This window comes from Triturus cristatus, chromosome 8 (genome assembly GCF_964204655.1).
Source record: "Triturus cristatus chromosome 8, aTriCri1.1, whole genome shotgun sequence".
NCBI classification, from domain to species: Eukaryota; Metazoa; Chordata; class Amphibia; order Caudata; family Salamandridae; genus Triturus; species Triturus cristatus.
The window spans coordinates 1,467,411,320-1,467,483,408 of NC_140591.1; positions in this window are offsets into that span (position 1 = coordinate 1,467,411,320).

Genomic DNA, 72,089 nt, shown 5'->3' on the forward strand with positions numbered 1-72,089 from the left:
GGTAACACATGCTGGTGGTCTCAAGTAGCTGTTAGGACATGTGCTCTTTTCTGCCTCTCTAAACTACAAGGAAAATGTGTCAGGCTGTCACAGTAATTATTACTTACTCTACCACAGTAGTAAATGTGCTTTGAAATTGCCAATCAAATATCGTTTTCTGCCTAGAATCAAACCATGAGTCTGTGTGCACACAGGAATTGTTCTCAGAGATTTAATTTGTGTTGCTGTTGTTCTGTAAGATTTGCACTCGCAGGAAAGGGGCAGCTTCTTTTCTTCAACTGTGATGGTTAGCACTCAGCAGAAATCACTATCTCACAAATGAGAGGCAAATGCTAACACATTTGAAATCAACATGGTAGATTTTCCTTCCACTCCTGCAATGGGTGAGGTAATTCCTACATGTTAAAAACTCCAATTAACCCTCCCCACACATGAACTCTTACATACATCTCTGCAGTCTTCATGCAGTTGTGCAAGTGTCCATGCAGATCTCTCGTGCACCTGACAATACACAGTCTCCAGAAACACACTCTTAGCACAGAGGCAGCAGCTTCTCCTACACTCCCATGCTTACTACTCAGCTCTGTGTGGTATTTGAGATAGAAGTGTGTAACGCTAACACATTCAACGTCACCAAGGCTTATTTCCTTTGCTCTAGTCTAATCACTCACCCAGGTAACACATGCTGGTGGTCTCAAGTAGCTGTTAGGACATGTGCTCTTTTCTGCGTCTCTAAACTATAAGGAAAATGTGTCAGGCTGTCACAGTAATTATCACTTACTCAACCATAGTAGTAAATGTGCTATGAAATTGCCAATCAAATATCGTTTTCTGCCTAGAATCACACCATGAGTCTGTGTGCACACAGGAATTGTTCTCAGAAATTTAATTTGTGTTGCTGTTGTTCTGAAAGCCTTGCACTCGCAGGAAAGGGGCAGCTTGTTTTCTTCAACTGTGATGGATAGCACTCAGCAGAAATCACTATCTCACAAATGAGAGGCAAATGCTAACACATTTGAAATCGACATGGTAGATTTTCCTTCCACTCCTGCAATGGGTGAGGTAGTTTTTACATGTTCAAAACTCCAATTAACCCTTCCCACACATGTACTCTTACATACATTTCTGCAGTATTCATGCAGTTGTGCAAGTGTCCATGCAGATCTCTCGTGCACCTGACAATACACAGTCTCCAGAAACACACTCTTAGCACAGAGGCAGCAGCTTCTCCTACACTCCTATGCTTACTACTCAGCTCTGTGTGGTATTTGAGATAGAAGTGTGTAAAGCTAACACATTCAACGTCACCAAGGCTTATTTCCTTTGCTCTAGTCTTATCACTCACCCAGGTAACACAAGCTGGTGGTCTCAAGTAGCTGTTAGGACATGTGCTCTTTTCTTCGTCTCTAGACTATAAGGAAAATGTGTCAGGCTGTCACAGTAATTATCACTTGCTCTACCACAGTAGTAAATGTGCTTTGTAATTGCCAATCAAATATCGTTTTCTGCCTAGAATCACACCATGAGTCTGTGTGCACACAGGAATTGTTCTCAGAGATTTAATTTGTGTTGCTGTTGTTCTGAAAGATTTGCACTCGCAGGAAAGGGGCAGCTTGTCTTCTTCAACTGTGATGGTTAGCACTCAGCAGAAATCTCTATCTCACAAATGAGAGGCAAATGCTAACACATTTGAAATCAACATGGTAGATTTTTCTTCCACTCCTGCAATGGGTGAGGTAGTTTTTACATGTTCAAAACTCCAATTAACCCTTCCCACATATGTACTCTTACATACATTTCTGCAGTCTTCATGCAGTTGTGCAAGTGTCCATGCAGATCTCTCTTGCACCTGACAATACAGAGTCTCCAGAAACACACTCTTACCACACAGGCAGCAGCTTCTCCTACACTCCTATGCTTACTACTCAGCTCTGTGTGGTATTTGAGATAGAAGTGTGTAACGCTAACACATTCAACGTCACCAAGGCTTATTTCCTTTGCTCTAGTCTAATCACTCACCCAGGTAACACATGCTGGTGGTCTCAAGTAGCTGTTAGGACATGTGCTCTTTTCTGCCTCTCTAAACTATAAGGAAAATGTGTCAGGCTGTCACAGTAATTATTACTTACTCTACCACAGTAGTAAATGTGCTTTGAAATTGCCAATCAAATATCGTTTTCTGCCTAGGATCAAACCATGAGTCTGTGTGCACACAGGAATTGTTCTCAGAGATTTAATTTGTGTTGCTGTTGTTCTGTAAGATTTGCACTCGCGGGAAAGGGGCAGCTTCTTTTCTTCAACTGTGATGGTTAGCACTCAGCAGAAATCACTATCTCACAAATGAGAGGCAAATGCTAACACATTTGAAATCAACATGGTAGATTTTCCTTCGACTCCTGCAATGGGTGAGGTAATTCCTACATGTTAAAAACTCCAATTAACCCTTCCCACACATGAACTCTTACATACATCTCTGCAGTCTTCATGCAGCTGTGCAAGTGTCCATGCAGATCTCTCTTGCACCTGACAATACACAGTCTCCAGAAACACACTCTTAGCACAGAGGCAGCAGCTTCTCCTACGCTCCTATGCTTACTACTCAGCTCTGTGTGGTATTTGAGATAGAAGTGTGTAACACTAACACATTCAACGTCACTAAGGCTTATTTCCTTTGCTCTAGTCTAATCACTCACCCAGGTAACACTTGCTGGTGGTCTCAAGTAGCTGTTAGGACATGTGCTCTTTTCTGCGTCTCTTAACTATAAGGAAAATGTGTCAGGCTGTCACAGTAATTATCACTTACTCAACCATAGTAGTAAATGTGCTTTGAAATTGCCAATCAAATATCGTTTTCTGCCTAGAATCACACCATGAGTCTGTGTGCACACAGGAATTGTTCTCAGAAATTTAATTTGTGTTGCTGTTGTTCTGAAAGACTTGCACTCGCAGGAAAGGGGCAGCTTGTTTTCTTCAACTGTGATGGATAGCACTCAGCAGAAATCACTATCTCACAAATGAGAGGCAAATGCTAACACATTTGAAATCGACATGGTAGATTTTCCTTCCACTCCTGTAATGGGGTGAGGTAGTTCCTACATGTTCAAAACTCCAATTAACCCTTTACCACACATTTACTCTTATATACATCTCTGCAGTCTTCATGCAGTTTTGCAAGCGTCCATGCAGATCTCTCTTGCATCTGACAATACACAGTCTCCAGAAACACACTCTTAGCACACAGGCAGCTGCTTCTCCTGCACTCCCATGCTAACTATTCAGCACTGTGTGGTATTTCAGATAGCAGTGTGTAACGCTAACACATTCAACGTCACCAAGGCTCATTTCCTTTGCTCTAGTCTAATCACTCACCCAGGTTCCACATGCACATGGTCTCAAGTAGCTGTTAGGACATGTGCTCTTTTCTGCCTCTCTAAACTATAAGGAAAATGTGTCAGGCTGTTACAGTAATTATCACTTGCTCTACCACAGTAGTAAATGTGCTTTGAAATTGCCAATCAAATATCGTTTTCTGCCTAGAATCACACCATGAGTCTATCTGCACACAGGAATTGTTGTCAGAGATTTAATTCATGTTGCTTTTGTTTTGTAAGACTTGCACTCGTAGGAAAGGGTCAGCTGTTATGATAGGATTTGAAAAGCTCCAAAAAAAATCGTAATGTATTAAAATTACATAAAGGTATTTTTTTTTTAGTTTATTTCAGGAATTGCTGAACAACAGTGAAATAAGTTAAAGAAGCCTATAAAGTCAAGAAAGAGAAAAGAACAGCAACAACATCTATATTTGAAGACAACTGGACAAAAACAATTAGTTGAAGAACCTCATGTTGGAAAAAAGAAAAAGTCTTCTGGTAAGCAGACTAAGGATTTTTTTTAAAATATCTTCAAACAAAGAAAAAATGTTAAAAATATATCCACTGCAAATAGTGTTTCAAGTACAAAACAACAACAGAGTCGACAGAAAATTATAAAAGCTAATGTAGAATCAGAAGTAAGAAAGAGTGACTTAACACGAAAAGTAGATTTTAAAAACATTCGTCGAAAAATGTTTCAGAGAAGAGTGATGTTAAATTTGCTAAAGGATGTGAAAAAATATAAGAAGAAAACCAAATTTTATAAGAAAAAGAAATATATTGAAACAATTGTTACAAAGGCTTTGGAAATGAAAAGAAAACTATTCATTTTAATTTTGAACAGGATGCGTAGATTAGATAAATTAGTCAAAGCAATGAAGTCACAAAGCAAAAGGAAAAGAGTAGTGAAAAAAAATAACTTTTGTAAAGTGTTCTTAGGAGAATGGAAGCATAGTTCAAGTACTGAACCATTTTTTAATGAAGAGAGTTATCTTCAAAGTAATAATTTGTTGCATGCAGTTGACACCACTGGTCATGCATATGAAGTGAAAGATGGTTGTGTAATGGAAAAGGAGAAAATGGTTCCAAGAAATGAGGAAGAAGTGTTAGCTGATGAGGTTATGGGGAGACGTCCTAAAGCCCCAGTGTACACTTGGAATTGTAGTAGTATTTGTACTGTGCGACAGGAATCTATTGATAAATTACGTGACTTTCTAAGAGAATATAGTAAAAAGAGTGTTAAACAGAAGATTAAGGTGCTTCAAAGACTACATCCATGCAGAGTGAGAGAGAATACTGGTTTGCAAGGACATTCTCTGGCTTGTCTATCTAGGAAAGTTTGTCAAAGTGTTTTTCACCATTTTAGGATGCTGGCAGTACATCATACTGAAATGAGAAAGTTTGTGAGAACATTGTATTTTGCTAAAAGTCCAGCACTAAAGTTAAATGAGTTGAATAATGCTCTGTTCCGTGGATCTGTATCAGATGTAGTGAAGGTTACTGATGATATTCAGTTTTGTTACTTTGGTCCAGAACAAGAAAGTGCAGGAAATGATACAGTTATTGAGGAAAATGTGGAAGAGAATGTAGAACTCACTGTTACTAAAATTTTTGAAGATGAAATGACAAAATTTACTATCATCTCTAACGAAAGACCAAATATTACTTGTATTTGTTGCCAGAGAAGCCATTATAAAACTCAAACAAGGAATGTTGATTTCTATAAAAAAAGTGAAAATGAAGATAATTATAAGTGGAAGGATTTTGCAACTTATATATTTCTGGAAAATTGTTTTGATTTGGGTGAAGATCAGCGTATTTGTAAATACTGTTATAACAAGTTAGAAGAAAATAGAATGCCAGCTAGAGCTGTACATAATAATTTAGAATTGGTTGATATTCCTGCAGAACTTTCTGATTTAAATACGTACGAGTCTATACTCATTCAATGTGTCCATCCGTTTCAGACCATAGTGCGTATGGAGCCCAAAACAGGTAAATTACCTCCTTCAGATTTACAAAGAGGTTTAAAAGGAAGAGTTGTCTATTTGCCATTGGATTTGAAAAAAAATATTGAAACAATTGATGCAGATAGTTTGGAAACTGAACCATTAGTTATTCTGGATAATGGTGTACCTACAAAGAATAAGAAAATTTGGCAGGAGCTGGTAGATGTACGAAAAGTACAAAGAGCAAATTTATATTTGAAAAGAAATAATAAATGGTATGAATCAATTTATATGGATGAAGATGAAGAAGTTTTACTAGAAGACACAGGAATACCAACTGGGCAAATTGAAAAAGTGGATAAGTTAAAAGAAGAAGAAATTTATGAACATTTCAGCATACATCCTCTTCATTCTAAAGAAGTTATGGGAAATGCTATTGATCTGTTTCAGATGAAAAGAGCAAAAGGAACTCCCGTGAGTGTATGGGAGGAGAGCTTGGAAGCTCGTTGTTTTCCCCAGCTGTTTCCTACAGGAGAGGGTGGACGATATGATGAACGTCCAGTACAGATTCCTGCTTCCGAGTATCGGACTACAAGATTATATGCAGAAGATCCAAGATTTCGTCAAAGTATTCCTTATTTGTTCCATCTTTTATTTGAAAGTGACTTGTCTGCACTATCTTATGCAGTAAATCACATTTTAAAAACTGGAGTACATCTACATAATGTGTCAGCAAAGGATTTTATCAACAAAGTGCAACAGCGAGATGATCATTTGGAATCTCAATTGATTAATTTGATGGCTTGTCAGCGTGGGACTAATGAATATTGGTACCGACGCCATGGAGAATTGAAATGTATGTTACGGAATTTAGGAACTCCTACATGGTTCCTTACCCTAAGCTGTGCTGAGTACGCTTGGGATGATTTACTGGATTTTCTTCGAGAGGCAAATTCAAACATTGAAAACATCCAATACAAGACAGCAGGAGAATTGTGCTCATTGGATCCGGTTAATGTTTGCAGATATTTCAATCATAGATTTGAGGCTATGATGTCCTTCATCTGCAATAAAAAAATCCACCTCTTGGAGAAGTTGTGGATTTCTTTTGGAGAAAAGATTACCAAGCAAGAGGTGCTCCTCATATTCATATGCTGTTGTGGATCAAGGATGCTCCAAAATTTGGAACAGATGCTGATGAAGCAGTTTTATCTTTCATTGAAGAATATGCAACATGTGCTATGCCTAAAAGCACAGAAGAAAAAAACTTAAAAGAGCAAGTTTTACGTTTCCAAAGTCATCGGTGTGGAAAGTACTGTCGACGAAAGTACAAGAGTAAAGATAAATTCTACACAAAATGTCGATTTGGATTTCCACGACCTGTTCTTTCAAAAGGAAGAGTAAACAGTGTTATGTCAGCTGTGAGACATACTATTACAAGAAAATCGCCGAAAAATACCTACAACCTAAGAAGAAAAGAAGAGTCGAAATACATAAATGACTACAACCCAGTCATTTTATCCATGTGGAATGCTAACATGGATATTCAATATGTAGCTGATAATTCTATTGCTGTTGCTCGGTATGTCACATCTTACATCACAAAATCTGAGAAAACGGAATTGAAAGAAATGTGGGAAGAGATTTCTCACGAGAAGACTGTCAGTAAAAATCTATACAGTTTCAGTTTAAAGATGTTATCGCATCGAGAAATTGGATCATACGAATGTTCAGATAGGAAGTCTGTACTCCAAATCCAGAAGAATAATTTGGGTAAGTTTAGGCCTTGCAGGAATGCAAAATCGGGTATTGAAATCTATTCGAGAAATTGAATATTTAGCTGAGTACGAACCAGAAAGTACAGACATTTTAAGAACAAACATGTTGGACACATATTACCCACAAAGAAGTCATCATCTTGAGAACATGTGTCTCCATGAAGTGCTGCAGAACTACATTTTTAAACGGAATGCCACAGAAGACATCAACAATGGAAAATATGAAGTCACTGGTGAGGAAGGATGTTTGGTGAAGCAAACAAAAGCAAGTTTGATTAATCATCGGAAGCTGAGTTGCGACACTACTGACAAAAAGGAATTTTACTACTTGGCACTTTTACAGCTGTTTAAACCATGGCGTTCAGAGGACGAACTACTGGGAGAATTTCAGAGCTATGAAGATTCCTTTAATGCTTGCAAAGATAGCATAGAATGCAGTACTTATGTTCAAATGGTAAATGAAGAAATTGAACAAGAAGCAACAATTGCAGCTGAAGTAGCTAGAGACAGTTCTCAAGACAGTCAAAGTTCTGGGACTTTCAGTCAAGATCCTCTAGGACAACCAATCGTAGAAAATAAAGCTGCAATAGCCATGACTGAAGTGGAAACAGCTATGAATAAAGCTCAGGAAGATCTAATAAACTTACCAAATTTGGAACAACAACTGAATGATGAACAACAACAAATTTATAAGGAAGTCAGAAAAAAAATTGATCACGGATTACTACATGAAAATAAAGAGTGCTCATGCACATCTTTTGAACCAATCAGAATGTATGTGAGTGGACAAGCAGGAACTGGAAAAAGTTTCTTAATTAATGTAATTAGAAGCTACCTACAGAACAAAACGGATTCAACTTTGTCTTGTGTTGTCACTGCTCCAACTGGGTTAGCAGCGTATAACATAAAAGGAGTTACCTTACATCGTTTGCTAATGTTACCAGTAGAGCATGGGAACAAAATACAATACCACAAGCTATCAGGAGAAGCATGTTTTGAAGTTTCAAGAGTATTGAAGAAAATGAAAGTACTCATTATTGATGAGGTAAGCATGGTATCAAACTTAATGCTTGCCTTTGTGCATTTAAGAATGCAGCAAATTCTAAAGACAGACTATGACGTGTTATTTGGAGGAAAACACGTCATAGTTTTTGAGGATCTTTTGCAGCTTACTCCAGTTAAAGGACAACCAGTATTCCATACACTTACACATGAAGACACGAAAAAGTCGTTAGGAAGTATAGGTAATGTGAATATTTGGACATACTTTGAGTATAAAGAACTCATTACCAATATGAGGCAAGCCAATGATGAGGATTATGCAAGTATTCTCAAAGATATCAGAATTGGACTACTCACAGAACATGGCAGAAAAGCTTTACAGAGTCGATTGCTGTGTAATTTGTTTCCAACAGAACAAATAGTTCCAGAGAAAATATACAAGAAAATTGCTGAAAAAAACACTGTAATCTGCTTAATGCCAACACTACATGAATGCTCTATATTCAATCAAGAACTTTTGAAATTGGAAAATGAAGAGATTATAAAACTGGAAGCTGTGGATAAAATACAACATGAAGGAATAACTATTATATTGACAGGCAAATTGGCAACTAAATTGGATTCTCTAGAGAAAAATATTTCGAAAACAGCTGGTTTGGAAAAGAATCTTTATGTATGTATGAACTGTAGAGTAATTTTAAGACGTCATTTGGATGTAGAAAAAGGTTTAGTGAGTGGAGCTATGGGTAAAGTTGTGGGTTTTGTAAAGTACCAGAAAAAAGATGGAATTGAATTTTTAAAAATAAAATTTGATCAGATTGAAGAGGTAAAGGACATTAGTCGTTGTTCAGTTCGTTGTTTGCTAGTGAAAGGCTTATATGTACGTAGGAAGCAGTTTCCGTTTTCTCTAGCATATGCTGTAACTATTCACAAGTCTCAAGGATTAACTGTAGATAGTGCTTGGATCTAGTGTGTTTAAAGAAGGTATGGCATATGTTGCTTTGTCACGCGTGAAAAAATTATCTGGTTTATTCATGATGACTTTGATGACTCAAAAAGTTAGTGCTGATGCAAACTGTGTAAAGGAGTATAATAGATTAGGAAGAAGCTATGCTCCTCATTTAGGTCAGTATCCTGTGTTTGAAAAACGTGTTGTTTGTCGGAAAAGGAGGATTGAGAATATCTGTAATGAGGATGTACAGAAGAGAAAACAAAAAGAGAGTGATGTGATTGCAAGCAAAAAGAAAAAGCACAGTGTTGAAGAGGTTGTTGGTTGTCATTTTGAAAATAGCTCTGGTGTCAACTGCTACGCAAATGTAGTGCTGAATGTTGTATTTTATCTTGAAATTTTGCCAGAGCAGATAATACTAAATCATGGAAAAAGATTCTGTTCTCTGCTGAGGCTCCTTTATGAGAAGCTGAGTAATGATAAAACTAAAATAGAAAGTGCTTCTGATGTTAGAAATCTTTTAGATGTATATTCTGGATGTACACAGTTTAAAGAAAATGTCCAGCAAGAGGCACAGGAATTTTTAATGTATATGCTTATGGTACTGGAAGATGAAGGGGTAGAAGTAGAAAATATATTTGGTGTCTCTTATAAATGGAAACATTGTTGTGAAAACTGTATGAACACATGCAGCAGTAATGTTGATTCTGAAAGGTTCATATATTTAACATTACCAGAGAGTAAATCAGTGACTTTTAGTAAATTAGTTAAAGATGCTAATCACAACATGGAATGTTCTCAATGTAAATCAGACATGTTATCAACGTTATTTTTTAAGAAATATGGACAGTATGTAATTTTAATGATACAACGTTGTAGAGCAGATGGAACAAAATTGGAAACTTTACTAAAGAAGTTTTTTGGTAATCAATTAGCAATTTCTGGAAAAACTTTTGTTGCAGTTGCAATAATGTTTCATGATGGTCCTTCTCTAACTTCTGGTCATTACACAGTTTATCTTAAATGTGAAAAAGGATGGACACTGTGTAATGATTCTCAATTGATTTTCAAGCAACGTTTGCCTTATGATTTACCAAATTGTTACTTAATTTTTCTAAAAACAAAATTTTAGATACAAATTCCAGCATCTGAAGAAACCATTATTTCAATTTTAAAGGATTAAGATTGGATATTTCACTTAAAAAGGATTTTAAAATTACCATTTGGCCTCATGGAAAGGTAAAGGTACCAATTATGGACTTCTTTGACAGATATTAGTTTGGTGTATGTGCTTATGCAACAAGGTTTACAGACGTTATTTATTGCAAATTCTTATTGTTCTTTGAAGGTATTTTTAATGTATATGTGACATTTCTATCAAGGCATGTGTTTTAGTGAGGATACTTTCGGGGCTTTTTTAAACAATCTTTCGGATTGTTTTTTTTTTTGCCCGCTGTTAAATGATGAATACAATTGATATCACTATTTTCAGTGAAATTCAATACATTCTGAAAACAGCAAAAAAAGGGCAAAAAATTGCTTTGTTAAATATGAAAAAACATGTACTGTTTAATGAAATGTATTGTTGAATATTAATACTTTTTTTCTTTTTTTCAGATCTTGAAAGAAAATATAGGAAATGTATTTCATTTTACTTGCAATTAAAAAAACCCATTTATTTCTAATTAAGTTATTTTGATGGTCAGGTAAGTTTAAAATATCTGTATTTCTCACTCCTTCCCTTTCATGCTTCCTTTTCTTCACCTCTCCTCACTCTGCTTTTCTCATTCCTCTTCCCTCTCTCTCTTCTTGCTTTACTACCCTTTCGTAACTCCCTCACTCCTTCTCTACTACTCCCCTAGGTTTACTGCCTCCATCACTATTTTTTCAACCATGTTTCTCTCCCTGTCTCCATATGTCTCAGCCATTCTAACTGCCTTACTCCTTCTCAGTTCCTTGCTCTCTGTCTCTGTTTCTGTCTCACTCCCTTTGTCTGTTTTACCCTTAATTTCCTTAACATCTCTGGGGCAGATTTACAAGCCCCCTGCGCCACCACTACGTCACTTTTCATGATATACTGCTGGCGCAGGGTGCTCCTCCATATTTACAAGGAGAGGAAAAGCCACCCTGTGTGACTTTTTCTCTCCTCGTAAATACAGCCACTTCACACGCAGCACTGTGTGTTGAAGGGGTATTCTATGGGTGTCGTTGTTTGTGTTCCCACGCAACACTCATAGAACTACACATATCTCCTGAATTACAAGAAATCGTAAGTCTGAAGTTGAGTGTGAATGCTACGCCACCCTAGAGGTGGCGTTGCGAGGCACATCAAAGAGAAATGTTTTCATTTCTCTTCATTTTTTCCTCTTTCAGTGCGTGCTGCATGCTACAGCATGCATTGAAAGAGGAAAAAGCCTCTTGTGATTGTTTTTTTGAGGAAGGTGTCCCTTCCTGCACAAGAACAATCTCCCCACCACGCAGGCATCCTTGCACCATGGTGCAAGGGAGCTTGCGTCGGCGCATGGCTGCATTTTGTGCGCCAGCGCAGGGGAAGCATAGATATGCGACATATTCTTGTAAATATGTCGCATCTCTGTGCTTCGAAACTAACGCAGCAAGGCGCAGCAAAATTACTTGCTGCACCGTGCTGCGTTAGTTTGTTATAAATCTTCCCCTCTGTTTCTACCACTCCTCCTCTCTCCATCACTCATTTTCCATCTATGTTAATTTTTTAACCTTCTCCGTCATTCTCCTTCCCTCACCTTCCCTAACTGTCACTATCCTTTACTCATAGTCACTCCTATTCTCCTACTTCTCTTCCTCCTGTATGTATCTCACACCCCTTCACCTTTTTGCATTCTTTCCTTCAATCTCCGTCACTCTGCTTTTCTCATTGACATCCTGACTACCTTTCTCTCACTCAGGTTTCCTATATCCCTTCATCCCCTCACTCTCCATTTCTCACTTTCCCTTACCCCATTTTCTAATCCTCATGCCTGTTAAAAAAAAAAGAATTAAAAATCAAATGTAACTGTTTTGATGGTGGTTGGCACTAAAAGTTTAGTATTGATTCTGAAAAATGTGTTCCCACTGAACATTACTTTGGATTTGCTGTTAGGTTTGAAAAGTTAAGCACTCTTGCTCTTTGGATTAGAAACATTGGGGCAGATTTACAAGCCCCTTGAGCCACTTTTGCGTCTCTTTTTCCTTGTAAAAAGTGACACAAAAGGGGCGCAAGGGGCTTGTAAATCTGTCCCATTGTGTGCTGAAGTTCTGACCTCTTTGGTCACACCAGTATTCCATGATCTGTTGCTATGCTAGCAGGTAGAAGTCATGTTAGAAGTAGGAATCATTTTGAAAGGGTTGAAATTTGTAAGCAATAGAAATGTGTTTCCATTTAAAATAAAGGTGGAGAACATGGAAAGGAGGCAGGGTAGAGACCTCCTGACCCCCTAGTCTTTGTCAGGAAGTCCCTGAAGGATCACAAAGGGTTAAAAAAACGATTAATTGTCTTTAAAAAATCATACAGTGCGCGCACCGTGCGCGCACGGTAAAAAAAAAAAATCGTAAAATAGATTTAAAAAACAAGTTTTTGTGTTTAGATTTTAGATGGCTCTAAAAAGAGCCCTTGTGTTAATGTAGGGACAGAGGAACAGAAAAACGAAAAAATGAAAAAAACTATGGCCTGGTGCATGAGTGCTGCTCTATCTTCCTCTCAATGAGATCAATACTGGTTTCACCAAGAGAAATAAGAGCATGACAGTCAGTGCACCGTGCATACACCCTCCGAAATGCAGGGCATATATCCAGAGGTACAGAAGTAGGTGAAGGCGCCACCGCAGAAGAAGAGCGCGGCTGAGCTGCCAATGATGTGCTCGGCTGAGCTGCTGCGGATGTGCTCGGCTGAGCTGCTGGTGGGTTTTCACTAGTAGCTGGAGCAAAAGCCACAGGATGTACAAATTCAACGTGCCTTACCATCGTGTGAATACTAAAAGAGTATTTCTTGTTAGCATTTCCACGTGATAAGGTCCGCTGACAAATAATACAGGTGATTTTGGGAGCATTCACCTTCTTCTGCCCCTCAGGGAAAGTGAAAAACTGCCATATGAAGGAGTCTTTCTGCTTCCTCTGCCTCTGTGGCACAAGAGTCTCCTGCTCACTGCTAGAAGATGGCTGCTGCTCTGCCATTGTATCACAAAAACAGATCAGCTCCTTCTCCTAGGGAATCAGAAGTAATAATGAGGGGAGTGGGTGAGGTGTTGGAAGAATCTGGAACTGAAACTAATATGAACCAATGAAAAGTGATGTTTCTTAATCACATGACTTGCCATGAGGGGAGTGGGTGTGGTGTTGGAAAAATCTGAAACTGAAACTAATACGAACCAATGAAAAGTGTTGTTTCTTAATCACATGACTTGCCGCGCACGCTCCGTGCGTGCACGGAGCACGCGCGCATGCGCGAAGGTAGCACGCGCGCATGCGCGAACTCAGCACGCGTAGCACGCGTGAACTTAGAGCGCGGAGCACGCGCGCATGCGCGAACGTAGCGCGCGGAGCACGCACGACGTACGCATGCGTACGTGTAGAACGTACGCATGCGTACACCGTGCGCGCACCAAACGCGCACGCTGCCGTGCAAGCATGGTGCGCGCACGGTAAAAACCCTTAAAAAAAAAATGAAAGAATTAAAGTGTATATAAGATAATAGAAGATATTAACTATGCTGTTCAACTTTATCCAAATTCAAAAAAAAATAAGCTGAGCCAATCCAAATTAAAAGATACTGATAATCTATAACTATATACATAGGTAACATTTTGTAAAAGAAATATATAAAAAATATAATAAAACATTCAGAAATTAGCATTTAAAAAACCTTGCAAATTCACTGAAAAAACCATAGGTTTCACACACGTAATAGTTAGCTGGACATTTCACTCGTTCAAAAACCATTGAAATTCCACCGTTATAGTTAGTTCAGCTAACTATAACTCGCGCGTCCACAATCCACTGCTGATGACGTCACATATTACATCACTCATGACATGGTCAGTGACATCACTGATGACATCACTGATGACATCTCAAATGACATCACTGATGACATCACTGATGACGTCATATATGTGAAGAATTAGTACACCTTCTCCCACCCTAATATAAATTTTGATACACCAAATCAAAATTTCAGATGGATATTTTGAAAACCATAGATACTCCAATACCAATAACTACATACCCACTCATTGACTCTTAGATCTACATGCACCTCCACTCACTCACCTGTACAGTCACTTATACCTACAGTCACTCCATACAAGATTATCATATGCATTTATACACCTATGTAGACACTCACACACTACCAATCATCCATTCACGAACTGACACACCTAGTCAGTTGTACTAATAAATAAACACAGTCCAATTAACTCACCTATACAGTTAAACACACTCAAGTTCAAGTGTCATCAGTGATGTCACTGACCATGTCATGAGTGATGTAATATGTGACGTCATCAGCAGTGGATAGCGGGCGCGCGAGTTATAGTTAGCTGAACTAACTATAACGGTGGAATTTCAATGGTTTTGTACGAGTGAAATGTCCAGCTAACTATAACGTGTGAACCTATGGTTTTTTCAGTGAATTTGCAAGGTTTTTTAAATGCTAATTCCTAACTATAACATGTGTGAAACCTATGGTTTTTTCAGTGAATATATATATATATTCAGCCTGGGTGCTTCTTTCTTCCGGCTGGAGCAGAGGGATGACGTGGGAGGGACAGAGGAAAGACACGGTGATCAGGTACGTGATTTTATTTTAAACCTCCAATCCCCTACACTCTCTTCCCCACCTTGCCAACCCTCGTACCGTACCAGCCACCACTGGAATTTTCCTTCTTCTCGACCCTGCTCCTCCACCCCTGCTGTACCTGAAAAAGAAAAGAAAGTCAAACAAAGAATCTAAGTTGGAATAACTTTGTCTGGTAACGCGCTAGTGCACTCAGAATGTTTAATCATAGACTACCTACAATAATACTTATCTGACTCTGAATTCCTCTGCTCAGCTACTGTGGGTCTAAGAGGGAGAAGGGATTCATACAGGTAGTGGGTTACTACATGGGATATACATCTTGTAGAAAACGTTAGAAACTCGCTTATGGGAGTGTTTTCTGACCCCCTTATTGTTTCACATACAGGGAGAGGCTTAGACGGGTCCCGCTAGCGACACATCCTGCAGCGCCGTCATCAGTGGACGTTCTTTTTTTATCTTCCCTTCCCCTTTTCCCCTTCTGTTGGGTTTGACTTTGACCACTCTTGGGCCATCTTGGTCGATAGGGAAGTTGGGACTTTTGCATCGCAACCTCCTCTAGCTTCTGCGGAAATCCCAGGTGAGATTACGACATTAACATTTGGATGCATCTATATAATATTTGTAAAATAAACATGCCTTGACATGGCTTTGTGTATTCCACAGACTAAAATAAAGTAATATTTTATTCTCTCTTAGAAATATAATTTAAGAACCAGATATCACACTCAATGAAAAACCAGAGCTTGACACGAGGAAAATGGCAGAGCTCCTCTTGAGCTCCGGAGAGACTCTCAGTCTGCGGCCTGAAGCCTGCTTCGGAGTGCTGGATGGCTGTGATTTTGTAGCGGGGAATGAGACAACACACTGATAAAGCAGAATAAGACCTGCTTGAAAGTCTATCAACTTCCCCTTCTGGGCGTCCTCCTTTCATTCCTTGCTGCTGGGGCCTGCAACTCACACATTCTTAACCTTGCAGGACAGAGCGTTGCACTGCATGAGCAGAGATTTAGGGCTTATGTCTCTCTACCCCCTTCTCCACTGACTTTGCTGGCTGCGCGTATTGACCAGTGGGGGCTCTGATAACAGAGGTCTGGAAGACTGGAAGTGCTGGTGCTGAAACTAGAAGTGCATTGAGTTGAGAGGTACAGCTAGTGACACACAGGGAGATCCCTGTCTACATGCAGAAAGCAAGAATATTGCAGAGGAACAGATCTGAAACAATTAATACAGTAAGATGCCATCCCTCAGTAACTCTGCTCACCCCCTTCCCCCACAGGCCACGCCCCAACCTCGTCATCATCTTGGACCGCAAGCTATCGATGTAGAACAGGAAAACACAGGTTAACAGCTAAACACAGTCTCATCCTCCTGCTTCTACACCCTGCGCATGTTCTGAAAGGTTCTTCGGGTGGCTTCCAGTCAACACCAGAAGGATGGTCATGCAGGCCCTTGTTACCAGCTGGCTGGACTACGGGAACACACTCCACGTATGAATCACTGCACGCCTCCTAAAAAGACTGCAGACAATAAAAAATTCAGCAGCAAGACTCATACTCGACCTCCCTAGATGAACCAACATCACACCTCACCTCAAGGAGCTACACCGGCTCCCAATGCAGAAGAGATGTCAGGTAAAGTTGGTGACACACACATACAAAGCCTTACACAACTAAGGACCAGCATACATCAACAAACGCATGACCTTCCACCAACCGACCAGACATCTACAATCCACCTCCCTCTTCCTCACAGACACCCCACGGATCTGCCTTCGCAACAGCAGAGGGCGCTTCTTCTCACTTCTGGCTGATAAAGCATGGAACGACCTTCCGCTGCAGCTCAGGACCGCCTCATCACTCCGGGAATTCAGAAAAGGGGTCAAGACCAGACTACCACGAAGCAGGGAACAACTTCAGCACCCTGAGACCCACACAGATGATTTGCCATGCTTTATAAATCCTGATTGATTGTTGGAATGGATGACCAAAGCCCTTGAAAGAGGACTGGTGCATCTGACCTGTGAATAGCATTTTAACTGCTTGAACATCTGGCATCTTACTTTCTTGCTCCATATTTATGGCCGGATTTTTCAAACTTATTTGTTGCACCCTCACCTCATTTGGATGCTTTAACATTTACTGGGCTCTATTGGTCTGATTCTGTATGAAAAACAACCTCTTTTGCGTGAGATTGGCATTTCCATCTCTGCCCCAGGAACATATTAACTGCTTTAAAGACACCAGGGTCTTTGGGGATTGAATCTGGGGAAGATTACTAATTTTGAACTGTAGATTTTATGGTTCTTATAATGTTGGATCTCTTGCCCAGCCTTGGTGAGTGTCACCTGATCCTTCATGATCTTTTCTCCCTGAATTGTGCAAACTGCGCCGTATATTTCTCTATTCCTCCTCTGGGAATAATCAAAACACTCCATTGCTGTGAAATGTCTGAACAAAAACCAGCACAACAGTTGTTCTCTTTTGAAGCTGTAAACAATAGACTCAAAAAACTACCTTGTGGTTGAACTGCCATGATAATGCTGGACATCACACCTGAAATCATGATGACGAACTGACCGACATCAAGCTGTCTTTGGAGTCGGTGGACTCGGCCTCCACCAAGACTGCATCCAAAGTTCAATCACTCGGAGTGGACATGGTATCCTTCAATGGGAGGATGGACAACCTGGAAAAGAGACAGGCTGAGGTGTGGGATAAATTGAACGGTACCCAGGACTGAGACCAGGAGGTGTGGTACTTGTCCAAGAAGCCTGTTGACCTAGAAAACAGAAGTAGAAGAGGCATTGTCTGGTTTTCAGGACCAGCAGAAAAAGTTGTAGAGCATGATATGCTCTTTCTCTTTGTGAAATTCCCTTCTGAACATCTGGACATGACGTCCACTCCACCTCCGGAATTTCAAATAGCCCAAAGGGTACGTGCACGCTCTACTGAAAATTGAAGGATCCCAGGCAAATTCTGAATTGTTCCCTGAGTCACCAACAGGCATGTCAGTTCATGATGACTGTCAAGAAACATGTGATGATCAGAATATTACAGCAGACCTCTTATGTCACCACTAAAGAAAAAAGGTGCCTGGTACAGACACCATGTTTACGGAAATGGGACATCTGGACTGCAATTCTTGAACCTGCAGTAATGCTGATTACTACTGAGAACATATCTATGACTTTCAAAAATTCCTGGAATCACTGAAATTGTCTGGCATGGACACTTCTCCACCAGGAACGTCTCACGATGACCTACCCCTGAAGGCTTTCCTAGGAGCTGAACCACCGCCACCAGACAACAAAAACTAGGATAGAAGCTGTCACGCGTTTCTGGGGGAGAAAGTAACAAGGACAGACACAATTCTGGCCTGATTGACAAATCCAGGTCACTGTGTAAGGACTCTTGAACACTGCTTCTTAAAGTACTATGGGGCAGATTTACAAGCCCCTTGCGTGACTTTTGAGCTGCAGTTGCGTCACTTTTTTAACGCAACAGTGGCGCAAACAATGCGGCCTATTTACAACGTGACGCATCTAGGGAGATGCGTCACGTTGTAAAGCCCTGCGTCACATTATACCTGCGTCAGGTATAATGTATGCAGGGTGGGCGTTCCCACGCAGGAAGGCCTCGTAAAAGTGACTCAGTGAAATCTACAAGATTTCACTGCGCCGCTTTTAGGACGCCACTGTGTCAAAACCTTACGCCTGCTTCAAGCAGGCGTAAGTAGTGACGCAGTGTAGTGGGAATAGGCCTCAACACGCATTGCTGGAGTTGCGTCGTGCTTGCGACACAACTCCAGCAATGCTTGACTTTTCCGCCAACAGATGCGTCAGAATTTCTGACACATCTGTCAATACTTGTGCCATAGTGCGCCGTATTGTAAATACGGCGCATCTATTTTGGCGCAAGGGTTTCTAAGGGTGGCGCAGGGAAAGTGACGCATCTGTACAGATGCGTCACTATCTTGTAAATCTGCCCCTATGTCCTTGATCGTGTTGTTCTATTCCAAGATGGGTACTGGCTCCCTGTTAAGGAAACAATTCTCTTTTTATGTGTATTACACCCTATTATTCTTTGGAGCTGTATTTAGCCATATGTTGCTGGGGAAACCTGACAGATAGCCCCTGACAGAAAATGATTGTAAATTTGCTAATTATGGCCACGCGTTGAGATGCTTACTATATTTATGCAATAGGGAAGGTGGTAATGGTACTGTTATAGCTGATGGGGATGGGGATGTTGGTAGTACTGAATCTCAATGGCCACATATCATGATAAAGGTCAAATGGCATCAGAGTAAGGCCCTTTTGGTCCATGTTACTGATGCTACTAGTGCTTGTTCACCTCACATCATGCATTATTCGGACTCCTGCCCAGACGGGCGCACGGTTGGATTCATAGTCTTGGCCTAAGATGGAAGGGGCCCACTGGTCTTGTGGCTTGCCTGATTATAGTTTTGCTGATCTGTCTGAAGCCTTATTTGGCTTAATTCTTTACTTTGGTGTTGTACTGTTTTTTGTTATAGTATAGTTTCTTGTTGTATTAACACTTGTTTCTAACCAAACTGCTTTCCCCTGGACCTAGCTCATTCCTACCACATCACAACCTCATTCCTACCATATCACTCTCGGCCACCACTTGCCACCGCTGCCAATTGGTGGTATATGTTCACACGCTACTACAGAAACACTACTGCAGAAACGGCCATAGAGTGAACTCTTATACTTTCTGGTGGTTCTCTCCAATGATCCGTTTGTATGCAACTTCTTGTTGTGTGAACTTTGTTTAGGAGTCTCAGGACAATTAGGTGAGGTTGGGCTCAGATTGTGTGATTCAGAGCTGTTTACCACTGGTGTCCCGGGTCTTAACCTTACTATTGAACTCAAAGTGAAAACCAAGTACATCCCTTTAGCACTTGACCCTCAGGATAGTGAGGTTGAGCTGTCCAACGCATACTCAGGGAGGTGCTGTGAAGTTAGAGACTCAGAACTCAACTAACATCTAATATAAATCAGTAAATAACTGACCAAGCAATACTTTGGTTTTTAAAAAGAAAATTAATCCATTGCTTACGTACATAATGGAAACTATAGCACATAATTAAAAGTGGTCGTACTTCAATTATACTAATACGGAACAATACCCGCAGTAATCTGGAGGACAATCTTTAATGTAATATGCATTGCCTCTTGGCCTTTCGAGGGAAGTGTCAATGAGATTACTGTAGTTTAGCTCTTTTGGATACTGCTTCAGGTGCCTTTAAATAAGTGCACATTCTTAGCTCCTTTCAGGGTGCAATGCCACAATATATTTCTGACCATGGTGGAAAGTTTGTGAAATTCCTTCATGGATGGCGGCAACTGCAGGCATTGCAGATCAACAGAGGCAGCACTGTACCTGGTGGTGTGCCTTCTGCTTTTCACACCGGGCGGGGACACTTCCATCCTAGCCGACAAGGTCACGCTTCATAATAATGGAGCTGGTGCCCACAACCTCAAGTAAGTCGTGGCAGCACCAGTTGAGAGGAGGTTGTAGTACTGGGGATCTTGCTTGGGTCCAATTACAACCCCCCTCCCCCCACCCAATCAAGCTAAATGACACCCCAGACTGCAGCAGTGAGCAATCCCTATAGGTGCTGTACCCTCCGTTGGTGTCGATCATCTTGTGGCTCTAGTACATTCTCCTTAACCTCACCACAGGCGGCAGCTGAAAGCTCAAACTTTCTTCACTTCTTGGTGCTAGATGAAGCAGCGGAACACTTTCCCTGTCGACTTTAATGGCACTCTCATCCTGAGGTATTGGTCCAATTGCCTATTCTGTGGGGACACCTCAGGGCTCTTAGATCTCACATCAGTTGTTCATGTCTAACTCAGTGCTGCAGCGGTGGTGGTGATGTTTCTCACCTAGGCTCCTTCCATTCCCGTCTTCTTTAGTGCAGCATCTTCATGCAAGGTCACATCCAATGACCCTGCTGAGCAATCATCTCTCTCTCCAAAGCAGGTTTCTGGCTCTGAATCTATATGCTGATCAATGGTTTGGCCCAACCTCCCTGCACTCTGTGGCCACATGTGCACAATACATTGAACTGACTAGTGCTGGGTTCATTCCAGGGAAGACTAGAGTGACAGTACTCCTGAATGTCTGTACCACTTTTCAGAGGGCTTCACAGCTCTGGAGGACACACTAAGCATTGGCACCCAAACACATACTACATTTCCCATGAGTTCAATGAACTCTCAAGTTGTCTTAAAATGTGAGCGGTCATTTTGAAGTTCTGGGTTTGTTTCCTCACAATTCATGGTGTCCTTGCTAGGCAATCAAGGTGTTGTGTTGCTGCCCTCAGATATTGCTACCCAAACTTGTGAAAACTTTGGAGACTGTGTTCCATTCAGACAGCAAAAAAACACTGTAAAGCATAAAATACCCTTCAGACACACAAGCCCCCTTTGTGAAGACTGGTTGACACAATAGCAGCTGTGGTGGAATCCCTATCAGATCTTGTTCTCCCCACCATTTCCGAGGAATACAGATCCATCCTCGAAGGGGCCCTCTTAAAGGAAAAGATTGCTAGTGTGATCGACAGCATGTCTACAGGCAACACAATGGAAGAAGACTGGATATAATTGAAAGTGTGTTTGGAACTGAAGTACAGAGACACAGTCTAAATGATTTTAGTCACATTATGATATCAAATTTAACTCGAAGGAGTATACAACTAAATGTTTGTTGCACACTTTTGGATCCTATATTCTGTAAGGAAATGGAAAATTCTAAATGCTTATTTATCTACATTAATGCAGAGAACGTGATTTCAGTGTTTTTTAGGTTTTAAAATAGTAGTTTTTATATTAGAAGACCTGCGTATAACCACTTTAACCTTCGTTTTTTTCAGAGAATGTTTTGTTTAACATAAAGAAATATTACGATACGTCTGTGACCAACCCTACCAGCCACGTACATCTGTGGCCAACCCTCTGCAAGCAGTCAACCACCCACTGTGCATAGCCTCTGTGCCCAAACCCCTATAATCAGCCAACCTCCCACAGACTCCCATCACACATTCGTCATTCTTTAGAAAACATTTTGTTGGTCCGACAGGACTCCTGCAGTAGTACTGTGGTTCACGCTGGCTCCTGCCGGAGTCCTGCAGGACCACAAGGATCCCGCATTAGCTCCTGTGGGAGATCCGTTGGACCTCAACAAGTAAAACAAGCATTGGCATAGCAAATAGGTCTCGCCTTTGGGACCTTGTAAGTATTTAGCCATGCAGCACATTATTCTAGGTGCTACGACATCTACTGATACTTTACGTACCACTGGTAGACGGGGGTAGCTAGATCAGCTAATTAAGCTAGAAGGGGCTTGTACGGGCCACAAAAGAGTGAACAAGCTGTGAGGGTCGGGTATTATACTAAGAAGGGTGGGTGGAACATGCAGTGCCCTTGTGATAGTAGTGGACATAATGGTGAAGCCAGTGTGCCTGCCCATGTTACAAGAAGTGAAGAGACAGGCACACGTTTATAAGCATTTTTCTAGTTAGTTTCTATTCTGCACAGCATCAGCTTAGCACAGTGTGTGAGCCTCAAAAACAAAACAGTGTGCAATTCTACAACTCAAATATGCAATTGAATTCTAATAAAATACATGTGATTTTATGATGTTATCGCCTCTTTCTGCAAAAACGTCAGGACACCCTTGGAAGCCGGCAGGCTGAAAAAAATCTGTTGACTGTATCTGAATGAAGATTTGGAGCTAAGAAAACACGCTAGTATTCGCTTCACAAGATAGCGTGTACATTGCCCTTCGTGCTAATAACATGTAAATCCGCTCTTTTGGATGCAATGCACACTCGCCGCACCCCGGAGCCCTGGAGCGGCTCGTGCACACCAGCAAGGCGCAGAGAGAATGGTGCTGGCCGGGCTGCTGCTGCTGTGTGTTTACATTTGCATCACTATCATACAAAGGGAGATTAAAAGCATACTCACCAGCTCCACTGATTCATAATGTTTTCTGCTGAACTGTCCACGTATGCAGCCCAAGTCTTCCGAGACAGAGCTGGAACAAAAACGCCTCATCAGTATGCATAGCTAACCGGCCATAGCATCCTGCAAAGAACCTGCTAGCAGCTACTACGAGCATTCATTTTACTTAGCAGGGGCGGCGGTGCAACGGCTCGACACCGCAGGGGAGGCTCCCTGGCAGCATGCACACCCCCCAGAAGCCAGAGCAGGGTCTGGCGCGCGCACCCCCCTCAGGCAGAATGGTATGCCGGAGCCCTCAGAGCAGAGGGAGGCATGATTCAATTAAAATATTGTGTCATTGGGGATTGATGCCGAGTTGCAGGGCTGCTGTTGGTGGCTAGTAAATTGCATTTGAGAACTCCTGTCTGACCTAGACTCATTACTTGCCGCTATAATGTGTGGACCTTCCCCGCTCTGTGCAATGCAGCGTCTCTGGACTTGCTCCCGCTCGGCGCACATATTATTGATTTTAATGCCACCAGGGGGCGGGAGTAAAACCAGTGCGGTCGGGCACAGTAAATCGGCAATGGAATGCGCGAGCCCTTCAGGAAATTATACACGCCTTCTAATTAAAGCAGCAAGCGGCAAGGAAATTAACACAAGACAGCTGGCCCTGCACTCCCTGCTGGCTCCCCAGCGTTTACCTTGTGGGAGAGAGCGCGATAATTGTTAACAGATGGTGCCGCTCGCTCCCGCAAGGGAATCGCCTAACGTGCACGCGTTCCAATAGAAAGCACTGCAAAGCATGCACGTTTTTGGGGAGAAAAGCTGATCGATTACAAGAGATCCCCTCCTATGCAACGCATGCACGCTGCATAGGCGAGACCTAAACATTTTTTTTTTTAAATGTGTCCCTTGGGGAATACCCGGCGACCCACACTAGCCCACTCCAGACACAGGCTACGATGTCAGAGTATCCTCACCTTGCCCCCTTCTATGTTTTTAAAATGTATTTTGTCAGGACTTGGGAACTGAGTGTCCAAGTTCTGTAACGGAAGCCGCAACATTTCTCCTCCTGTTGCAGGTAGCCAATCACCTTGATCAGTTCTATGGGATCAGCCAATCAGAATGATTTATTTTTTCCACAGGACTCCCAAGGGAGAACCACAGCACTAGATTTTGCTATTTTTTAACCTTAATATTGTAAAAACAGCTGAACAGATTCACACAAAATCACAAAAAGCACAGTTTCAGATTAAAGATCTAGCTTGCTGACAAATTTGGTGCAATTCTGTTCAGACATTTTTTCTGTATCATTGTCTAATTTACATGGGGAAAAGAGTATTTCAAGACTCCTCTTTTTCTCATTCCCTACTTGATGGGCTTCCTGGAAGGAGCTGAGTTGGATGACTGTTTTTATTTTTTATTTTTCATCAAATGATTATTATAAGTGAATAAAAAATGTTCTTCCTATGGAAACTCTGATTTACGTATAACTACACAATGACAACTGCCCCTACAATATATATATATATCAAGGTTAAAGTGATTTTAAAGTAAGATAAGGTACTATGGTTTTAGCTTACGCTAAACAAAACCTTGCAAATTCATTGAAAGAAACATAGGTTAAAGTGATGTTATATTTAGGCATTTTATTAATATAAAAATTATATTTTTAAAAGAAGGAAAAACTGTGAAATCCACCAGTTATAGTTAATGGAGCGAACTATAACTTGCACCCCCAATATGCACTACATATGACCTCATATATTGCATCACTATTGACATGTTCAAGGACATTGCTGATGACATCTCAAATTACATCATTGATGACATCACTGATAACATCGCTGATGCCTTAATTCAACCTAGTGCTGTTCAAATTACTCTATAAACTAGTACAGAATTTCAGATATGAAAGTTAGTATTCAATTGTGCAGAAACATGTAAAACATAAAATACCCTTCAGGCACCCAAGCCTCATTTTTGATGATCGGTTGATACAATAGTAGTGGTGGAATGCCTATCAGATCTCCCCGCTCCTTTCGAGGAATACAGATCCATCCTCGAAGGGGACAGCTCAGAGGAAAAGATTGCTAGTGTGATTGACGGCATGTCTACAGGCAAAACACTGGACGAAGACTTTTGATATCATTTTACAAAACTACTGAACATTTATTTCTCTGTTATGCAGCTGATTGAGGAGAAGCTGCTCGCAAATTTGTATAGGTCCAGGGCTTCCCTGATTGCCATTACCTGACAGGGACCTTCTGTTTTGTTCCAATTACAGGCCCATCTTCCTAATAAATAGGGGCATGAAAATTATTTCAAGGTTCCTTCCAAACAAGCTGAAGAAAGATATTCGACTCTTGATACAGGCTGCCCAAATTAGTTTTGTCCTGCGACATTTCTCAGGTGGTCACCTGTGGCCTCATCTTCTCTAGCGAGTTAAAAGACGAAAATGACAAGAAGCCACTAGAATCCTTAAACGTTGAGAAGGCCTTTGACTGTGTCAAATAGGGCCACTTATTTCAAATGATGCATTGATTGTGTTTGGTTCAAGACTTTATTGAAAATGTTTGGTGACTATATCCCAGGCCTACGACCTTGGTGAATTGTGGCAGGTTCTTGTCACCATCTTTCCAAGTACTGAGCATCACCAGAATGGGTTGTTACCTCATACACTTCATTTTCTTAGTGGCCCTGGTGCCTCTGGCTATGATGATTCGCTGTTACTAGAACATCTAAGGCATACTATAAGATTCTGGAGACATTGTCAAATCCAGTGGATTCCATTCCATCATTTGTGTCTAGAATATCTTCCTTCTCAGATTTCTCTGGCTACAAGATTGATTGGTCAATTGTGCCCATGGCGTTGCATCTTATTTGTGCATGAGTGATGACGCTGTAGCGCAAATGCAGTATTTGCCTTTTAAAGATGAGACTTATTGGTTTTGCCAATGCTTGTTTTTATAACTTTTTTTTTTTTTGCTGAGCACTTGAAGGGGCCATCCCACTTAAAGCCATGGTTCCTGAGTTGGTGTTAAATAGTATTAAAATCATATCCAGCAGCAACTACCTGAGATGTACCCCATTTATAGTAGGGACAGGAAATGTGTTTGCCAGTGTTCGAGTCACCACCCCTTTAGCTCATACTTTCTTTCCTGAACAGTGCTACTGATTGCCCATTGGTAAAAGATACAGCAATCCTAATTGCTGAAAAGGAGAAAGTAAAGTGTTCTGCCTCTGGTATAGTCACCACTAGCAGTGATGTTTAATACCTATCTAACCTCCCGGGGAGTGGTAATTTACTAATGGTGGTATTTCTTCAGTCTGTTAGACTTACATCGAGAAGGTGTGAACCCTCAGGAGATTGATATTAGTAAGCAGCGCACAAACTGGGAGTAACTGTCCAAAATCTGCTGCGCAGCGCGCTAGGTTCTGCAAACAACTTGTCCTTAAATGGTGGACGGCTTAGGAGACCCAAATGTCTGCACTGGTACTGACCCAAAGCCTCGCTGGCTGTCTCTCTTGATTTCACAGCATGGGAGTTTCATACATCTGATGTCCTTTGAAAGGACTAGGCACACTGGACTCATTGCTTTAGCTGATGATGCAAATTTTCAACAAGTTGATGCAACGATTTCCAAACTGCCATCTATGCATTTCGAAGGCCCCCTCCATGAAAAAGGGCAAAGGGTCCTCGTGCTGGACTTTTCATGATGCAACTCTACAGTGCATTGCTGTGTCCATGTAGCTGACATTTCACTACCTTCAGGCGGAGGGTTTGGAAAGCCTCCGCCGATTGCAATGACTCTTTTCACCATTTTGAGACATGGTCATGGGGGTTGTCCAAACAGAACTGTTTATTTTTAGACGGGGATTTCTTCACTGCAGTATCTCATCAGTGAAGCCTATCTGTGGCTGTCTGCCCTTTCCCACCAGTAACCCTTTGCTCTCTAGACTTTAGGCGTTGCCAAAGGCATGGATCCACGCCCAGGAAGCTGGCAGCTTCATCCGATCCTGCAGCGATCTCACTTTTACTGCCTTTCCATGTAGGGTTTAACTCAACTGAGGGCACCTCGCCTATTTAGTAATAGACTCAACAGTAGGTGCTGGCCTGGCACAAGGCATCCTTCACTGTTGTGAGTTGGCCCCCACACTTAGCTGAGCAGACCGTGCAGAACACAAGGAAAACACAGGGGGCCATGTAACGGATGTGAGGTTAGGGGCAATTAGGCCCTTGGGAGGAGCACTGATGGTCCACTAAACATGAAGTGACAAACACTAGGCCCCTCCAAGGAGATGCAGCTGGAGAGGAGCATGGGAGGCCCAGGGGCCCATCCAGTTATCCTGCTGCATGTGAGTGCATTCAGGCGCCCTCCCTCTTATTCAAAATGCCCCCGCCCCCCTTCTTTGGAAGATGGACTAATGGTTCTAACCCACTGGTCCACCTTCTAGTACTGTTCCCAGAGCCGGGGCATGTTCAGGGACACACTGGCCGTAGTGGGCATTGGGCGTTTCCCCGGAAGGCTAAAAGGGTGGGAGCTGGTTTTGCAGCGGTGGGGGCCAATTTTGTTACTGGGGGCTGGTTTTGCATGGTGCGGCAAGACTGGCCCCTAGTAACAAAAGCAGCAGTGCTTCACACTCGGCCCCCCGCCCAACCTAGGGAGGGGCACGGGGGGGGGTTCGACAAAATTACCAGGGCTGCTTTGAGTTCCCAGTCCAGCCCGGGGCATGTTCACACCTGCACTGGTGGTCAGCAGATTGCTTATGTAATATGCCCACTGAGGATGGTGAGCGCATCTAATTCAGGGTCTGCTTTATGCAAACGAAGACAGTATTCTGTCTAACAGAATACTGCCCCTTGTGGCCCATTGGCATCTATTGCAGGATTCGTTGATGGATCTGATTGTAGCCAACCCCCCAAAAAACAGGGCAATTTCTTTAAAGCCACATACATGATTTTCTGCTACAGACAAATAAGGCTTTGGCACAGTGTCAGCACCTTACATTTTTAAAATATTTTAGCAGTTTCTATTCAGAACCTATTTGGTATCTGGAAAAGTCAGAATTTTTAGGAAATCAGGTGTCATCATGCCCCTGCTTTACACTGTAGCCACCCCTTTTTCTCCTTCTCAGTCTGTTTCCAGATCAGAGTGCGAAGTATGAGTGGCAAAATCTATTTAGGTGGTTTCCCAGAAAAATTAATCCTTCTCTTGATGTTCTAGGTTTTTGATCCGGGTTGCTGTGAATTCCAGATTTGTTCTTTAGAACTATAAAAAACTGTACCAATTCCATATTTGCATTTTATGAATATTGTACCCGGGGAAAATTAAAACCAGGCAAAGTGTATCATTTACTATTTATTGATTTGAAAAATGGTCTTAAATTGGATTGAAGTGCAAAAGATTGCGTTCTGAAGTTATCAAATAATTACATTGTTTAGCATTTGGGAATTATTTTACGATATATAATATAATGTATAGAATGCATGTTTTTGTGTTGTATGAAGTTGCAAAGGCATTTATGTTGTCTAATAAACTTAAATGACAATTAAAAATAAGAATATGAAAATTTCCTTACAACAGCTTGCTCTTGGCAGGTCCTATCAAGGAGCAGTATTCTGTATACAGATTTGTATATGCATAATATGTACTAAGATTTACTGAACATACGAATGCTATACAATTACCTGTACCACCATTACCGAAATGACTGACTGTTATGTAAAAGGCAATCAAATCTGTTAAGAAAGAAAAAGAAAGGAGCAGGATTCTGTGGAGATGGGATGTGGTCTCATACTCAAAACAGGCCTATTTTCTGATTTTCCAAAAGCATGCATGTCTTCACTATGAAGCCATCAAGATGATGGGCTCTGCACCATATGGAAATGGCTTTTGAGGATTTTGTGTACGTGATTTGCCAATTCCATGCAGCCATATCATTGTCCTGGATAAGTTGGTTGTCTAAAAAATGTTGGCTCCCATTCTAAGGTTGCTGTTACAACTTACTCTTGGGGACTCCAGAGTAGATTTGTCAAGAATTCCTGTCATACAAGGGAAACACGCCCTTATGTAAACAGGAGAGCTGTTACATAACTCAAGGGAAACACGCCCTTATGTAAACAGGAGAGCTGTTACATAACTCAAGGGAAACACGCCCTTATGTAAACAGGAGAGCTGTTACATAACTCAAGGGAAACACGCCCTTATGTAAACAGGAGAGCTGTTACATAACTCAAGGAAAACACGCCCTATAAAGGGAGGAACCGGGAGGTACAAGGCTGTCGGATATTGTGTTTACACCGACGTACCTGCTTCGTGAAGAGCAGTGTTCCGGAGTGGTGCTCCAGTAAGGCAAGAACGGAGGTAGGTCGAGTCGTTACTCCCTGGGCCGTGTCTTGCCCCATCGTCACCTGTGAAGGACCCGGAAGCTCTACCGGTCAACCATTGAGCTTCGCTTTTTGACTCGGCTGAGTCCAAGCGCAGTGGCGCTTTTGCTGGTTAGAGTCGTAACTCCCAGCCCGACCAGAGACACAGGGACTGCCAGCTGTAACGCACACCAGGAGGTGTTTGCCGCGTTACAGACTCGGAAGTCCACAGGATCGATCGAGCGGCTGCTCTCGGTTCAGTCTTCTTGCTTGTGATTGGGGTATCGGTGACGCATCACCAGGAGGTGACTCCGCGTCCCGGTGCAGTCTGAGGAAGAGGTTGAGCGGCTGCTCCCTTCAGGTAGAGACCCCGGCTGGGTGTTTCCCTGACTCCTCGATTCTCCCCAACACCCTTCGTGCCCCTCACAGCCTACCAATTGGCATTGTCGGCCATTTCATTTCTGCCCTCTGTTGGCATACGCCGGGATCGGCGTATATGCAGAGGACGGTTAGGACCATCCGTGCTGTGGGCTGGTAACGTACTTAGCCTGGAGGATTCCAGTGACTATAACTTTTGTTTGTTCTTTGTATTTTATTTGCCTTCATTAAAAGAACTAACCCTTCACAAGTGGTTGCGTCCTCATTGTCGTGTCTGTTAAACGATCCTGAGACGTTCAGGGCGTTACAAAATATCCGACCTTAATAACACTAACTGTCTCCCGGTCGATAACAGACATGGCAACACTTGATGATGTGCTGGCTGCTTTAGCGGCCATGCAAGTTGAAGTGGCTGCCTCTAGGCAAGAAACAGCCGATGTAAAAGCCAGACTGGATGCTATCCAATTGGACCCGCTCACGCCCAGCACCTCCCTCACGAACCAGACCCCTGCGGTAGTAGTGGAAATGCCGGTAGCCATCCCCTTGGCAACACCAGAGAGGTACAGTGGGGATCCTAACACAGTGCAGGTATTCCTCACACAAGTGGCGCTACATTTATCGTGCAAACCAAAGGCGTTCCCCACGAGTCAGGCTCGTGTGGCTTTCCTTATATCCTATTTGGCTGGAAACGCGGCACAATGGGCCGTACCTCTGGTGAGCAGGGACGACCCCCTCTTATGTGATTGGGGTGCTTTTCGCGAGGAATTCCTGAAGGTATTCGACAGAAGGGCTGACTCGTACACGGCGGACCGTGAAATGCTTGAGTTGAGACAGGGATCCAACGACCTGGTGCAGTATCTCAACGCGTTCCGAAGGCTGGTTGCGGAAACCAAGTGGCCTGTTGCTAAACAGACGGCGCTCTTCCATCAAGGGCTGTGCGATGAGCTCAAGGACGCCGTGGCTCATATTGACCCTCAACCCAAGACATGTGAGGGCCTTATCAACCTGGTATTACGGCTGGAACATAGGCTAAGTGAAAGAAAGGGGGATCATGGGAGAAAAGGAAAATCCCTTCCATCCTATGTGACGGTGGGAAGTCCTGAAACTTCCACCGCATCCAAGGGAGAACCCATGGACATCAGCGCAATACGAGCGAGCCTCACAGCCACGGAGAAAGAGTCACGCCGTAAACAAGGATTGTGCCTATATTGTGGCAAAAAAGGCCACTACGTACGTGAATGCCCTGCCAAACCGAAGACGTCCCGTTATCGGGCCAACCGGTCGGTAACAGCCGTGGTGGACATACCGGCGGAAAACTAGAGGACTCCAAGACCAGAGAAGGGGCATCTCGGAGTCACTCATCCATCCCTTCACTTTCCAACTCGGTCACTAAGGGACAACGACACCTGTTTATCACGGTGCACGTGGGAGTGCATGACCAGTGGATACCCGTTGTGGCCATGGTGGATTCAGGGGCCACTGGCATGTTTATGGACCACAACGAGGCATGCAGGCTAGGGCTAGTGCTTCTTCCCAAAGCAGTACCCGAAGACGTCTATGCGGTAGACGGAAGGCGATTGGTGACGGGGCCCATCGGACAGCACACGGGGGTCCTTCCGATGAGATATGGGAGGAACCATTTGGAACAAATCGATTTTAAAATCATCCGAGCGCCCCAATATGGCGTCATATTGGGATTGCCGTGGCTACAGAAACACAACCCCTTTGTGGATTGGCCAACACATCGCATCGAAATGACGTCACCGTATTGCATCCTGCATTGTGGAATAAGAACGGAATCCCTTGACGCAGATGAGAGCGGGAGTCAGACGGTGGCTACAGCGGCAGAAAAAGATGTGGCTCTCCCCCAGGCTTATCACAGTTTTGTGGATGTATTTGATGAGGTGAAGGCGGAAGTGCTACCACCACATAGACAGTTTGACTGCCAGATCGACCTGGTGCCAGGGGCCAGCGTTCCCAGCGGCAGGCTGTATGCCCTGACGGAGCCTGAAAACGTGCATCTCCGGGGGTACCTGGATAAACTCCTCAAGCTAGGATTCATCCGCCCGTCCAAGTCTCCGGCCGCCTCGCCACTCTTCTTCATCCCGAAGGCTAATGGGGAGCTGAGAGCCTGTGTGGACTTTAGGGCATTGAATGCGATAACCATAAAAAATCGGTACCCCTTGCCTCTCATCAGTGTACTTCTGGAACAGGTCAAGAAAGCTCGTATCTACACCAAGTTGGATTTGAAAGGGGCATACCATCTGGTGCGCATGAGGGACGGAGACGAGTGGAAGACCGCCTTTAAGACCAGGTTCGGCCTTTTTGAGTACCTCGTCATGCCGTTCGGTCTGTGCAACGCCCCGGCAGCCTTTCAGTACTTTTTGAATGAGGTATTCAGAGAGGAGTTGGATATCTACGTGGTCGTATATATCGACGACATCCTCATCTATTCGTCCAGTGTGGAGGAGCACGTACACCACGTCAAAGCTGTGCTCCAAAAGCTGAGGGAAAACATGCTGTTTTGTAAACTCAGCAAGTGTGACTTCCACGTCACATCCGTGGAATTCCTCGGAGTGATGCTGAGTCCAGAGGGACAGGAGATGGCAGAACGAAAGATCAAGGCGGTGAAAGAATGGCCGGTGCCCCAAAGCGTGAAGGACGTCCAAAGTTTCATTGGCTTCGCCAACTTTTACAGGCGGTTTATAGATGGATTTTCAGGAGTGGTGGCCCCAATCACACAGCTACTGAGGAAGTCGAAGGAGTTTGTCTGGTCCCCTGAAGCGAACAAAGCCTTTGAGGCCCTGAAAAGCGCCTTTGGTAAGGCGCCGGTGTTGGCTCACCCCGATCCGGATCTCCCCTACGTGGTGGAAGCGGACGCGTCGGATGTGGCGCTGGGGGCTATCTTGTCCCAACGCAACCACGACACAGGGGTGCTTCATCCCGTTGCGTACATGTCCCGCAAACTCAACGACGCCGAACGCAACTACCATATTGCGGAGAAGGAGCTTCTCGCAATCAAGGACGCCTTCACCGAATGGAGGCATTGGTTGATGGGGGCAAGACATGTGGTATCGGTGTACACGGACCATCGGAACCTACAGTTCATGACGGCCACTAGACACCTTTCTCCCAGGCAGCTGCGGTGGATGATCTTCTTTGCGGGGTTCAACTTCCGCATCACATATCGGCCGGGGACGGAAAACCGGAAGGCGGACGCCCTGTCCCGTCAATCTGCAGTTAAGGAACCATTGCCTGCAACCGAGCGTTCCATCATTTCCCCGAGGATGGTATTGGGGGTTATCCAACCGGATACTTTCCTTAGGGGAATAAAGAGAGGGATCAGGTCATTCGCATGGCGGAGGTGGCTCCTCAGTCACAGAGAATGGCAGCTGAAGGACGGGATACCCCTGAAGGGCAGGTGCCTATTGATACCCACGCCTAGGCTAAGGAAACAAGCATTCATCTGGTGCCATGACTCTCCATGCGCAGGTCATTTGGGCTTTGAAAAAACGGTGGCTAGCATGGGACGGCATTTCTGGTGGCCAACCATGAGAGTGGATGTCAGGAGGTGGGGACAGGAGTGTCCTACGTGTGCTACCATGAAGGCCGACCATGGCCGAACCCAAGGGCTCTTACATCCACTTCCGACCCCGGATAGACCATGGGATAGCATATCACTGGACTTCGTGGTGGGCCTACCGGTAGACCAGGGGATGACGGCAATACTGGTGGTGGTGGATTACTTGACGAAAATGGGGCACTTCATCCCCTGCAAGAGAGTCCCTACGGCCGGGGAATTGGCGTCACTACTCCTAAAGAATGTGGTACGACTGCATGGATTACCTGGGGTGATCGTGTCGGACCGGGGGTCGCAGTTTACTGCGCAATTCTGGAAGACTTGGTGCACTGCGCTGCATGTTAAGACCGCCCTGTCCACCAGCTACCACCCTCAAACGGACGGCCAAACCGAGCGCCTGAACCAAACGCTCAAACAGTATCTGCGATGTTTTGTGGACCAGGGCAGGGAAGAATGGGTCGACTTGCTATGGGTTGCAGAGATAGCCTATAACAACGCCACTCACAGCTCCACACAGTCATCTCCGTTCTATAGCAACTATGGCCAACATCCCAGGTTCTTGCCATTTCTACATCCGTTCAGAGAGGACAGGATTCCCGCCACAGCGGACAGGGTGGCACACATAAAAGACACGTTGATGCGCTCAAGGGCTGTCCTAATAGAGGCCAAGAGAAGATACAAGGCTGCGGCAGATAGGAAGAGAAGGCCCGGGCCACTGTACCGCACTGGAGACTACGTCTGGATATCCACAAGAAACATGAGGTTTCGAAAGAACAGTGTGTTCCATCCCAAGTACATGGGCCCCTATCGAATTACCAAGTGTATGGGTCCCGTGAACGTGAAGGTGTGCTTGCCCCAGTCATTGCGGATACGCCCTGTCTTTCATGTATCATTGCTCAAACCAGCACCCTCCAAGCCGTCTGGGACACCTAGGCCGGTATGCGTGGAGTCGGAGGTGGAGTATGAAGTGTCGGGCATACGGGCGTCCAAATGGCGCAGGGGGAAGCTGTGGTACCTGGTTGCGTGGAAAGGCTATGGCCCGGAGGAGCATTCATGGGAACCGGCTGAAGGGGTTCATGCTCCGCGCTTGGTCTTCTTGTTCCATCGGCGTTTTCCTGCCAGCGCTGGACCCGCGGGGAGCCGCTGAGAGGGAGGATGTACTGTCAAGAATTCCTGTCATACAAGGGAAACACGCCCTTATGTAAACAGGAGAGCTGTTACATAACTCAAGGGAAACACGCCCTTATGTAAACAGGAGAGCTGTTACATAACTCAAGGGAAACACGCCCTTATGTAAACAGGAGAGCTGTTACATAACTCAAGGGAAACACGCCCTTATGTAAACAGGAGAGCTGTTACATAACTCAAGGAAAACACGCCCTATAAAGGGAGGAACCGGGAGGTACAAGGCTGTCGGATATTGTGTTTACACCGACGTACCTGCTTCGTGAAGAGCAGTGTTCCGGAGTGGTGCTCCAGTAAGGCAAGAACGGAGGTAGGTCGAGTCGTTACTCCCTGGGCCGTGTCTTGCCCCATCGTCACCTGTGAAGGACCCGGAAGCTCTACCGGTCAACCATTGAGCTTCGCTTTTTGACTCGGCTGTGTCCAAGCGCAGTGGCGCTTTTGCTGGTTAGAGTCGTAACTCCCAGCCCGACCAGAGACACAGGGACTGCCAGCTGTAACGCACACCAGGAGGTGTTTGCCGCGTTACAGACTCGGAAGTCCACAGGATCGATCGAGCGGCTGCTCTCGGTTCAGTCTTCTTGCTTGTGATTGGGGTATCGGTGACGCATCACCAGGAGGTGACTCCGCGTCCCGGTGCAGTCTGAGGAAGAGGTTGAGCGGCTGCTCCCTTCAGGTAGAGACCCCGGCTGGGTGTTTCCCTGACTCCTCGATTCTCCCCAACACCCTTCGTGCCCCTCACAGCCTACCAATTGGCATTGTCGGCCATTTCATTTCTGCCCTCTGTTGGCATACGCCGGGATCGGCGTATATGCAGAGGACGGTTAGGACCATCCGTGCTGTGGGCTGGTAACGTACTTAGCCTGGAGGATTCCAGTGACTATAACTTTTGTTTGTTCTTTGTATTTTATTTGCCTTCATTAAAAGAACTAACCCTTCACAAGTGGTTGCGTCCTCATTGTCGTGTCTGTTAAACGATCCTGAGACGTTCAGGGCGTTACAAGATTTGGGGCCTTATTTAAGGTTTGGTGACCTCCTGTCATGCCACCATATTTAGAGATCTCTACCTGGCCGGCAGAGGTCTCTCAATCAATCAGGGATTTGTAAAGCGCACTACTCACCCGTTAGGGTCTCAAGGCACTGGGGGGCAGTGGGGGTGTATGCAGCTTCGTTGGGGTCATTCGAAGAGCCAGGCCTCTTGTGCCTTCAGATGCACAGTGGCTTCTCTGAAGACCCTGCAGCTTTGCCAAGCAGCTGCTCTGTCTCATGCAGCTGCTCTGCAAAGATGTTTGTTTTAAAAAACAAAGTCTCAATTCAGGAGGTTCTTTTTGAGAAGCAAGAAAACGAATGGCTCTGACACTCCGGGAGTTTTATCTCAGCCTGTGGGGTCCATTTTTGTTTTTCCTGGTCCCGACCACCATGTTTTTCCTGGCAGTCCCGAACAGAAAAAATATGTCGAAACGTCTGCTCTAAAAAGGGAGGATGGACTGAAGTCTATCCTCTACCTTCTCAATATCCTTCGGGTCATCAGACAATTGCTTCTGCTGTTACCTAACCAATGCAGAGGCATTTCGCGAGGGTACTTGTCTTGACACTAAGGAGGGCTTCACAAAGTAAAGAAGAGTAAAGGACATTCGGAAACAACTTTTGGCCGTAATATTTATTTTGTGCAAAAAAAATGATGCTAGTGCTGTGCTAAAAACACTTTGCATCATGGGGCGCCACCCCCCTATCCCGATAATACCTGCAAAGGGGAAATAACAAGGCGTACACAATCCAAACACCTCTAGGATTCCACTCAAAGCCAGATCTTCTAAGTAGTATGAGGACCTGGTGTTGCACGAGAATCCAGAATTCAAGCCACTGGACACTAAGCAACCTCAAGCGAGCTTACGCCATTGGAATCTGTGTGAAGCTTTAACACTGCTTTGAAATCAAATTCAGTAATTTAAAAAAAATATTTTGTCATTTTTATTTAATTTGTTACTTACGACATTCTGAACACATATAAAGCCATGAGATGTGTAATAAATTGACACATGTATGACAACGAGTCTCCTGTATATTGTTATGTATGACAGATTGGAGAAGTTGTGGATGAGTGTGGTAAGTGAGGGGAGTGAATGTATGGATTTTAATGTTTCAGGATAAATGTTCTATTCATATTTATGTTCATGTGATGTCGTCCATGCCGAGTCAGTCATTCATAATAAAAGATATTTTGATACGTCTCTATATCCATTTGGTTTAGAGCCCTTATATCATAGATATATGTGTGTTTGATGTAAAGGTATGAGTTGCCTGAGGATTTACGCTTTTGCAGTGCATGAATTCCTACCACTAGAAGTAACCAGTTGCAAATAACTGGCAAGCGTAATGAATGCGCAACCATTTCCGGTCACATCAACCTCACACAAATGTGCACGGTGGAATCATTTACTACTCGAGCAGTGCACCGGTGCAAACGTTCATGCAGTGATGCACTGGGCTGGTAACATAAAAACATATTTTGGTGTTAGGTTCGCACACAGAGGGAGGCGGCAGAGAGTGGCAGGAGCCCACATGTATTTATTGCACATGGGCTACAACAGCAGGGGAGGCATTTTGTTTACAGATGGCTTGCACCTTCTCTTCATCCTGTAGTTTGCTTGTCCTGGGATCCCACAAGGCAAAGTGAGCTATTATCCTTGGCACGAGACCGCAGTGTGGACCCCGCACACGGTGGATAAGGGCAGTGTAATTAAACATTCAACTTTCAGACATGAGGGCTGAAAGCTCAAATTCCTTTGCCACGACCTTTTGATTTTACAAAGACTATATGTAAAGCATACTTATAAGGGCGTTCAGTTGGCCCTCTTCAGCTGTCTGTTATTGTGTCATTGACATCTTTCTTCCGCTCACTACAGCATGGAGCAAAGGGTCGGCCCACTTCAGCTATTGGCTAACATCATCGCACATAAGTGGATCCCTTCAATGCCAGAAACTATTAAAACAATGGGGCATATTAACAAGCCAGGCGATAAAATTATCGCTACTTTAGCGGCAAAAAACTGCCGCTAAAATGGCGATAATGGGCTTGATAATATGCTCTATGGAATTCCAATTGAAACCCATGTTAAATGTGAAGGATGTCTAACATGGGCTTCAATTGGAATTCCATAGAGCATATTATCAAGCCCATTATTGTCGCTTTAGCCGCAGTTTTCAGCCGCTAAAGCGACGATCATTTTATCGCCTGGCTTGTTAATATGCCCCAATGTGTTCTTTTTGAGAACAAAGAGTTTTGCTTTTAGACACTGTTCTTTTTTTTAAATTGCAAGGGGCCGGCCGCTTCCCCAACAATAAACTTTTGCAAAAACCAAGACAAAACAAAACAAGCATTGACAAAGTTAAAAGGCTGGCAGCGAGCCCCAGACCTATTGTCTTTGCCAATGCTTGTTTTGACGTTCAACAACATTTTTATGTGGCATTCAGTTTTTACCCAGTCTGTTTCTTCAATTGCAGGAAAGACTCAGTAATGGTGGGTTGGAGAATGTTTAGTGGACTTGTGAATATTATTAAAATTACACATATGAACATAGTGCTAGGCATTGTAGCTTTTGTTACAGGATTTTCATAATCACAAAGAAACCCCCTTCACTATTGGTTTTCTCTAAGAGTGAAAATCGATGCACTGAATTAATGATTTTCACCATTACATCAGGTGAAACTTGATAACTTTATCCTTATTTCTCTTTAATGCCTCACCCCTCTTCTCGCATTTCTATGCATGCACTTCTTTGCCTAGAAAGTTACATCCGATTCTGCTGATTAAGAGAAATTGGATGGGAAGGACAAAGAGATAAAGACAACAGTATAACAAGAGTGGAGAACTAGAGGCAGAAGGGAGTAGGTGATAGAAGTGAGGTAAACAGATAGGTGAGGTGGGGAAAGACATAAGGTGAAGAGAGCAAGTTGATATAGAGAAAAAGATGAGATGCAGACAGGTAGAAAGAAGAAGCAGAAGGTAGACAGAGGTACAAAATGTTGTAGACTGTGGTAGAGAGGTATAGAGAGCTAAAAATAAGGAGATTATTTTTTCAGAAAGAGTGAGAGAACTGGGGTTCACCCAAGGAGGATAAAGTAGAGAAAGAGGTAAGACAGAAAGAGAGTGGAGTTAGAAGAAGTAAAGGTAGAGAGAGATGGAGATAGACTAGTAGAGAGATATAAAGAGAGGCAAGGCAAAGAGGGAGCTTTGGGGTACAGGGAGGGGAATACTGAGAAGAGGTATAGAACAATTGTTCAGGCAAAGCGAGTAGAGAGGCAGAGAGGGAGGACGTTTAGAAAGAGAAATCAAAACTAAAAGAGACATTGTAGAGACATCGGTGAAGTAAGCTTTTGCTGCTTCACCGATGTCTCTAGAAGAGAGATGGATCAAGAGAGGGTGAGGCTGATAGAGCTGTGAGGTAAAATTGGAGGTAATGTCAGGGCTAGATACCGAAATTAATAAAGACATAAAGGAGAGGAGGAATGATAGGTGTGCAAGATGAGCTGAGTTCAAATTGAGGAGGTGCAGAGCAAGATGTCGAAATAGGAGATAATACCAGATACAGAAAAAGAGGGAGAAGTAGAGAAACAGGTGGTAGAAGGAGCAATATAGGGAACAAAGGTAGAAAGAGAGAGACCGTAGAGGTGGACAGGTAAGATAGCAAATACATTGAGGGGTAAATCGAGTGGTAGTGAGAGACAGAGGTGGGTAAATAAACCAGATAGTGAGAGAGTGAGAGAGTGTAGAGAGGTACGATTTAGAGAGAGAGTGATGAGGTAAACAGAGAAATGAGGTTGAGAGATGAGAAATAGACGTAGGAGAGATTCAAGAAGGTGTGATGGAAAAGAGAGCACTGCAGTAGAGAGTTTGAGGTGAGTTACAGTGGCAGCTGCTTCGGAACGGGGGTAGTGGGTCGGGGGATCGCAGATTTATTTTTTAAACTCATTCTTCGCCACCACCACCCCCTCATGCCTCTATTCCGTCTTCGCGAGCACCGGAAGCACCCAGGCCCCCCGACTCTCTCGCCCAGTCTGAGCGGCCTTTTTGGCCGCTCATGCAGTGCCTGGAAGCCTGGGCATGTTCTCCACGGGGCTGTGTAACACATCAAATGTGCAGTGGTTTGTTGACAGTTGTTTCCAGTGGCTCATTATATTTTCACTGACTTTTGATGCATTTAAACAAATAGTTCATGTGGAGTGCAAAAAAACTGATTGAAAGGGTTCAATGTTTTCCATTATCTTTTTGATCTGCCTCCAGATGTGGGGGTGGTGTAGCACCCATGTGCAGATTTATGTATTTTATGAATTCACACACCACTCCAAGAGTAAGGCACACATGGTATAATTTAACATGCAATAATGTCTTTGGCACTTTTATGTTTTTTACTTTTCTTTTCTCCATGCTCCAGTAGAGAAGTATTTTTTTCCAAAATGGCGATGGTTGTGCAGATGTTTTTGACTGTTTCCAAACTTTACAGAGCATCCTGCTCTTTAATACTAATCCCCCATCATGTAGTAGATTAATGCATGCTTAATTTAACACGTTTAAATAAATTCGTGAATTGGTTGCACTAATAAATCAAGCTATTCAGGATGTGTAAATTAAAATTATATGTGCAAATTACCTTCTTAATCTGGCCATGGAAGTCTTGAAAAATTACTTTATAGTGAGTTATATTTTTAGAAATACAAAAAAACTATTTTCAGACAAAAATATCCATTTTGCCCATTTTTTCCCTCTTTATCGGGATTGATAAATGAGAATTTAATAGTATTTAAAAGCCATTGTGGCTTCTTGTTGGAAACTCCAGTTTCCGTGGAAAGGGCAGTCATGCTAATCATTGTCTGGTAAGAATGTGCTTGCCTAAATCCCCCTTGCTTTTAGAAATAGATGCTTACAGTATTGGGGTAGGGGTAGGCATAACTTGCATGATTCTGGGAAGCGTAATCCCACAAAGTTCAGAGAAAATGTAACGAAATTACCCAAAATGTATCTCGCCCTGAAGAAATTGCCCTGACGGTCTGTTTGGGTACAAATTAAATTTGAAAATGTAATTTCAAGTTTATTTCCAGTTGATCACATTCAAAACACTGGCGCTCGCATTCATATTTGCAGTTTTGTGATTAAAATATTACCCAAACGGTCCGCTCGGGTAAAAAACTCTACCTGAAATGTTTGTTGACTACCCATGTTAAAGGAAATGCTACTTGCGTTCATAACACTGCCCGTTCAAATTTGTAGTTTTGCACTCAAAAATTACCCGAACGGTCTGCTCAGGTAAAAAATCTACCTAAAATGCTGCTCGCATTAAAAAATTACCCGGGTGGTACATCTCACATTGGCATTTCTCCCCGAAATTACATGATGCGGAGTAATGGTGTAATCTGGGTAATTTTGAATGGATTTTGTTAAAGGAAATTACCAAAATTACGCCAATTAGTCCGATGTAATTAAAATTTCTCCCAGGCAGGGTCAGCTGCATTATTGTTGCCACCTTGACACAGTATAACCTTTTAAAGTCATCTGTCTACCAGAGTGATTTATAAAAGTGATCTTATAAGGCCACTCCTTGAACACACATATGAAAACTTTCTGAGGGATTTAATAAAGTGGTTTACACCACTATGTACCTCACTACTCAAATCCTTATTTTCCATACCTTCTAATTCATGGAGTTTGTTCCTAAATCCCCTCTAAGGGCATATTTAAGTCAAGTTTCTGATTTTTTTTTTTTAAACGAGGTTCCACTTCCTAAGCATGGGAAATAATGATGCCTTCAAATTTTGTCTTTATCTTGTCACATTTGCTGTGCATTGAAAGAAATGATGTCAAGTGTCAGGCTATGTCTTCTGCCAAATTGCTGCTTATTTCTTTAACATGGAGGTTGGTGTTTACTTTTCATTCTCTGAGTACAATGTGACAAGAGTTTTTAAAGCGAAAGAAGTGACTATGTTGCTGGAATACAGAGAGTGTGAAAGGAAAGGCTGTGGGATGTCATTTTTTCCTAATTCATCAAAATTGGAATACCTGTAAATGGACTGTATAAACATTTCCAAATATATCAGAAGATATGAGAAAAAAACACCAAAGCACTTTTCTGTAATTTTGAAGTGAGATGGAAACTAAGATTTTAATAGGATCAAAATAAATCAAGATAATTATCCACTGAAACGAGATTTACACACATTGTCGTTGTGCGCAGTATAGTTTTACAAGTAAAACTGTATGTCTGTGGAACTTTAGTGGTCGTTTCAATTAAAAGTGGGTTGTCTGTAAATGGCAGTGCACTACCACACCATGTCTTAGTGATGTATTTGTGATAGTGTGCTCTAAAATGAACCACCAGCTATATGCCACCCACTTACCACTCTCCTGCTGAATTGGTGTGGCACATTGCTACAATTGTTCTTTGTGATTTTTCACAATCCCTATGACTTGGTTGATGTAACATTGAAGGCAGCTCACCCCACTGTGAAAATTGTTCCAGCACCACTGGTGGGTTGAAACAGGAGTTCAACAAGCCACGTGGTGTTACGGCCAAAGCTGACGTCTTTGGAACTGGTTAACTAGGTTCTAGTCTCGGCGTGGGCTCAACCTACTATGATATTGGATAAATCACTTATTCTCCCCCTGCCTGAATATAACAAGCATTGACAAAGTAAACAGGTCTTACCTATGCAAGAGCTATTGGCATTGCCAATAGGTTTTAGCAATGTTGAACACCAGAGTGGCTGCTGTTCAGCATGGCTAAAAGTTAGTGAGGTAAAGAAGAGTGGTGTGGAGTGGAGTGTCATAAAGTGGAGTAGAATGGAGTGTTATGGAGTGCCTAGAGTGACTTGGATTGGAATACAGTAGAGTTGAGTGGCATGGAGAGCAGTGAAGTGGAGTGTCATGTAGTAGCGTACAATGTTGAGGACTGTCGTGGAGGGAATAGAGTGTAGTAGAATGGAAGGTTGTTGAAGTGAGTGGTGTAGAGTAGAGTACAGTGTCAGAGTTGAGTAGAGTGTTGTAGAGCGGAGTGGCATAGAGTGTTATGGGGTTGTGTCGAAAAGTGGAGTAGAGTGTTGTAGAGTAGAGTAGAGCAGAGTAGATTGTCATAGAGTGGAGGGCAGTAGAGAGTAGTGTGTCACAGAATACAGTGGAGTAAAGTAGCATGGAGTAGCATACAGGGAGTTGCATAGAGTATCGTAGAGAGGAGTACTGTCATAGAATGGCATAGAGAGGAGAAGAGTGCTGTAGAGTGGAGTGGCAAAGAGTAGAGTACAGTGTCAGTGGAGCAGAGTTTAATGGAGTAGGCCATTACAGAGTGGAGTATTGTGGAATGGAGGATTGTAGAGTGGAGTGTCGTAAAGGGGAGTAGAGTGCACTAGAGGGAAGTGGAGTAAAGTACAGTGGTGCAGACTAGTTTGCATTGAGTACCATAGATTCAGTGGTATACAGAAGACCGGTGCAGAGTAGATTGCAGTGGCATAGAGTGCATTGGTGTAGAGTGAAGTGGCTTAGAGTGGAGTGGTGCAGAGTAGAGTGAAGAGATGCAGGGTAGAGTGGAGTGGCGTAGAGTGCAATGTCGTAAAGTGCTATGGAGTAGAGTGTAGTGGCATAGAGAGCAGTGGCATAGAGTGGCGAAGAGTGCTGTAGGTCGGCATAAAGTGCAGTGGTGTAGAGTGAAGTAGAGTGGCGTAGAGTGCAGTCACTCAGAGTAGAGTGTCAGAGGTCAGTGTTGTAGAGTGCAGTGGCATAGAGTGCAGTGGTGTAGAATCATGCAGATTAGAGTGGTGCAGAAAGCAGTGACATAGAGTACAATGGTGCAGAGTAGAATAGAGTGGTGTAGAGTGCAGTGACGTAGAGCGCAATTGTGTAGAGTGACATAACATGCAGTGATTGAGAGTGCAGTGGCATAGAGCAGAATGGTGTAGAGTAAAATACAGTGGTGCAAAGTAGCTGGCATAGTCACCGTGGCGTAGGGTCCATTGGTTTTGAGTAAAGTGGTGTAGATTGAATTGGCGTAGAGTGCAGTAGTTTAGAGCAGAGTGGAGTAGCATGGAGTACAATGGGATAAACTGGGGCAGCAGAGAGTGCAGTGGCATGGAGTAGAGTGGTGCAGAGTAGAGTAGTGTGGCCTATAGTGCAGTGGCACAGAGTGCAGTGGTATAGAGTAGATTGTTTCAGGTTTAGATTGAAGTGGAGTTGAGTGGTGCAGGGTAGAGTGCACATTCATAGAGTGGTGGCGTAGAGTAGAGTGGCGTAGAGTAGACTAGAGTGGCACAGTGTTGATTTCAGTGGCATACAGCAAAGTGACTCAGCGTGGAGTAGAGTGGCTTCAAGTGCAGTGGCATGGAGCGCAGTGGTGTAGAGTAGTTTGTTTCAGAGTAGAGTGAAGAGGCATGGAGTGGAGTGGTGCAGGGTAGAATGGAGTGGTATAGAGTAGTGGGGTAGAGTGCAGTGCTGTAGAGTGCAGTGGCAGAGAGTGAAATAGAGTGGCGAAGACTGCAGTGGCCTGGAGTAGATTGTTTCTGAGTAGAGTGAAGTTGCGTAGAGTGCAGTGGTATAGAGTTGAGTGTCATAGAGTGAAGTGGCCCAGAGTAGATGAGAGTGGCTTACAGTTGATTGGCATAGAGGGCAGTGGCATAGAGTTGAGCAAAGCATTCTTTAGTGGTGTATATTGGGTTAAGTAGATTTGCATAAAGTAGAGTAGCAGAGAGTGCAGGGTTGCAGAGTATATTGTCGTAGAGTGCAGTGGTGCAGAGTTGAGTGGTGTAGAGAGCAGCTGTGCAGAACAGACTAGAGTGATATAGATGGCAGTGATGCAGAGTATAATAGAGTGGTGCAGATTGCAGTGACAGAGTAAAGGCGTAGAGTATAGTGGCGCAGAGTGCAGTGGTACAGAGTAGATTGGCATACAGTGCATTGGTTTTGAGTAAAGTGGTTTAGAGGGTATTGCCATAGAGTGCAATGGGGAAGAGTGGTGCAGAGCAGAGTGGAGTGGCGCTGAGTGCAGTGGCGTGGAATAGATTATTTCAGAGTAGAATACAGTGGTGCAGCGTAGATTAGAGTGGTGCAGAGGGAGATTGGCATAGAGTGCTCTGGTGTACAGTGGAGTGGTACAGAGTAGAGTGCATTGGCATAGAGAGCAGTGTTGCAGAGTAGGGTAAGATAGAGTTGAGTGGCGTGGGGTGGTGCAGAGTGCAGCAGCGAAGAGTGCAGTGGTGTATAGTAGAGTAGTATGGGGTAGAGTGCATTGGCACAGAGTAAAGAGATGTAGAGGAGAGAGGCATAGAGGGGAATAGTGCAGAGAAGAATGAAGTGACGCAGTGTGGAGTGGAGTGTCATAGTATGGAGTGGTGCAGAGTAGAGTGGAGTTGGGTAACTTGGAGTACGCATGGTATGATAGCTTACTGTATTGCAGACAACATGTCTTCAATTGAAATTACCATTACATTTGCACTCACATGCAGTTTTACTGATAAATGTATACAATGTAAACAATAATTTGTGGAAATGTCAGCACACAATGTATTGATTTGATCGGCAGCACAGATAATTTACAGACATTTACATTTTGTTGTGTGCTATAAAAAAAATAAAGTACAGACTTCCTCAAGCAGACCCCACTAGCCAGCATAATTGTCACATACATCCTTTCACTTTGAAGTCAGAGAAAGGAAAATAAACATCAAGCTCTCTCAGAAGACAGAGCCTGACATTTGACCTCTGTCTTTGAATGCACAGCAAATGTGACAAGATAAGAACAAGATTTAAAGCCCTGTTTACAGAAAGCGAGTTTGTGGAAGAATACAGTACAGAAGTTTTGGGCAACAGGAGAGATAAACTGGAGCTGGACAGCCTAAGTTAAATAAAGACAGCAAATAGAAAGCCAGAACATGTGAGTTATAAATCACAAAGCCAATGGAAAGCAATGGGTGGATCGCATTCCTAGGTGAACTTTCTGAATGTCCTCAAGATGTCTTTAGCAAACCAGACAGCTGTGCTGTCTGGTAGGCTGTGGCCTAAAGCAAATGGAAAGCAACGGATGGAATGCATTCCTAGTTCAACTTCCTGAATGCCCACAAGATGTCTTTAGCAGACTGGTAGACTGTGACCTAAAAATGTGAGCTTGTGTAAAATAACTTGGTGCTCATGTAAAGCGTTCCAATATCTTCTGGTCGAGTTTGCACTATATATAACTGCTTAAAACAAAACAAAAACACCTCTAGCAGTTATTAAACGTTAAATCCAGCTAGGATTAATTTCTAATGAAAGTGATGATTTCATCAGAAAACCAGAAGCGATTTATATTGTGAACAATGACAGTTTTAATGACTTTGCACAAAGTGCCGAATCATTTTTTGGCAAAGGTTTTTAAACAGTTGAGCAATTTTCTAAGTTTGCTTACTTTGCAGATGTAGTGCTTCAGATGGTTTCCAAATTGTCAGCACTGGAAGCTGTATTTGTTCATAAAAGAGAGAAACTGAGGTCAGCGGCCTGAACGCAAGCTTATCTGCAGCAGCCTTGTGTTGTGTCTAAATCTTGGCAATTTTGCACACCAGTCCCAGGAGATTTTACAGTGACAGCTACATCATTGCAGGGCTGCCCCGGGCCCACACAGGGGGCCCTCCTAAGAGGCTGGCCCCCCTTAGTGCCACAGGATGGCACACGATGAGTCAGCCTCCCAGCGTTTGGGACCCTCGAGGGTCCCCCATGCCCACGTCACTTCCGGGCAGGAGGGGGTGGGGGGGAGCGGTACTTATACCTCTCCCGCCCACTGATCGCCCTTTCTTCTTCTGCCTGGACGCTGTTTGCAGCTGCTGTTGCAGCTGCAGTATCGAGGTCGCGTTGCGTCAGTTCACGAGGTTAGTTCAATGCGGGCCTTGTTCACCCCCCCGCCTCCTCAGCCCAAGTAGGGGCCACACAACGCAGGCATTGCAAGTGAGGGGCTCTGTCCCTGCTCCAGCCCCGGCCTTGTCCCACTCAGTCAACTGTTGTTGGGACCGTGGGTGTTCGGGGGTCAGGGAGCGGGATGTGGCTCGGCGACGCGACTGCTTGTGGCTTGGGGAGTTTGCGGTCGGGCCTCCAGGATCAGTGCTGGAGGCCCCGGGGCAACTTTCAGCGCGGTAGTGAAGGGGAGTGGGAGCCCGTAGGCTGCCCGGTGTGGGCGAAGCTCCCATCGCCCCAGCATGCATGCCGCATTCCGCCCTGGGCAGCATGCCGAGGGATGGATGCCATGCGAGTGTGCCATCGCGGTCTGTATTGCCATGCACGGGGTCCGAGCTTGCCCGGAGTCGCGCAGTATTTAGGGCCAGTTGTATTCCCCAAACTGCCTCCACTGCCCTCACCCTCACAGGCCACACACGCGGCTGTCGCATGAGGCTTGGGGCAGGGGCACTGGAGGTATGGCACCCTCGGTCAGGCTCGTGACCCCCTCCTGCTCTCGGTCCGGGCTCTACCAGTGCGGGGGTGTGCATGTGCGCTCCCCCGGTGCCTCGGCGTGCACCAGGGGCAGGTTACACTCATTCCGGAACCTGGTGGCCTTCCGTGGTCCAGGTCAGGCATGGCTTCCCCTCGGGCCCGGGATAGGGGCACCAATGGTTGGTAGCCTTAACTCTGGGCTCAGGACTCCTTCCACTCTCGGCCTGCCGCACCCCTCAATGCAGGGGTGGCCTCCCACGTTCCAGCGCGGGCCCGTCGTCGCCCCTGGGTGATAATCAGTACTGTTAACTGACCTCTAGCCTGTGAATGTGTTGTAACTTGTCTCATGAGAAAGTAGTAATGACTTTGTAACGTTTAAAATATCACTTCTATATGAGCATTTACAATATAGGTATATTTGTGTTGACCTGATAATTTAAAATTTGAGTATCTTTGTGATCTCCCGGGCTAAATGAAAAGTGCGGGCTCGTGTTTATTTATTTATTTATTTGAAGAGTTTTATATGTGAACATGCATCAATGTACTACTTTATCCAGCCTATCCACGTGATCTTGTTGCTACGTTTGTTTTGATTGGTTGTTTTAAATTCAATATCAGTGTCACATGGAGAAAGTTGCTAAAGGGTGCTGAGGAAACTATCCGAAACATACACATAAGACACCTATATTGTAATGTCGCCCTGTTTCTATTCCCTTTTTTGTGTGAACAGTTTTCTGTTCTTGACCTCGTGAGTAACACTGTTTCTCTCACCGGAACTTGCGACGGGAACTGCTCGTTTCCCGCAGCGTGCTTTGCACGTCTCCTTCCTTTCCCACTTTATTCCTGATAACGGGTTTCCCACTCGTTAGCATTGTTACGGTTTAGTAGGAAAGTTTTGAATGATGCAGCTTTTTTTTTTTAAATCATGTGTACACACATCTCACATGAAAAACGTGAGGCTGCTGATCACCCTTCCCTTTGGACCGATCCCAGGTACTGCAGAGCTGGCATTTTACCTGGGTACACTATGCAAGTGTAAGTGGATGCCCCCTTTGACTGCACCTTTTCTTGGGCTTGTTCAGCGTGTAGCTGTCCCACAGGATTTTCTGCATGTGGAGGATGCGCGAGAGGTGATGGCATGGGGGAGCATCCGAGTCTCGAGCTTGGAGGGCAGGTTCGAGCCTCCCGTGGGCCCGGTGTCCTATGCTTTAGGTGGACTCGTCTCCATCGGTGAGCAGGCTATGGGCATGCTTTGCCAGGTCGTTACTGGATCTGTCACCAGGGGCGGTGGGTGAGATTTTAAAGTGGTGGGGCGCAAACGAATTAGCATACAGCACCGTAGCGAGCGAGGGCAGCGAGCGAGCCCGAACCCCAAAAGGGGGGTTTGGGGGGGTTACCCCCCCCTAAGAAAATTTTGGAAAAAAAGAAGAAAAAGCGTGCATTTTCAAGCAAATTTGAGAAAGCAGGAAGGTTAATAAAGCAATTGTGAAAGTGCAGTTATTACATTAATAGATGGCATAACATAGGTAGCTGCTTATTGAGTATTACCACAGAGCTTCATACATTCTGTCCTATTATGCTCAGGTGCTGAATTCAGACTATAAGACTCATGGAAATCTCAGCTCTAAGAGTAGATGTGTCCAACATAGTTCCAGGAGGGCCAAATCCACGCCAGATTTTCAGGATAAAATAAGTGTCGGTAGAATTAATCTAAATGCTACTCATTTACATACTAATTAGATATTTTGAATCTGTGATGATGGATCCGGCTCTCCTGGACCCCTGCTTTAGAAAATGGCAATTTTGTGTAACGTGTGTTGCTTTTTGCTGCACCCTAAAATGGATACCTTAGCTACCGTTAGGGAAGCGCCAGCCTCAAATCAGAGATAACATCTAATAGAAAAACATAATAGTAAAGGGTACACTTATTTAAAGAGACAGCATGCATTTTACACAGGGCCGTCAGACAGAAGGGGCTTTTGATTTAGGACTGTACTTTACAAGGCCCTTCGTTGCTGCTTCAAATGTATACATTATAAAAACAGGTCTTGCTTGCTTTTGTGGCATAATCGCAACATGGCAGATAATGGCGGCCGCCTATAAATGGCACCATATATTAGTGTAGCCTTCAAACTTACATAATTTATTTCTAGTCTGAACGACATGGTCATGCGGCCGGAAAACCATCTTACTGCCTGATTTTACTGTCTTTATGATTACCAAAAGCACACGGTACTCCTCTGTGAAGGAAGATTTCAAATGGAGTCCCATCTCTGCTCCCAGAACCCTCGGAATATTTGTGTTGAGTGTCAAGCAATGAAACGTTAGTTGGCATGGTGCTTCAACATAAAACAAAACCAGCATTTGTCACTATGTTTCTGGCGTTTAGCACTAGGGAAGAATAGAGCAAAAACTGGAAACCCAGTGGGATTATCCTGCTAAAAATGTCATCTCCCAGACCCTTGTGTGTTAAAAAAAACCAGTAATAAATACATAAAAGACTTTAGAAAAATTGTCTGACAGAAAAATAAAATTTAAAGTCCTCCTTCCCCTGCTTTGTTTATCATGTCTGTATGGTGGCCAAAAGCATCTCAAAGTAATTTCCTCTGGCTCATTACATTTAATTAAATGCTGCAGGAGGTGCTCAATATTTAGTATAAAGGCAGAAAAAAATGGATGAGGACGCAATAACCTTCATGTGAAGAAAAAAAGAAAATTAGAACAACCCATACGCTGGCGAGGCATTGTGCATTTTTGTTTCCAATCGCCACCGTGCGAGATGCACATGGAAAAAATTGCCCACCAAGCATATAGTTCTACTCATGTCCATCCGTTTGAAGTATAAAGCCGAAAATAAAACAAACAAACACTCAAAGAAAAATGTTCGTCATTCCATATAAAACATGTAAGAAAAACAAAGAAATTATACATATGAATCAATTGCCGCCATGAGACTCACTGAATCAAAGGGCATAGCGAAAATCCTCCTGTTCCCGACTCGCGCAAACTCGTGTCAATATCCAAACATTGCATTACATGTTGCCGGCCTACATTTAAAAAAATTCATTATAGCAGCCAAATGCAATTCCTATCACGTGCATTGTGCGCAGCATTCAGTGAAGTTTCCAATGTGGCGTACAGCTCGATAGCCTGGTCACATTAAAAAATACAGGCAAGTACCGCAACATGAAATGCGATGCTTGGATATTGACATGAGTCAAAAGGGCCATGTGAGCCAACACCAAAGTGTCTTCGAACGTTACGTAAACTACTGCTGTGGAGTGGCATGTAAAAGGCTTAGTGAATCAGGAATACAACACCCAGAATGCAGCAGAATGCAATAGGTAAATCCAGGGCCGGAGTTCAACACGAGATAGAAGACAACCAATCCCAGGTTCAAAAGTCAAAGGATTGAAAGCCAATGGGCTCAATGACTCAAAACAATGCCTACCACCCAAGCATAAACAAAAACGCCAAATTAACAAGTCCCACACTCAATCCAAAGACAGATGGCATACATTCAATCAAAGACCACGCGTAAGAAGAACCAATACCTCAGAAACCCACGGACAAACCGCAACTTTGAACGCTCCGGAAGAAACACCTTGCTGCAATAAAAAAAAAACATGAACTGGAGTCACTCTTGTCTGAGTATCTGTTAAGGAGTGCAGACATTAAAGACCATCTGTCTGGTTCAGAAGGGTGTGCCTGATTCCCGCTCAAATATCCTGTTCCCAACATAAAAACACTTGTCTAGGAGGAACATTCTTCTATTTCCAGAAAACATAAAATTTGGAAAGGCCCTAAGGACCAGTCTTTAAACATACTGACTGATTTCAACTGTTTAGTTCTGGTCCCACTCAATATAGCAGCAAAATGTCCACAGGCACACATTTGCACTTTCGAAAGCTCAAGATAAATATATAGGTAATGAAATGGTCTGAGGTAAAAAAAAAAAACAATATTAATTACACCTGGGGTGCGGTATAATAGCTTGGGAGTGGAAAGGGATATACGGTGTGGGAAATGTAAGTGAAGGTGACAGAGGGGAGAAACAGATATGGAAAAACATTACAAAAATCCCTGACCACCAACATTCCTATGGTCTAAGGCTCACAATAAATACAAGCGAACATTTCCGACATGGTTTTTATGCAATAGCACACCTGTCCATCCCTCAATAGCCTAACAACAATCTGCCCAATATTGCAACACTTGTTCAGTTAATTGTTTTTCAACATGTCACATGAGTAGACGAGGGGAAAGAATAAGCTGGGAAATATCGAGTCTTTTTGTATTTTCTTACCATTGAATAAAAGTCTCCTAAAAACGAGTACAAATAACTGAATGCAAAATCAAAGTGCTGTCATTTCTCATAAGTCCGGAAAAATATGTTTTCGTTAAAATTATTTTATGTACTGCAAGGTTACAAAGTCCGTTCTCTGGTCAGTCCATGATTTTTTTAAAAACTGCCTTTGTAATAGGTAATCTAACCACAGTCGCGGCACTCGCGGCACGCAATTCTCGGGGGCGGGGGTTGGGGTTTAATGTAAAATAAAAAACTTGACTTACCTGATCCCGATCCCGCGCGTGCCACCTCTGCGTCCAGTTCCTGGGTCGGTTCGGACTCCGGAGCAGGAGAAGGTCTGGGCAAGTCCGTCTGCAGCAGGAACAACTTCAGACTGCGCGGCAGGTGTCTGCAGCGTCTGGATTGGCTGGCGCCACTGGATTCATTGGCTAGGGCACAGATACGGCCCGCCCACTAGGAGACCGGGGGGCTGCGACGGCCTCTCGGGTCCCCCCTCCCTCGCTCTCCTACTGAACCTATACTAGTGGCTGACAATGCGCATGTTCTGGCTGGTCACAACCTAAACCCGAGCATGCGCACTACGTTCTGCTATCAGATACAGTGACTGTCTGTCACTCAAACCTTGTTGAGTGCTGCTGCAGCCCCGCCCCCACCCCCTTCAGCGGCCGATTTGCCGCGCATGTTTAGAATAGTAGCGTCTGCCGTCTTTTATCAGCGGCAGCACGAGAGTGGTGCTTGCACAAATTAGGGCGATGTGTCTAGTGGGGCTACGCCCCAGCGCCCCAATGGACGCACCGCGGCTGTCTGTCACCATGCAGGTGCTCGCCAGGGTAGAGCATGCATAGGGCTGTGCAAAGGTCTGGTCCAACTCAGCAGAGCAGTTACACACTGGTTCCAGAGCCATGCTACAGGGCTTCTGTTATATCTTTTTTCCCTGCCCGGTCAGCTTTTGTGTGTGGTTTTGTGCAACATCCAAAACAGTATCCAGAACAACACAGGACCTCAAGAATGAGAATTCGAGGGGGGTCTTTATTATTTGCAGTAATGGCTGCTGAGTTCCTGTGGTGGGATTGATGAAAGTAGGTTACTCTCCCATGAGTGAAGTTGGATTTAACATCTTAGTTAACGCTACCAGAGGTACGTTAATAAACGGTATTAACGACTAATCATGAATTGGCGTACTAGGGAGGTTTAGGTTTAGAGAAAGATTGGCCAGGAATCATCAGAAAGGGCAGGGTATTCAGGCCCGGTTTCAGCTGGACACAAATAGAGTACTGGCAGGACTATCTTGTCTGGGGTATCTGCAAGAGGAAACTGCTAAAACAGCTTGGGCCTCAAATGTTATACGATGCATGTGCCTGTGCACACCCAGAAGTTTTCCAGCTGTGGGACGCACCACACCTTTCCTGGTTATAGGAGCAGTTAGGACCGGGGCAACTAAGTTCAACTTAAATAAGGGGTTTTAACTCTGTAGTAACTTGCCACGCTTGTTGCGCTTCGAAGAGAGGTTGAATGTCTCCTGACAAGTTCTGCTTGCATTTGAGTCGTTTGACAATGGGATGGGTGCTTTCAATCTCCTTTCTGTTTGCAGTCAGAGAGAGAAATGGTAAAGAAAGAGCAGTGCACCAACTGGGCACACTTAGCAGTAACGCCAGCAATAATGAAGCACATAGATCGTATTCCACTAGTGGAATGCAGAGGTTTCAGTTCAGGGCCAGTTGGAAGCAGATTTTGGGGTCTGCTTGGTTTACCTCCAAGGGGCTGTTTTTTTCCCCCCGGTTCTGATGGTCCTTTTAACCTCGAGGTCTGCTTGTGGCATCAGAAGTCTCTAGCTTTTGCCTGTCTGGGGTCGTCCAATGGCTTCACATCAGAGACATTAGGTATGTCTATGGTTCATTGCGGGGCTCATTATGTTTTCTTGACTATAGACCTCGATTGCTCTTTGCCACTTGCTCCGTATTGCAGCAGAGGTGGGGCAGGCACGGAGGATAGTGTGGACAGTCACCAACTTATTTATGGTGTTTTGGTTTCAAGAGACGCATACGCACCCTGTATGCTCCCTGCAGTCGTTCTCTCTGACTAGGGTGAGGCGGGGGACAGGTTGCAAGCATGCGCTGAGGGATGGGTACTTTGACTTCATCCATATGTGAACATGGTTAACTTCAGGCCTAGGAGCGACTGCATGACCCCCGGGTGCCGGGGAGGCTTTTCTGGGTGGCAACCTTCCCAAATATTGCACAGGGTTGTTTCCACAGAGTGGGGGCAGGTTAGTAGGCTTCCTCTTGTCATGGTTTGAGGTGTCGGTCGGGTCTTTTAGACTGGGTACGAATAGGCTCTATCCAGTCAGCTGGGGCGTGAGGGGCCATTCCCAATAGGGTGCTGGTGCCCTAATATTGTTGGGATAGAGGGTTAGGATCTCTATGTCGGACCACCATCATAGTTCATTTTGCGTTTATAGTAAAGAGGGCATAGGTACACTGACCATAGGTTTACTCCATGTCCTCTAATCCACAGCATCATGATACAGATTGCTTCAGTGAAGCAATAATTTCTTGGGAGGGTCAGCCAACAAGGGGACTAATGTCCCAATTTTGGCTTAGGAAGTCAGGCGGGTGTGGTGCTCCCTTACAAGTGGTAGGGAGATAGGCACATTCAGACCAGGTTTGGCTGAAGGGTATTCTGTTACACCCAGCTGGAAGATAGATGTATGGCCCAGTGGGTTGGGTTGCCACTTACCTGGCCCTTCGGGAGAGGGGTACTCTCCGATTCATGCTGACAGCATGCCCCTTACCAGTGTCAGGTTGAACGGGTAATACGGGCATGATTATTAGGGCAGGCAATGCAGGTCCTAACAGGTGCTTTTGCAGTCATTCCTTTTGCAGGGGCAGCAAGCACAGCTTTCTGGACGGGCTTGGCAGCGGAGAGCACCATGCAGGTGGGATGATGGGGATCCCAAAGTTTTTATAGGTACAGCTGTCTAGCCACCCAGGGGAGTGGCCGGCTTGAGAGGTTGAGTGTATCATGTACAGGCGAACTTTAAGTTGTCCGAAGGCACCCTGTGAAGCACCAGAGGTGATGGGGTGGAGTGTTATTGTGCAACTAGGTGCAAGCTTGGGTAGTTGTATAATATGGTGTGCAGCGCTCATCAAAGGATGCTAGCAACTGAGCATATCTTTATTTTGTCAGGATCTAAGGTCTGGGCTAGGGCCGTCCAGGCGTCCTGTGTGTGGCGCGACGGGCGGAATCCAATAAATGTAGGCATGGGTTTTCCACCACTGACATAACGTGGTTGGGGGGCCCAGGCATGTGCGAGCACAGATTGGGGTAGAAGCTGCGGCCCACTACAGGGATAATTTGGTTGGGTCCCAGGCATGCGCTGGAACAGCCGGCTGTAGAAGCTGCGACAGTTTTGGGGGGGGGGGGGTTGTTCTCCCCTCCCATCATTTTGGTCATCACTGGGGAGTTATAGTGGTCAGGGATAACACCTCATTGAGTATGACAAGGAGCCCGGTCATGGGAGGCCAGGAATCCTCTCACAAGAAAGGTAACAGTGCCATGCGTAAATTCACTGAACAGAGGTGCTTTAGCTTTACCAGGCATGGGTTTTAGCATGCCAAGTACACAGGGTGTTTTGATTAAGAGTGGGTGCACCTGTCGAGAGTGAACAGGGACCTTGTACCTGGGAGAGGCCTGGGAATCAGCAGGATGTAGGTAAAGATGCCTTCCTTGGTGGGGGGCCCTGGGGTGACGGTGGCCACACCCAGTGCTGTGGCAGAGTTACAGGGCGATCCAGAGGCTGTAAGGTACAGAAGCGTACCCTCTGCAGGGGCACAGTCAGGGTGCTAAAGCCAAATATCCCCAGGGAGGTCCTCGCGTTGAACCCTGGAGGAGCGACGGCGCCCCGTTAGACCTATGGGCGGTTGTGGACCTGAGCAACCGGGGGTTGCCTGCAACGCTCTGCCCCCCTTAGCTGGGGGGGCATGAGTACGGGGCTATCCCCTCCCTCAAATCTAACAAACACCGGTTGGCTAGGGCCACGGTGTATTTTGGCTCATCAGGTGGGCAGGCGGCGAGGGGCTGCCTGCCCTGGGATCGCCCGTAAGATAACCCACCATGTTGGCATATCTGTTATGCAAATAAACCTGCAGCAATTTTCTCCACTAAAAATGTGTCTTGTCTGATTATTTCTCTAAGTGATTGCTGTGGGAGGGATGGGGAGTGTTGCCGATATTGGCACTATGCAGGGCTGCCCCGGGCCCACGCAGGGGGCCCTCCTAAGAGGGCAACCCCCCTTAGTGCCACAGGATGGCACACAACGAGTCAGCCTCCCAGCGTTTGGGACCCTCGAGGGTCCCCCATGCCCACGTCACTTCCGGGCAGGAGGGGGTGGGGGAGAGGTACTTATACCTCTCTCGCCCACTTATCGCCCTCTTTCTTCTTCTGCCTGGACGCCATTTTCCTCCCCACCGCTTACCCGGCATACAGGCAGGGGGGGGTGTGTTTATCTAACTTATTATTTTGTGTTGCAGGCCTGGTTACAGGGCGATCCAGAGGCTGTAAGGTACAGAAGCGTACCCTCTGCAGGAGCACCGTAAGGGTGCTAAAGCCAAATATCCCCAGGGAGGTCCTCGCGTTGGACCCTGGAGGAGCAACGGCGCCCGTTAGTCCTACGGGCGGTTGTGGACCTGAGCAACTGGGGGTTGCCTGCAATGCTCCACCCCCATTAGTTGGGGGACGTGAGTAAGGGGGTGGACTGGTTGTCGACCCGTGGGAGGGGCTAGCCCCTCCCCCAAATCTAACAAACACCGGTTGGCTAGGGCCACGGTGTATTTTGGCTCATCAGGTGGGCAGGCGGCGAGGGGCTGACTGCCCTGGGATCGCCCATAAGATAACCCACCATGTTGGCATATCTGTTATGCAAATAAACCTGCAGCAATTTTCTCCACTAAAAATGTGTCTTGTCTGATTATTTCTCTAAGTGATTGCTGTGGGAGGGATGGGGAGTGTTGCCGATACTGGCACTATGACTAACGCAAAAACATCTGCACTAACTCACCAGTGCAAAAATACAATTTTGTACAATTTGTTTGGTTCACATGTCGGTTCAAGACTGGTCAAACCTACTTGGATACACTTGGGGTCGAGAACTGTAAAAACGCAATAAATTTAACACGAGGCGATTAAGGGATCTGTCCTTTGTATGATGGGTGTAGCTTGATTTGCACGCTTCATTAATCTATCAAGAAAAGCTCATTGCTGTGTCAGACGTTGGAGACATGCAGCGGAAAACACATTTTTTACGCCATGTTGTTGTGTCATTTTGATTAGTTTGACTCTCATTTTATAAGCCTGCAATGAAATGGGCTTTCTGTATTTCGAATCAACTCAAAAACAAGAAACAGCCTGGTGACCAACAATATTCTTTGTTTTTTGTTTTTCTATAGCGTCAATGGAGTGCACGCGGACGTCAGAGCGCTTTATAGGGGTAAAGCAAATTGTACAATTAGTCCAGTAAGATAGAACAGTAAAGGCAGCGTAAACAAGCATTAATACAGTAAGTTATTGATATCAAGCAGTGTGGAAGGAAGCCATACCACAAGCTTCCTTCTTGGCTAAATAGTGCAAAATGTTACCAGAAAGATTGCACCACCTGCACAGACAACTGAGTGGCAGCTCATAAGGCATTGTAGGTTGCAAGATTTCAGGGATTCGGAGTTGAAGGAGAGAGATTTCTGTTGTCCTATGTATCCATACTCAGTTTTCAGAAGCAATAGCTGAGTGGTGGATAGATAGAAGGAAGATAACATCAGAGAGTGTAGATCGAGAAAAGGGGAGATGTCACTTTAGAGGAGGTAATATTAAGAGCCTGATTTAGACCTTGGTATATCTGGTCTCGCAGTCACTTTTCCGTTGGTTTCTCCGTCCGCCTATTAGGCAGTCCACCCATTCTATTTAGATGTTGGCGGGTCCATGGACGATAGTTCATCAGAGTCCCACCGACTCCGCCAGATTTTTTCACCGCCAGAGGGAGTAAAGTCAATATTTCTGCCGGGCTAATCACGATGTAACTTCCCGCCAACATAACTGTGGCAGGTAAACCTCCACACCTGAGTTGGTGATTTTCAAGGGACATAAGGTAAAAACGTCGTCAGAATCGAAGGTAAGCTTCTTGTTACTTGTTTCTTTTTGAATTGTCTGTATGCATTAGCTCACGACTCTTGCATTTTTAAATCTCTCTTACAAGCAATATTTTTGTAGTGTGTAATGCATATGTGTGTAATGTTGTTGTTTAAGAAATGTAAAGACCTGTATGAATATTTTTTGTTATTTTTAAATTTGGTGCAAGCTGCCTTCATTTTAATGGGCACTTACACAAAAATTAACATAAATCAAAATTTGTAATGTGTTCATACAGGTGTGTTGAAATATGTTTTGTAAACTATCAAATTATAAACATATGTATTACATACATTTTGGATAAGTTAAATGTAATTTGAATTTGGAAATTGCACTAGAAAAGGTAAATTGTTTAAAAAAATAAAAGTAAAACCAATGTTAGTTCTCAACTTAAATCATTGTATATATTCATTTATGTGACATATTACCTAGTCTAGTGCATTTTCTGTATTTTATGACATTTTATTTTTCTATTTGTTTCAATGTGTAATGCATATGTATTTATTTTATTTTTGTCACTCATTTAGTTAAAATAAACACACCTGTATTAACACATAAAAAGTAAAAACACAAAAACAAAATTTTTGTTTTGGTGAAAATGTTCATTATCATGAGGAACGCTTGCACCATAATCTTAATGTCCAGTACAATTTTTTTTATTACTAATGTTTGGACTGCACAAATATGCAATAAAAAAATGTAGTCGTCTCTGTTATCAATGTGAGTAAGAATATGTATTCCACATTTCCATGACCATTTTTAATAATCAATGAATTGCGAATGAATTATAATGTTAGAGTTGGTTTTGATGATTGTGGTATTGTGGTGGTTGGTGTGGTGGTGGGTGCTCTCGTGGGTTTGGGGGTGGGTGTGCTGGTGGGCATGGTGGTGGGTTTGGTGGTAGGTGTGGTGTTTGTGGATGTCGTTCTTGTGGTGCTTTTGAGTGTAGTTTCAATCATATGTTTATGTTGTTTGCGTATTTGTTTGTGTTTCTTTGTGTTTATGTGTGTGTGATTGTGCTGCTTGTGTCTATTGTAGTGGGTGCCTGCTAAGAAGTGAATGTGCTTGGGATTGGGGTGGGAATTTAGATTGGGTTTGAGGAAGGGACCTGAGTGGGTGCAGAAAGTTGGACTGGTTAGGAGGCTGGGGTGAATGAGAAGGCTGCTACTTTGGCAAGCAATCTCTGCATGCCAGACGTGGAACTGTCAATGGAAACCAGAAATGCAACAATTTGTTGCGTTTGGCAGGGAAGGCATTGGATGCCATTCAATATCACAGTCTGGTCTACAGAGATGCTGTGTAAGAGGTCAATAACCTCCTCACTCAGTGCAGGCGGGTGACAGAGGCAGGGCAGGTGAAGTGCTTGTGAAAAAATAAACTGAAATTATTTTAATAACCCACAAGATAATAGTTAGAACATGAAACAAAATGAACAAGAAACAGAGAAGGCCAACAAAACATCTGACTTCGCTGAAAAAGTGCTCAGGAACAATGTGCTGCTGGAGGAGAATGGCAAAGGATAATGATAGTGTGGTATTCAGAGTAAAGAAAATTGGCCAAAACACATCAGCTGTTTGATGCTAGCATCCATCCAGAAGCCACAGGAATAGTACAATGTTGAACATGTCCCGTAACGGAATCCCTCTGTCAGCAATCCACTGCTAGGACAAAGCAAGCACAACTGTGAAATCGAAATAGGCTCGGCGCAATCCCACCACCCTGACGGCAATGGAGTAATGTTAGCCAGCAGAGGCATCCGCCGCTTTAACAGTGGTGAGACACTTACGCAACGAGGTGAAGATCTTGTAACCAGCGTTCTCATTTGTTAATTTTATTACATATCATTAGTGATTTTATCTGGTTGTTAACAAGATAATATTATATATATATACATATATATATATATTCACTGAAAAAACCATAGGTTTCACACATGTTATAGTTAGCTGGACATTTTACTGATAAAAAACCAATGAAATTCCCGCGTTATAGTTAGTGCAGGCAACTATAACTCACGCGACCGCAATCCTCTGCTGATGCTAATACTGTATTTAGACACTTATTTGCCTATGTCTTCTTCCATTAAATTTTAGCTATACATATATTACAAATATTTTTTTTTCATAAAGACACATATGTCATCAGCAGAGGATTGCGGTCGCGTGAGTTATAGTTGCCTGCACTAACTATAACGCGGGAATTTCATTGGTTTTTTATCAGTAAAATGTCCAGCTAACTATAACATGTGTGAAACCTATGGTTTTTTCAGTGAATTTGCAAGGTTTTTTAAATGCTAATTCCTAACTATAACGTGTGTGAAACCTATGGTTTTTTCAGTGAATTTGTACGGTTTTTTAAATGCTAAGTTACTTTACGCCATTCGTGGCGTGCGCGCCCACTTAACGCAGTTCGTTCCGTGCGCGCACGGTGCGCTTCGCGCACCGTGCGTGCACAGTGAGCACGCGGTGCGCTTCGCGCACTGCGCGCCCACTTTACGCAGTTAGTGCCGTGGATGGGCCATGTACGCTCGATGCGCTTCGCGCACCGTGCGCACGTGGTGGACATATTATGCGCTTCGTTGTGAAAGATAAACATTTATATTCAGTTTAAATTATATATAATATGCCATGCACAAATGGTGCCCTTCGGGCACCATTTGCACATGGGGTGGGGAGAGTGTGGATTATTTTTGTTTTTTATTAATTTTTTTACCGTACGCATACGGTAAGCGTAATCGGCAAATTTTCATAAAAAAATAAAAATTAATTTTTGGCCTTGGGGGTTCTGTGGGGACACATTTAGCAAGCCGAGGTGGTTGGAAGCTGTCTAAACAGTCCCTTTACATGTTTATTCTCTTTGTTTTTCATCCCCCCCTCAGAGTCCGAGAGAGAAAATGGCGGCCGCCGCTTCCTGGTTTCGACCGATTCGAATGTTTACTAAGATCTAACAGCCAATCAGAATCTCGCTCGAGCCCGTCACCATACGCGTACGGTAAGCGCACCGTAAGCGCACCGTAAGCTGGCTCAGATATATATATTGATTTAAAGGCTATTTTCTCAGAAACTACTGAACAGATTTACACCAGACCTACAAAAGGCACTTCCTTGACCTGAGGACTACCTCTCTGCCAAATTTCAAGTAACTCTGTTCAGCCGTTCGGGCTGTAGCTGTGTCTAAATGTCCTATGGAAAAATGCATGGGAAAAACGCGTTTTGGAACCCCCCTTTTATCTCAGCCCCCGCTTGACGAATCCCCCCGAGACTTTCAGGGTAGGAGCGGAGAGTAGCGCCCCACCTATTTTGAAAATTTCGCGAGGATTCGTCGACCGGCGCCAAAGTTATTCAAAATAAAATGTTGCGGTTTTCCTATGGAAACAGGGTCCTAACTATAACTACTTACTGGCGACCGCCAGTAGGTAATATATATATATATATATATATATATTTGTATTTCCGTTGTAGAGGGTGCACCAGAGAAGAAGTCAGAATCACTAAACTTTGTCCATAAAGTTTCTTTTATTCTTCACAATAATCAAAGTTTGGACATCAGCCAACGCGTTTCGTTCCATAAGAACTTCATCAGGGCTATTGATAACAATGAAAGGTTGTATTCCAAAATGCCTCCAAATAAAAACAAGCACAATTGAAAATAATGACAGAAGGAAACTCCACGATCCTGGGTCACATTAGTCTCATCCAGCCATGATACTCTGGAATCATTCCATCGTCATTATGCGGGTCCGCTTTTCCTAGATGTCATAGACTAGGTGCCTGAGCTTAACTACCACTCCTTTACCAAAATGTAAAAAGTGAAAGTGATTAAAACAGCTATATTAGCTATGTTACATTTCTTTTGGGAGTTTCTGAAAGGACTTTTGCATATTATATATATATATATATATATATATATATATATATATATATATATATATATATATATATATATATATATATATATATATATATATTACCTACTGGCGGTCGCCAGTAGGTAGTTATAGTTAGGACCACGTTTCCATAGGAAATCCGCAACATTCTATTTTGAATAACTTTGGCGCCGGTCGTCGAATCCTCGCGAATTTTTCAAAATAGGTGGGGCGCTACGCTCCGCTCCTACCCTGAAAGTCTCGGGGGGATTCATCAAGCGGGGGCTGAGATAAAAGGGGGGTCCCAAAACGCGTTTTTCCCATGCATTTTTCCATAGGACCTTTAGACAGAGCTACAGCCCGAACGGCTGAACAGAATTTAATGAAATTTGGCAGAGAGGTAGTCCCCAGGTCAAGGAAGTGCCTTTTGTAGGTTTGGTGTAAATCTGTTCAGTAAATTCTGAGAAAATAGCATTTAAATCAATATATATATCTGTGGCAGCTTACGGTGCGCTTACCGTGCGCGTACGGTGGCGTGCGCGAGCTCACATCTGATTGGCTGTTAGATCTTAGTAAACATTCGAATCGGAAGAAAGGAGGAAGTGTTGGCCGCCATTTTGTCACTCGCACTGTCAGGGGGGTGAATAAAAAAGGTGGATAATGTGAAAAGGGGGCAGGCTCGACAGTTCCTGACCCCCTAGCCTTGGTCAGGGGGTCCCAGAAGGACCCTCAAGGGCAAAAATGAAATGTATTTTTTTTTCGAAAAATCGCCGAATGCGCGTAGCGTACGCGCATGGTGTAAACTGCGAAATTCCGCGAAATTCGCGGAATTACCCGTACCGTGCGCGCACGGCAAAAAAAATTTGCAAAAAGGAAAGCTTAAAAAAAAATAAAAAAAATTGTGAGGTAAGGTTGGCTCTTATAAGAGCCGTTGGGTTAATACAGGGATAGAGGAAAGAAAGAATGGGAATATTATAAGCGTCTACAAACATGCTGGTCTATCTTATTGTTAATAAGGGGAAGACTGATCTCCCCATAAACAATAAGACCACCACATCTTGTACACCTCATTTCAACCCTCCCAAATCGAGGGTTAATGTCCACAGGAAAAGAAGAAGGTGATGCTCCCACCTCAGAGGAAGGGCTCAGCTGAGCTGCCGATGATGTACTCGGCTGAGCATCTGGGGTTGGGCTCTGGTGACTTACTGAAGAGTTTTCTCCAGTATGTCGAGCAAAGGTCCTGGGATGTCTATCCTGCAGGTGTCTTTTCATAGAGTGATTTCCAAAGTAATATTTCTTCCTTGGATTTCCTCTAGATAAAACACGGCCACAAAGTGTGCAAGTGACCAATTGAGCATTCACCTTTTTCTCCCCCTCTGGAAAAGTAAAATACTCCCATACAAAAGAAGTCTTTTGTTTCCTCCTTCTCTGGATCATGGTGGTGCTGCTGGCCTCACTCTCAGAAGAGCTCTGCTGTTCTGCCATTGTATCCCAATGTCAATCCAGCTCCTTCTCCTAAGGGATCTCAAGCAGTAATGAGGGGAATGGGTGTGGTGTTTGAAGTTTCTGGAACTGAAAGTAGTTTAAACCAATGAAAAGTGTTCCTTGTGGGTCACATGACCTACCGTGCGCGCTCCGTAAGCTTACGGTACGCGCTCGTAAAAAAGTGCGCATGCGCAAACGTAACGCTTACGGAGCGCTTACGGGGCACGTACGTATGACGGCACTCGCGCATGCGCATTACACGCACCCGCGTAAGCGCGACGTTGGTTCCGCGCAACGCGCATGCGTGTACGCGTACGTCGCGTACGTATTACGAAAACGCACCGTACGTCATAAGGACGGTGCGCTTACGTGATACGTACGTGACGTACGCGTAACGTCAGCTTACCGTACGCGCACGGAAAAAAATGCAAAAAAATAAAATAAAAAATAAGCAAAACCGTGCAAAATTAAATAAAAAATCCATAGGTTTAACACACATTATAGTTAGGAATTAGCATTTAAAAAACCTTGCAAATTCACTGAAAAAACCATAGGTTTCACACACGTTATAGTTAGGAATTAGCATTTAAAAAACCTTGCAAATTCACTGAAAAAACCATAGGTTTCACACAAGTTATAGTTAGCTGTACATTTCACTCGTAAAAAACCTATGAAATTCCCCCGTTATAGTTACTGTAGGCAACTATAACTCACGCGACCGTAATCCTGTGCTGATGACATATGTGTCTTTATGAAAAAAAAATATTTGTAATATATGTATAGCTAAAATTTAATGGAAGAAGACATGGGCAAATAAGTGTCTAAATACAGTGTTAGCATCAGCAGAGGATTACGGTCGCTTGAGTTATAGTTGCCTACAGTAACTATAACGGGGGAATTTCATAGGTTTTTTACGAGTGAAATGTACAGCTAACTATAACTTGTGTGAAACCTATGGTTTTTTCAGTGAATATATATATATATAGATGTCTGTGTATATATAGATATGTGTGTGTGTGTTTTTTATTGTAGCCCTGAGAAGGATCTGAGTGAACAAAACACTTTGGTTGCGTTTGATTATGTCACAGGCTGCAATCAATTCACACATGCTTTGCAACTAATAAAATAAAGGACACCATTTTAAACTAGACCATTAGACTGTTATGACCTTTGCTCAAGAGAATGTGGCCTGATGCATGCTCAAATCTGGATTGATGCATTCAGACTTTAATGATGTAACCCGGGAGTATGCGGAGCTTGGTGGATTTGAATATCCTAGAAATAATCCAATTGTTATTTCAGTGTTTGAGGAGAAGATAACACTTCCATCTATTTATGTAGAAGATGAATTTTGTCTGCTGTCTCTAGGAATGTCCTCCCAGAGCTTGGTTGTAAATCTAGAGAAGGATTATGATAAGGTGGAAGATTTGACAAATACTACAAGTTTTCTATACAGTGTGTGCTCGAACGATGAAGCTTTCTACTGCCCCCTGAGATTTTGAAATGAGATTCATCACACTCAGATAGTTGCTGTGGAAGAGGTGCACACTAATGACCTTACTTCCATAAAATGTTGAATGCCTCAATTGTAAACTTACTGCAGACATTTACAACCTTTTCTTGTTAATAAAATTCCCTGATGTAAATCTGAATTATTTTTTGTAGATTTCTTTCCATACTTCGCTTTACCTTAATCCATAGCTGAAACATTGTTCTCAGAGGGGAAAATAATCAAGAGGTGACTGAGGGAAAATGACCATTTGCACTATTTCTATGTTAATTTTTAATTAACAGACGATTCTTCCACTGCGAGAATTACATGGGGGTGTTAGAAGCACTTTCATGCTTATTACACAATGTACAACTACTTCATCTAGGTGTAAATATAGAAGTGAAGTGAGGATGTGAGATGTTTTTCATAAAATACTTAAGACTCACACCTTGATATCCAGTCACTCATGCAAAAAAGTTGCTCTGTATTTGACCACACCAGGAAAGAATTTTAATGAGAAATCAAGCTTTAAGACTGCACAACTATGTACCAATTTTGTCATTAGCATGGATGAGTGTGTCCTGTGAGATTTAAAATGTTTCCCTTAGCGTATCTGTATCTGCGCAGCCGCTCGGTCATGCTAACGATGCCCTCAAGTTGTATTTGTCTTTGATGTGTTAAGCATTGGTTCTATGCTTGGAATGTGAAGTGAGAAATTTCTGATCAGCTTTCTCAGAAAGTTTATGTTTCTGAGTCTGTTTTGAAGCTGTTATGGAAACTTTCTTAAATAATCAGAATCCTGCATCTGTGTCACACCTTTGTTTCTGTCTCAACACTTGATCTCCTTTGGAGCCCTGTATACCAAACCTTTTAAATCTGTGTCTTGCCTCATGCATATTTGGGGTGCTGGGGATCCAATTTTTGACCTTGTCTCTGATTGACATACATATATATTTCATTTGTTAATAAACAGTTTTAGATTTTAAATTGGCACGTGGGTCGATTTTTTTTAAACAATCCCAAAACTTATTGTTAAATCATGTTGTTTTGGCTTACCTGGTTTGAGTAGGTGGAATGGAGACAATTTGATGGTTGGGTCACCAATTTGTGAACTTACAATTTAAACATATGAAAGAGAGGTAGGAAGTGGAAACAGAGTGCAGTCCTTTAACCACAGCCAATTTTTGTAAAATCAGGTAGAATCTATCTACAACAAGGTTTGGCAAAGCCGAATAGGTCTTGGCAATCCGAAAGCTATTGGTGTTGCCAATGTCTTTTAGCCATGTTGTATAGCAGCACAACAGCTTTGCAGCATGAGAGAAGTGAAAACAAGAGCTATTGGCTTTGCCAATATATATTGCCCATTTTGTGCACCAGCTGCTGTTCAGTAGAGTATCGTGGCATAGAGTGGAGGGGTGTAGAGTGCTAAAATAGTAGACAGGGATGTAACAGTAGGGCTGCTGCAAGTATTCATCTTGCAGGCTTTTTCTTAGACTAACAGCCCAAGAGTGTGCAGAGGTAGGGATGCATATGCTATTGTGCCTGATATTATTGCCGATGGCATCACATTGATGTAAATTAGTACAGTCCACTCCCTTATAGAAAGGCACATCTCCTGGCATTGGTTGTTTAGGTTATGTGGCCTATTGTCATTACCCAAACCCTACTCATAGTCTCCCAAACCACATATGCATCAATTTCCTAAGTTCTTTTCTGTTCCAGCTGTGTTTTGGCTCTCTTGCAGCATGGGCTTTACTCATTTAAGTATGTCTACTGCAATTATGTGGAAATGGAGAACCAAAATGAAGCATCAGGGTTGACTAAATAATGCACAATAAGAGGCAAATTACGCAGTCAGCTACAGAAATACATAATTCCAATGGTATTGAAAGTTTGAGTAAGGCGTTCTGAGGGCATGTTAGCAACACCTTTCTGAGGTTTCAAGGTACACAAAATCAGATAAGTTCATGAGGTTTTCATCAACTTGATCACAAATGAGTCTCTCTGTACCATCAACTGTTTATTTCTTTGTAATCTGTGCTTAGAAGGGAGGACAATAAACGTAGTCAAGGTAGTGAGAATATGCTTAATATTAGGGATATTTTTAAATAAAATATTCAAAGTTGCAAAGCTCCAGTGAGGGTTTTACATTGGATTTGGTGCAATCAGGTCTGGATGATTCATTGGCATTTGAGAAGGCTTCCTTAATTACGTTGCATAACTTGTCTATTCAGTTTTTATGAAATGCTTTCATGGCAACTTTGTATGCTTTTTTAGAGTTTGTGTATGAGATGTTTAGGAAGCCCCTTTGAGCCTCTCCAGGTCCACAGTATACAACTCTGGATGGTCTAGGTCTCCTTCCCTGGCGAAGTTTAAGAGCTGATCAAATGTTAGCAGCATTAGTCAGCCAATCACAATACTTAATTCCTTCTTCTAGATCCTCATTTCCTCACCTGCTCACTCCTTGCGTGCCTCACACTTTTATTCCCAGTTAGAGGCTTATGGCTGACTACCTACAGCGAACTAGTCCTGCATGTGGTGGTGTATGCATTGCTTCGGTGGTATGTGAAAAATACCGACATCAAAAATACAGACAAGCAACAATATTGCATCCAAATTATGTATGAATATCTTGTCATCAAAATATTTATAGATTTACTAATCCTAACACCACATCTACTTACAGTGATGATTTAGTGTTAATAGATATTGTGTATTCTACATTATTGCAAATAGATATTTTGAACACTATATTGTGACTTTCCGCCACTGTTTTCTCCTTTAATCTACCTCCTTGGTCATTCTTTTCATATATTATGTTCTCCTTCAGTGCTTTTATTGCGGAATAAGGTGTAATAAGAAAGGTAGCATGTCCTTGAGACTATCCCTTTAACCTGCCGGCCTGTCTAGCATCCTGATATACATTTATTAGGGTCAATGTAGAAATAGAGCCCACTGTTTCTTGAAATAGTATCATGCACCCATCGTGTGCAACGTTCAATCCACTAGATGTATCACCCACTGATTGGATGGTGGCATTGGCATTGTTAATGATGTCATTTGAATTCATTGGCATCGACTTGTAAACAAGTAAGGTTGTGTTAAGAAATGTTTCAATGAATAAAAGTTGCTTTAAAAAGCATAATATGGGGTTTTGCTTTTGTCTCTTGTCTTATTCTCTCACATGACTTGCTTGGCTCTTTGCTGGTGGCATTGTATTGTTTTGTTGCATTCATGTTTTATACCAATAAAAAGGTTGAAACCTAAAAAGCATAATATAAATATGTTGGTAATTTCAGAAGATCAGTAGCTCAAGTCTGTCGCATACAAAAGACAGCTGTGTGTATTTTTTTCTCTCCACTTTCCGGCTATTATGATGAAACTACTCAAAGTGCAGAATGTGTTTCATGGATATTTCATTTCATCCACCTTCACTTCTGCTTTAGGACATATGTCCAATGCAGGGAGTTTTCCTGACATTTGTCCCATCCTCAAAAAAAGTTGACTTAGCGTGGCCGCCAAAAAGACTTGAACATGACTTTACTATTAGGTGTACATGTTCCATGCAATTAACCCTGTGACAAGGCGCACACACAGCTTACTATAGCCAACTTGTCATCACAAGTCTCCTGCACGTTACCTTACATACACAAGACGATATCGAATGACAATCTGTCCGTCGGCCATTCAAGGAGCAGAAAGTAACACAACTATTACATTACTTACATCTTAAGAGTAAAACAAGGCCTGTAAAGCTAAACTTCCTTCATTGAAGAATATAGTATGGTCCGAATTATTCCATTAGTAACAAAATAAAGACTAACAGCAGCAAGAAGAGCACCTCGTGGTCATCACACTCCTGGACACCTGTAGCGACTCTAAAAAAACACCACTGAGCTTGGGCATGGGATCTAGCTATGAGAAACCAACCAGAGCGCCATACAAATCTCCGCAACTCTCACTTATTGCGACCACCACCGTGTCATGGGCTGAATAAAACAAACACCAGCGCAGTCAGCTGGTGACGTCAGCAAGGAAGCAAGTCAATATTGGGCATAATGGGGCATGTAGTCCCTGCAGCACTAGTTTGGCAAAAGAAGTGCGATGAAAACACAAGAGGAACTGCATGTCCCAGCAGGCAGTCTCTTCACAGCTCTCACTTACAGTGATTACCATGTGTTATGGGCTGAAGAAAACAAACACCCGCGCAGCTAGTTGGTGACGTCAGCACAGAAGCGAGTCAGTGCTGGGCATGATGGGGAATGTAGTCCCTGCAGCGCTGATGCAGAAAAAGAAGTCCGTCGAAAACACATGAGGTACAGCATGTCCTGGCAGGAAGTGCACATGGCACATAGGGTAGCAGGGGCAGCTTGTGTACTTGAAGGGGTGGACGCAAGTGCCCTCTGAAAACAGCCTCTAACATTTGACCCCGGTCTTTGAATGCACAGCAAATGTAACGAGATATGAACATGATTTACAGCCCTGTTTACATAAACGTACCTCAGAGCAACTGAAAACATTGAGTGCTCATGTAAGGTGCAGTTAGAGAAGTAAAAAGTAGTCCCTTTTTCGAGGTTAAAATCGGATAAGTGTAAGGTTGCAAGTAATAGGGCAGTGCTCCGTGGGTAGGAACAACCCATGAAAAAGAGGGACAAATAGGACAGATTAACCACTTGGAAGCAAGGACTTTTAAATGACACTGAAAGAAAGAAATGAAAAGTAATATGCAGGTTGTAAGTCCACAAAGTATATACAACGTGTCTCAAAGAGACAGAGCAAGCGATGCCTAGTCTCGACCTAAAAACTGAACAAACCACATTCCAACCACTGTTCTGTTTCTCAACACCTGATCTCATCCTATCCACATGGTTAAAACACAGTGGCTTATCCTTGGGTGTATGGTGCCCGAAAATTGGTGAGCCCCCTGAAACTCCAACTCACAACAGCTGAATCAAACTGCGTCTGATGCAGGAAACGTTCTAAAATTGAAGTCTATAAGAAATCATTTTCCCAAATCAGCAGTCTGAGTATATCATTTGCTGGACTATAATGACCTTTTGTCAATTTCATATTGCTTGACATACTTTGACCTACATAAAAGTACATTAAAGTTAACAGGAGATGACAAACTGCACTCTACAAAAGATAGAAATAGATATTTGGTACCGCTTTCCAAGGTATTGCTGTGGATACAGCCATTTTTGTACCTCTTCCTCGCAAATACCACTGTCGAAAATCCACACCTGATGGATTTTGCACTTTGATGCTACAGACTAATGTCACTGTTGAAACTGCCCTTGCTATTTCTGGTCTCAGAGATCATGAAGGCCTCATAAGCTGAAAGTAAAGACAAATCAAAGAGACTGATATACAAAGTAGAGGGTCACAACTGGTATTTCTTTTGGTCAACAGCTCATTTGCAACCACTAGTTCATTTTGCGCTACTACTGATGTGCTAACTAGTTGCAGTACGAAACGCTAATTTGCAGGATTGTATGTAAACTCCTCATCAACGTCAATTCACCAAAATGCTTGGTGTAGCAGAATTGACACCACATGCTATTTGACATTTACTTTCACTGTTAGAAATTGGGGGGCATATTTACAAGGGCTTTATCTCCGCTTTTTTGGCATTTAAAGCCAAAAAACGGAGATAAAACTATTGCCCTATTAACAAGAGGGTGCTAACATGCATTAGCGCATGTTAGCACCCTTTTACCAAACGCCTCCCTCTGCATCTCTAATGAGATGCAAAGTGGGCGTCACTGGGCAGGACAACCTTGTAAATATCGCTGATGTGCACATAGCCATATTTACAAGGCTGCCCCAGCATTTTAGCACACGTTAGTTTTTGGAGAAAACTGCTGTTTTCTCTAAAAACTAACATCTGCTAAAATGCAGACTTACCTATCCCTAAGATTGGGGTGGATTATGCTGATACGACCCTGTGGGTCATATCAGCAAGGTTATCGCCATTTTGCAGGGAACATCGCTGAAAAACCAGCTATGTTCCCTGCAAAATGGCGATAACCTCGCTATCTCTGGAATTTTTATCGCCCTGGAGAAACGCGTTGTTAATAACGAGCTACCAGGGCGATAAATTCCAGAGATAGCTTGCGATAACAAAATTATCGCTAAGCATGGCCAGCGATAATTATCGCTGGCCTTTGATAATATGCCCCCGGGTTACTGGTTGACTAGAATGTGAGCCCTTTTTAGGCAGCAACCAAATTCCTACTCAGGGTGAGGCACAAACGAACCCCAAATTAACCTGTGCTCAACCCCCTATTAGGTTGGAACAGAGCAGTCAGGCTTAACTTAGAGGCAATGTGTAAAGTATTTGTGAAACACTTCAAACAGTAAACAGTGAAAACACCACATAAAAAGATCCCACAATGGATTAGAAAAATAGATCTAAATGTATTAAGTACAAAATGTCCAAAAAACAAAAATCCAATTAGTAGAATGAGAGATATGCAATTTTAAAGATTTCAGTGAAAATAGCCCATATGGTGTCTGAGGTCATTCTTTTACTCAGTTTTGCTTTCGAAGTATGGAGAAGTTTCTAGAGGCATGCCTTTGAAGTGCCTGGATGCCCTGGCTACAGACTAACTACAAGGGGTATGCAGCTCTTTTTGTGGAAGCAGGACACAGACAATTCAAGTGTAAGTGGCGATGTGCCCAGCACATCCCTCCCATCCTGCCCGTTATGGCCCATCCAGTCACACTTAAGCTCTCAATGTTTGTGGCTGTCTAGAAGGAGTACACAAAGACCAACTGTCACCCACAACCAGTAATGTGACACAGAGACAGACTGCAAGCAACAAATGACTAAGACACGAAAATACCAACTTTCTAAAAGTGGCATTTTCAGAATTGCAAGTTAAAATCCGACTTCACCGTAAGCTAGAAATTTAAATTGTGATTCCAGAGACACCAAACATGAACTTAGCATCTATTCCCAATTGGGAATTGTGCTGATCAAATGTAATAAGGTAACTCAAATGTTATCCTATGGAAGAGGTAGGAACTTTTTTTAATGCATTGCACCCTGCTGTTTGGGCTGTCCAGGGTCTACCCTAGGGGTGACATAAATGTAATAAAAAGGAAGGTTTTGGCCTGGCAAAAGGTTTACTTTGCCATGTGAAAATAGCAGTTTAAACTGCACACAGAGGCTCTACGATGGCAGGCCTTGTACCTGTTGAAAGGTATACTTAAGTGGGTTGCACAACCAGTGCTGAAGGCCCACTAGTAGCATTTAATTTATAGGTACTGGGCACATGTAATGCCACTTTACTAGGGACTTACAAGTAGATTAAACATGCCAACTGTGTATAAGCCAATCTTACCATGTTGTAGGGAGAGAGCACAAGCCCTTTATCACTGGTTAGCAGTGTTACAATGTGCATATTCCTATGACCAACTAAAACAAAGTCAGCAAACAGTGGAGGGCAATGGCAAAATGTTTGGGATAACCTCAAATAAAGGGCCAAGTCCAACATTCACTCACACACACCTGCTTACACAAATGCACACACATATGCACACTTTCTCTCACATAAACACTCTCTCACCCGCACACACACAACATACATTTTAAACCATTATTTACTTACCTCTGCTGCCAGGGGTTGTCATATTCCATCTAATTGTACTCCGTTCTTTATAACATTAATAGTGAAATGTAAAAAATGATTCACTATTAGTGAAATAAACAAATGAGAGAAAGCAAAGAGAGTGGATCCTCAACCAATGTCCATAAAGACGAGCTGCCACTTTGTTCCTGGCACTGATTTTGCCACCTCTGAGGCCAGGGGTTGTAAAGGCTGTGCCAGGGTTCACAAGGAGCAAGCCAGTGGTCGCAACTGTGCCCCCTGGTGGCTCCTAAATGACGGCTATGAAACTCCTGCATCTTAAATATTGATGAGGAATCTTTATGCCACACAATGTAAATAACTACAAACAAAGGGATCGAGACTAGG